General features: G+C 33.5%; 6 protein-coding genes and 2 non-coding genes across 10 annotated transcripts; 5 read left to right on the forward strand and 3 right to left on the reverse strand.

Annotated features, from left to right (window-relative positions):
• Positions 1 to 10,634: 10,634 nt before the first annotated feature.
• LOC130981566 (citrate-binding protein-like) lies at positions 10,635 to 17,844 on the forward strand. The gene is made up of 3 exons (XM_057905150.1): positions 10,635 to 10,782; positions 17,065 to 17,369; positions 17,458 to 17,844. The coding sequence occupies exons 1-3, from the start codon at positions 10,635 to 10,637 to the stop codon at positions 17,842 to 17,844; spliced, it is 840 nt and encodes a 279-aa protein (XP_057761133.1).
• A 931-nt stretch (positions 17,845 to 18,775) lies between these two features.
• On the forward strand, positions 18,776 to 18,971 carry LOC130983318 (U2 spliceosomal RNA). Its single transcript, XR_009087314.1, has one exon. It is a non-coding gene; the product is annotated as a U2 spliceosomal RNA (small nuclear RNA).
• Positions 18,972 to 20,834: 1,863 nt separating this feature from the next.
• On the forward strand, positions 20,835 to 23,167 carry LOC130982268 (F-box/kelch-repeat protein At3g06240-like). 2 transcript variants are annotated; one of them, XR_009087113.1, is made up of 4 exons: positions 20,835 to 21,904; positions 21,981 to 22,117; positions 22,371 to 22,616; positions 22,748 to 23,167. XR_009087113.1 is itself a non-coding variant. In XM_057906207.1 (3 exons), the coding sequence occupies exons 1-2, from the start codon at positions 20,893 to 20,895 to the stop codon at positions 22,571 to 22,573; spliced, it is 1,428 nt and encodes a 475-aa protein (XP_057762190.1). In that variant the 5' UTR covers positions 20,835 to 20,892; the 3' UTR covers positions 22,574 to 22,616; positions 22,748 to 23,167. The 2 variants fall into 2 exon arrangements, 1 of the variants encoding a protein (XP_057762190.1); XM_057906207.1 differs by having other exon boundaries at positions 20,835 to 22,117.
• Positions 23,168 to 24,675: 1,508 nt separating this feature from the next.
• Positions 24,676 to 26,936, reverse strand: LOC130981567 (uncharacterized). Its single transcript, XM_057905151.1, has 8 exons — positions 26,867 to 26,936; positions 26,548 to 26,596; positions 26,263 to 26,350; positions 25,994 to 26,151; positions 25,811 to 25,853; positions 25,364 to 25,429; positions 25,095 to 25,172; positions 24,676 to 24,973 (listed from the first exon to the last, which is right to left on the reverse strand). The coding sequence occupies exons 1-8, from the start codon at positions 26,934 to 26,936 to the stop codon at positions 24,878 to 24,880; spliced, it is 648 nt and encodes a 215-aa protein (XP_057761134.1). The 3' UTR covers positions 24,676 to 24,877.
• A 3,390-nt stretch (positions 26,937 to 30,326) lies between these two features.
• On the forward strand, positions 30,327 to 31,093 carry LOC130981568 (citrate-binding protein-like). The gene is made up of 2 exons (XM_057905152.1): positions 30,327 to 30,617; positions 30,707 to 31,093. Exons 1-2 carry the CDS (start codon positions 30,327 to 30,329, stop codon positions 31,091 to 31,093), a joined length of 678 nt encoding a protein of 225 aa, XP_057761135.1.
• An 848-nt stretch (positions 31,094 to 31,941) lies between these two features.
• LOC130932241 (U2 spliceosomal RNA) lies at positions 31,942 to 32,137 on the forward strand. The gene has a single exon (XR_009067400.1). It is a non-coding gene; the product is annotated as a U2 spliceosomal RNA (small nuclear RNA).
• Positions 32,138 to 32,229: 92 nt separating this feature from the next.
• On the reverse strand, positions 32,230 to 37,496 carry LOC130979019 (sterol 3-beta-glucosyltransferase UGT80B1-like). 2 transcript variants are annotated; one of them, XM_057902364.1, is made up of 14 exons: positions 36,454 to 37,496; positions 36,064 to 36,212; positions 35,506 to 35,745; positions 35,243 to 35,354; positions 34,965 to 35,117; positions 34,756 to 34,819; positions 34,500 to 34,557; positions 34,221 to 34,398; positions 33,860 to 33,990; positions 33,576 to 33,678; positions 33,337 to 33,413; positions 33,178 to 33,225; positions 32,939 to 33,088; positions 32,230 to 32,761 (listed from the first exon to the last, which is right to left on the reverse strand). In XM_057902364.1, the coding sequence occupies exons 1-14, from the start codon at positions 36,683 to 36,685 to the stop codon at positions 32,561 to 32,563; spliced, it is 1,896 nt and encodes a 631-aa protein (XP_057758347.1). In that variant the 5' UTR covers positions 36,686 to 37,496; the 3' UTR covers positions 32,230 to 32,560. The 2 variants fall into 2 exon arrangements, with proteins under 2 accessions (XP_057758347.1, XP_057758346.1); XM_057902363.1 differs by having other exon boundaries at positions 32,231 to 32,761; positions 34,965 to 35,135.
• Positions 37,497 to 39,349: 1,853 nt separating this feature from the next.
• On the reverse strand, positions 39,350 to 40,725 carry LOC130981569 (F-box protein SKIP2-like). The gene is made up of 3 exons (XM_057905153.1): positions 39,966 to 40,725; positions 39,707 to 39,852; positions 39,350 to 39,382 (listed from the first exon to the last, which is right to left on the reverse strand). Exons 1-3 carry the CDS (start codon positions 40,723 to 40,725, stop codon positions 39,350 to 39,352), a joined length of 939 nt encoding a protein of 312 aa, XP_057761136.1.
• Between the last annotated feature and the right edge of the window lie 30,907 nt (positions 40,726 to 71,632).

Genomic DNA, 71,632 nt, shown 5'->3' on the forward strand with positions numbered 1-71,632 from the left:
AGTTCGACAAATCAAAAACTAATTCGTTGTGGATCTTAGTTCTATTTAAGGTTCTGAAAATCGAACCGAACCGTCCGATCAAACCAGTTCAACTGGAAATCGACGGTACAAGCGGTTCGGTCCTCCCCTTATAACCGTTCGAAGAAAAACCGTTGAAAAACCGATGAACCGGCCGAGAACCAGTCGGTCGGGCCGGACTGGTAACCGGCCGGTTCGGATAAAACGGCGCCGTTTTAAAACTTGTAAAAAAAAATAGAAATGGATCCACCGATTCAGTGATCCCTTGTGACCCAACCCCCCTCTTCTCCTAATCATTCATTCATCCATGTTCTGGAGAACTCTGAATGAAAGAAACCCTAGCCGCGTTGCCCTCCGCCTAGCCCTCCATCGTCGCTGCCTAACCCAGCTCCTCTTCGGCTCTTCATCTTCGTTGGCTTCTCGGCACGGACCCAAGTTAGTGGCTTCTCTTCTTCATCTTCACTTTGGTCTTCTTCTTCAATTTTTGTTCCATTTCTGATTTTTCTTCAAGTCTGCTTCGGTCTTAGATCAAGTCTGCTTCAATTTTGTTCAACTCTGCTTCAATTTTTGTTCAAGTCTGCTTCGATCTTGGTTCAAGTCTTCTTCAATTTTTGAAGTTTTGTTCAAATCTGTCTTGTATTTGCCAATAGTTTGAAGTTTTGTTCTGAATGTTTGAAGGTTGGTTCTGGATCTGTTGCTGTTGCTGATGGTCCTTGAAGTTTGGTTCTGAATGTTTTGTTACTCTGTTTTCTAATTGCTGTGAATGTTTGAAATTTTGTTACTCTGAAAGTTTGGTTATGGATTTGTTACTCTGATGGTTTGAAGTTTGCTGTGAATGTTTGAAGTTTTGTTATTCTGATGGTTCTTTTAATTTTTCTCTGGTTACTGATGGCTCTGTTTAGTTTTTGAATGCTCGGTTTTTCTTCTTACTTTTAATTTCTGAATTTTTTGTTCAAATAATGTTGCTAATGTTCTTCTTCTTCTTCCTTGCTAATGCTCTGTTTAATTTAGTGTCATCACTGTTGAGTCTATTTCAGTGTTTTGAATGTCTGATACTTTGATTTGTGATTTCTGAATCTGAAATTAATTAAATCATTGATTTTGTGTTGTTGAAATTATTGATTAAAATGGATTTGTTATGCTGCTGTTGCCATTTTCTAATTTTTAAGTATGATATTTCTGAATTTTTGTTGAAATAGTTATTGATTTCAGGGTTTAGAGTGATTATTTGTTGCTGGTATCATAGTTTTTGATTGCGGATGGCGGCTCATGGCGGTGAGCCAAAAATCCACCATAAAATAATGGCGGATGGCGTTGCAGAAAATGGCGGAAATGGCGGATTACCTAAAAAATGTATATATATGTACAAAAAAATATGCAGAAAAATTGCAAAAATAATCAACTATAAAATCTAATTTATATAATCATTTTTCTAGTTATAAGACATCCAATTAATGCAGCAAATATAATAGAAAATTCAGCAATTTAGCAAATAAACATAAGACATATAACATAAAAACTAAAAACTTAAAAGAAAGACCAAAGCCATTGTCTCATCATGTCTTTAAACTAAAGAATGATGAAATAAACCATCTAAATTCTAGCTCTCATCAACTTGGTTCCCCCTTTAGAGCTGCAGGTTGTTTCCTTTTTCTATTTTGTTGTCTTCTCCTAGTATTTGCCGTAGGCTCATTCTCCCCCCCCCCATTGCTTCAATTTTACTGGAACGGACAACAGTTGCAGAATGAGCAGGAGCAGTGCCAGCAGCATGACCAGCAGAGGCAGAGGCAGGGGCAGGGACAGGGACAGGGGCAGGGGTATTAGAATCAGGGGCTGGTCTGCAAGTTGATATAGTGAACTAAAATGAACGGAAAAATTTGGAGGAAGAGAGGTTTATGAGGGAAGAGAAGGAGACGATGAACTGAACGAACAAAGTAAAAAAGGGAATGTATGTAACTATGAACCAGAAAGAGAGGGAACTGTGGTAATGAGCGGCGGCAACCACCAGCGGCGATGGGGGGGCGACCACCAGCGATGATGGGCGGCGACGAACGGCAACGGACAACGGCGAAGATCGGCGCCGACGGCAAGCACAGAGAAGAGAGAACAGAGACGGAGAGCCGTTTTTGACGTGAATAAGAGAAGAGAAGTTTTTTAATAACAGAGGCTAATTAGGGTTACAGGTATCACTTAGGGTTTCCTAAATTACCCAATTACCTCCAATTTTTTTCAAAAAAATCCTAAAAACCCCGCCATTTCCGCCATTTCAATTGCGGCCGACTTTTCACCCGCCGTGAAAACCACGTTGCGGTGGCCTTTGTATGGTGGCGAGTCCAAATTCCGCCACGCCATACTGCCATGGCGCCGCCATAACCAATATTTTAAAACACTGGCTGGTATTTAACTTTTGTTGCTGCTTCTTTTTTTCTTTCTGGCTCTGTTAAGTTATGTTAAGTTGCTACATTTAAACTTGTGCATTGGCCTGTTCATATTCACTTGCAATAACAACAAATTTCTCATTTGATGATCCATTAACTACCTCATTTTCTAGTACCATTCCTTTTGTTATGGCTTTAGCTGAAGAAATTGGAAGGACTGGATGAGGAGACATTGATGCCTCAGAAGATACCACCACCATCAACATATCCTTGTTACTTGAAGATTTTTTTAGCACAATAGTTAAAATCACAATCACAATTACATAATATGTTTAAATAATTATCCAAAAAAAAAAGAAACTCACAAGAACATCTTAAGATTTTGATGATTGATAAATTTTTATGTCGACATTTAATATTTGATATTTCTTTATACTATTTAACTTGAGTTTGTATATTAATAAGATTATATGAATTTGATTGATGACATTTAATGTAATTTTTTAAATTTGAAAACTATTTTAATATTGATATTATATTATAATTATATTTTAAAATATTTATTTATAATTTATTTATTATTTTATTTTAAAACAATTTTTTCGGTTGAACCACCGATTAAACTGATTAAACCAATAAACTAATAAACTAATAATTAAAGTGATTTGATGATCAGTCCGATTTTTCGAACCTTGAGTTCTATTTAAGAGTCTAGTGTCCACTCACAAGACAAATTCAAATCTCGATACTTAAGTTGATTATTCAGACCAACCAGTTAGTGAAATAGTTTCTTTTTATCGTGGCATTATATGAGGTTTAAGAGGATAGTGAAGGTTTTTATTCTTTTCTTCTTTTAGACTAAAGGGCCCTAGGCCCATAAAAAGAAACAAAAACACGAAAGGACAAAATGTTTTCATTCATTTCATTTGACGGCTGATTTTTTGTCTTGAGCTAATCAAGGCGAAAGTAATACTACACAAGTCTCTAATGCTGGATTGTATTGGGCCTATTGTAGAGTTGTCTTCGGACATTCGGCTTGCTACGAAACTCATAAATTAACCAATAAACAAATTAACAATCTTAGCAATCATAAATAAATATCATATCATCACAATAGCTTACAACAACAATCAGTTATGTACCAATTAAAAATCATTTTAAATTTTAACTTTTATTTACATAAGAGAAAAAAATTCAACATCATAAATATAATATAATAACCACAAATCGATAATAATATCACATTTAAAATAGCATCAATTTGCAAGCAAGAAAAAACCTTAACATGTATTACTAGCAAAATACTATAAACTATTATGTATTATCAACTAAGACAAATTGCTAAATCCTAAAATAAAATAAGTATAAAACAAGTAGATGAGTATTACAATGCAAAAAAATTGATTTAACAATATTTAAAAATAAAAAATAGATATACTATTAAAAAATTATTACATTTTATTTAAATAAAAAGATAAAATTCAAATTTTTGCAATGAATCAAAAGCGAAAAAAAATTATGGAGGATAGTGTTTACCTGTAGTAGTAATAGCATGCAGACAAAACCAACTGTGACAGAATAACAACGAAGGTCAGAAGAGGAACAAGGGCCGATTCACCATGTCTTCTACATGCAATACGGCATATATGAAACCCAAGTTTAAACCTATGATGGCGAGAAGACGATCAGCGGGTGTCTTGTCGAAGTTCTGGACTACCATGGAAGTATCACGACTGGAAAGGAAAGCGCGCCAGGTATTGTAGTGGCATAATAGTGGTCAGGGACCAGGGATCCTGGAAGAGTTGCGTGCAGTGACAAACAGCGGCTTGGAACTCCTGACACTCCTGACAGAGCGGCAGCGTTTTTGAACCTTGTGGTTATTGGGGAGTAGGGATGGAAACAAATCAGGCCAGGCTTTGCTCTTAACAGGCTTGGCCTGACCTGTCATGTAGTTAATTAGCCTGAGTCTAGCCTGCAGCCCGCTATAGGCTCTTTATAAAGTATTAGGTCTGGCTTGTTATTTAGTCTGGCCTGACTTGAAGCCTGTTAAAAAGACTAATAATTTTTTTATAAAAATAAAAATATTATTTAAAAAAATTATTTTTTAATAAAAATATTTGTAATATGTCATATTTAATATTTATAAGAATTTTTAATCTTTTAAAATATTTAAAATATACAAAAATATTTATAATAAAATATAATAAATTTAAAATATCTCATCATTTTGTTAATAATACAAAATTATTTATATATTTAATTATGTTTTAACAAGCCCAAACAGGCCTGACAGGCCAATAAGGCTAATTAATAAGCCTGGACCTGATTTATTAGCATATTAAGACTTTTAAAAGAATCTGAGCCTGTACCTATTTTATAACAGGTCAGGCCAGACTAGACCAAATACAAGCCAGGCTACTCTAGCAACTGTCTAACTTTTTTCCACCCCTATTGGGGAGGCAGCCTTATTTTCTGCTTCAATATAGTAGTTGAAGAAAAAATTAATTCATGGCCTAGATTTCTTGTTGTATCTGAGTCGAGGGTAAGTTTGGGTTTTTTCTTGAACTTTGTCCATATCAAAAAAGAAAAACTGGTTAAAATAAAATTATTATTAATTATAATATTAATAACGTAAGGAGTTTTAAAATTCTAAATAATATAGGAGTATTGTAACATCCACTATGATACTTATCCCACGCCACAAAAAAATATCGAGAAAGAAGTTATTTACTTATTTCAACCTTTTAAAGCCAATGTAACAGTATTTTATATATAAAAAAAGAAATATAGACTCAAGCAAATTATTGTTTTGATATTTTTACACACTCTCGCACACAATTCAAAAATAAAACTAAAAAATGATAGTGTAATATATATTTTTTGTCTTTAAAATATTTTATTTTTTAAATATCTAAACATTTAATTTTATTGTTTGTTTTTTATGGCCACGGATTTTATCAAATAAGTTCAAAAGAATTTTAGAGAGACTCGTACATATGACCTTAACCTACACTACCTAAAGTGGGTCCGACAACGTTCCTGCAGCAAAATCCATTGAAAATGTGAAAGAAAGTATCACAACACTTTCAACGGAAAGCATAGTTAAAGCCAGGGGTGTCAAAAATCCCGAGCAGGAGGGGATCCCCGTGGAGACCGCCCCAAATGGGGCTCCGATGGTGGGGAATTTTCCCCATGGGGATGGGAATGGGGAGCGAAATTCTCCCGAGACAGGCGCGGGGACCCGAGCGGGGATCCCCGCCCCATCCCCGATAATTCCCTTAATTGTTAAACTTACTTAAATACTCTTACTTTATTTCTAACATATGGGGTATTTTAGTAATTTCACCCATTAAAAAACCTTAACCCTATATTCCCTTCTCACATTTGTTGCTGCGCCCTCTCTAACTCTCTATTCCCATCCAAACCCCAACTCTCCAGACTCCAGTCACTCACTCACTCTCCACTTTGTTCAAACTTCAAAACCCTCACAGCTAGCCACTGGCCACTCTTGCGCTGTCACCCTAGCAGCTTCACCGCGTCGTTCTCTCTCCTCAGGCACGACGTCCTTCTCCTCTCCACTTCTGCGTCTGCGTGTTTGCTTCCATTCTCGTCACTATATGTTAACATATTTGTCTCTATTGTTTTAACAGAGAACATGGAGATGTTTGTTGGAAGTTTTATGCCGACAATGAAAGAATATTTGATGTTAAAGACTTTGTTTTATTGCTTTCTTTATAATGGAAGTTGCATTTCAAAATCTTATTTTATAGACTATGATTTGCTATGTTGTATTTCTGGACTTATAATCTTAGATAAGATATGTTTGTGTGTTTGTAATAATATTTTTTAGTTTGTTTTTTTGTTTTTTTTTTTATATTTTTTTTACTATAATTTCCATATGAATGTTAAACATAGGGAGATAGGGAATGGAGCCCCGCGGGGAACGCGAAGAATGCGGGAAACGGAAATGGAGACAATTATCTCCCCATGACGGAGATTAATTCTGGGGGCGGGGACGGGAGTAGGGAAGCATCCCCCGCCCCCGCCCCGCCCCATTGACATCCCTAGTTAAAGCTGAAGATAATAACAATCCAGCTTAACCAACAAGATCGGTTGAAACCGATCAACGTACATGCACAAATGAGTAATATATACAGTTCTATAGTTTTATTAAGCAACCATTAAAAAACAAAAAGAAGAAATCCAAAATAAATGAATTGGTCGAAATTCAAATGCTTAATTAAAAGTAAACATTTTCAAATATAAGCCTTCAAATTTTTTTCAATAAAGGTAAATTAACATTATTCATATTGAATCGCTAAAAATTATATCATAATGCGAGAACATATTTTTACTCATAAAAATTAGAGATTAAAAATCAATAAAAGAGTTATCTCAATCCTTTTCAACTAAAATTTTTATTGTTATTTAATTTTAAATAAAAAATCATTATGATTTATTTAATTTAATATTTATAATAATAAATAAAATTATTTTTATATAAATTATTTAATTTAAAATAACATAACTTGTGATTATAATTAATATATGAATTACTCATAAACAAATTAAGAAATTAAATAATTTCCGAACATCGAACCCCTGCATGGGCATCCATAGTACACTCCTTTTGCACCCACAGGAGGAGGTTAGCCTACACCCGAAATTGAACCATGCCAACATTATAGAAGCCATTGTTGCACAGACACATTATATTGCACTTTTTAATGCGTCAGTTATATTTCCAAAAATACTTGTTTTACAAAAACAAGTAAAAGTATTAGAGTGAATAAAATGTAATAGATAATTGTTATGTAGTCCAGGTTCAGAATTCGGTGGTTCAGAAACCTTTGGACCACTTAGTGGTCCAAGTAGAAAACATATTTTTAGAGTTTTTTTTATCAATTGCTATGTAGTCTTTGAACTAATTTTAATTACAAATTAATCCTATATATTTTATTTAATTATAAAAATAGTTTTTTATTTTATAAATTATTAATTTATCAATTATCTATTATATTTATTAACAATTAAATACAAAAATAATAACCAATTATATTCTCCATTCATCCTAATAATTCCAATTGATTAAAAAATTAACTTTGATCTCGTTACGTTCGTCCATGGCTTCCAAATCGTGTTTCCTTGAAATTCAATCGATTAGTTTACACTATATCACAAAATAATCGATTGAAAGTTGTAAGGTAGAATAATAAAAAGCTTAAACTAATCGATTATTTATACTTTCCAATCGAATGAATGTCTCGAAACAATCGATTGTTGTTGTTACTCAATCGATTGAGTTCACGAAAACAACATGGATTTGCCAAATACAATCGATTGGAAAGTGATGACATTGAAGTTTTAGCCAAATTCAATCGATTGGTAATGTAATCCAATCGATTGGAAGGTGATGAAGTTGAATGTTTTGCCAATTTCAATCGATTGGTAATGGTACCCAATCGATTGAAATGTGATCTGCGGTTATTTCAATCTTGTTATCTTTTTAAAATTATCTTATTATTCATCTATCTTATCTTTAAAATTCTATCTTCAATTTTTTCTGTTTTATTTTTATGTAGATAAACTAATCTTATATTTTCCTTAATATTAACATTATAAATTGGTGAATAATCCATCACTAATTATTCAAGGAAACACGATTTGGAAGCCATGGACGAACGTAACGAAATCAAAGTTAATTTTTTAATCAATTGGAATTATTAGGATGAATGGAGGATATAATTGGTTGTTATTTTTGTATTTAATTGCTAATAAATATAATAGATAATTTATAAAATAAAAAACTATTTTTATAATTAAATAAAATATATGGAGTTAATTTGTAATTAAAATTAGTTCAAAGACTACATAGCAATTGATAAAAAAACTCTAAAAACATGTTTTCTACTTGGACCACTAAGTAGTCCAAAGGTTCTGGACCACCGAATCCTAAGCCGGCCCAGGATTCGGTGGTCCAGGAACCTTTGGACCACTTAGTGGTCCAAGTAGAAAACATGTTTTTAAAGTTTTTTTATCAATTGTTATGTAGTCCTTGAACTAATTTTAATTACAAATTAACCTCATATATTTTATTTAATTATAAAAATAGTTTTTATTTTATAAATTATTATTTTATCAATTATCTATTATATTTATTAACAATCAAATATAAAAATAACAACCAATTATATCTTCCATTCATCCTAATAATTCCAATTGATTAAAAAATTAACTTTGATCTCGTTACGTTCGTCCATGGCTTCCAAATCGTGTTTTCTTGAAATTCAATCGATTGGTTTTTCAAAACAATCGATTGAATGATAACTCAATCGATTGGTTTACACTATATCACAAAACAATCTATTGAAAGTTGTAAGGTAGAATGGTAAAAAGCTTAAACCAATCGATTGTTTATACTTTCCAGTCGAATGAATGCCTCAAAACAATCAATTGTTGTTGTTACTCAATCGATTGAGTTCACGAAAACAACATGGATTTGCCAAATACAATCGATTGGAAAGTGATGACATTGAAGTTTTAGCCAAATTCAATCGATTGGTAATGTAATTCAATCGATTGGAAGGTGATGAAGTTGAATGTTTTGCCAATTTCAATCGATTGGTAATGGTACCCAATCGATTGAAATGTGATCTGCGGCTATTTCAATCTTGTTATCTTTTTAGAAATTATCTTATTATTCATCTATCTTATCTTTAAAATTCTATCTTCAATTTTTTCTGTTTTATTTTTATGTAGATAAACTAATCTTATCTTTTCCTTAATATTAACATTATAAATTGGTGAATAATCCATCACTAATTATTCAATCCCACCATTGAAATCGTGTATCATTTTCTTTGATTATAAAAAATTTAATTGTTTTTCTTTGGAACATCCATCTACTCAATATCCAATTTTTTTTTTAATTTTCATCCGTCTATTTAATATCCACTATTTCTTCATCATTAATCACCGTTGCAGCAATCATCAAAGGTCCAATCAAGTTTTTCATTGTAGTGTTCAAAAAATAAACCATCGTTTTGATTACAAAATCGAGGTCAGTGAATAGAATCTCTAATTTTGCAATTATTCTGTTCGATACTTTATTCGTGAAATTGATTGTGTAAGAAAAAATATTTAAAAATATCTTTTATTAATGCATAGAAATTGAGAAATACTAAAAAGTAAATAGATGTTATTATTTTTTATTATTAATTAATTAGCTAGCAATCAGCGACGGACCTAGAGGGGGTGAGTAGTGGCCCGGACACCCCAAAATTTTAAGAAACTATACTTATCTATAACAATTTATATTAGGAATACAGAGAGTTAGGTGTCGACTATTTTTTTCCTATTTTACCCCTATTTTACCCCATGACAGAATGATGTAACTGCTCGTTAAGATATTCTTATTGGATGTAAATTATTGTTACAAATATTTTTATTAAAATATGTTTTGAAGGAATAAAAATAGAATAGTTCAATAGGGATTAATTTAAAAAAAAAAATTTACACTAATAATTTTTCTCTTCAAATTATTAACGTACTTCTCTAATATACTCTAAGTACCTACACAATATATAATATCAATTAGCGTTCAAATTTAGGTTCCAATATTGTTATTAACTAGAGAGGTTTATTAATTTTTTAAAAAAATACATACAATAAGTTTTGTATCAATATATCATGATTCATTTTAAAAATAATATTTATTCATCTAGGTTATAGAGTGTCTTAAAAAATTATATTTAAATAAGTATTCTATTTTTTAACTATTTTATATTTTTAGATTAAAAACTTTGTATTTTTTTTATTCAAGCTTTATTTTTAAATTTTATTTTAATTGTCTTATTCAAAACTATTAATATGAAATTTTATTTTGTAGGATAAATAAAAAAATGAGATTTTTTTAATAAATTAAATTATTGACAGACTTACTTATTATAAAATAAGTTAAGTATATTTCTTGATTATAAGAATACATATAATTCACTTTTGATTGTAATCACAATAAATATAAATTTATCCAATTTTTTAAAATTTACATTAATTATTAAAATTATAACATAATGAATGTACTCCTATACACATTTTTTCTTATTTTTGTACTTTATTTTAATTTTGTTAAACAAAAAAGTTTAAATATTATTTACTTTTAATTTTTAACTTTTACCACAAATAGAAATATATGACTTTGTGTGTATTAAATAATTTTTTTCATTGGACATTTTTAAGATGTCAGGTATATTTACAGACACTGAGATGAATGAGCAATACCAGCAGGACGATGACTTTAACCAACAAGAAGAGCTAGTAAGTGACCAAGATATGATGGATGAACAGAATGAATCCGAACAAGATTTCAGAGATGAATTTACCGAGGGTACCATTACCAATCGATTGAAATTAGCGAAACATTCAACTTCATCACATTTCAATCGATTGGATTACATTACCAATCGATTGAATTTGGCTAAAACTTCAATGTCATCACTTTCCAATGATTGTATTTGGCAAATCCATGTTGTTTTCGTGAACTCAATCGATTGAGTAACAATAACAATCGATTGTTTTGAGGCATTCATTCGATTGGAAAGTATAAACAATCGATTGGTTTAAGCTTTTTACCATTCTACTTTATAACTTTCAATCGATTGTTTTGTGATATAGTATAAACCAATCGATTGAGTTATTATTCAATCGATTGTTTTGAAAAACCAATCGATTGAATTTCAAGGAAACACGATTTGGAAGCCATGGACGAACGTAACGAGATCAAAGTTAATTTTTTAATCAATTGGAATTATTAGGATGAATGGAGGATATAATTGGTTGTTATTTTTGTATTTGATTGTTAATAAATATAATTGATAATTGATAAAATAATAATTTATAAAATAAAAAATTATTTTTATAATTAAATAAAATATATGGGGTTAATTTGTAATTAAAATTAGTTCAAGGACTACATAGCAATTGATAAAAAAATTCTAAAAACATGTTTTTTACTTGGACCACTAAATAATCAAAGGTTCCTGGACCACCGAATCCTGAGCCTCCTAAATCGTATATCCAGCGGTCAATTGAACAATGTGTTACCTTTTTTCGTAGGAGTAGTATACATTATAACGTAGGATAATAAAAAAAAGTATTGAAATGATTGTTTTGTTGAAAATCCATGCATTTGATGTAGGAATGTTTATGAGTTGGTTAGGTTGGATTTAAGTATATTCTGGGACATTAAAAGGTTATTAATTTATTTTGATTTGATCCAAAAATAATTTGAAACAAATTGGGTTAAACTGAAAATTTATTCAAGATCAAATTAGTATACATAAATTTGTAAATTTTATATATCAAAATAATAAAATTTTAATTTTAAAAATTAAATTTAACAAATATTATATCATATTTATTTTAAAATAAATTATTTTAAAATAAAAATAATATTATACGATATAAAAAATATTAATTAAAGTATAAAAATATAATATGACATTATTAATTTTATTCTAAAATATATATTTTTATCATAAAAAATAAATTTAAATAAGAGCGGATAAGAATCACTCGAGATATAACCCGAACCTAATCAAAAAATAACATCGCATAAAAATTATAAACAAAAAAAAAAATATGTCCGATCTTGAACACTCATAAATTGAGGGGTATTATCAAAGGAGTGACCTTTTTATAATCCAAATTCATATAAATATGAAAAAAAATCATGTAATTTTCGACGAGTGGCAAGTAGATAATGGACATACTATTTAATTGATTATTACAATTAACCTTTTCATTTTCTTTTCTAAGATCTTAAAAGAAAAAAAATTAAAAAATACAAATACAAATCAAATTATTATTATTATTATTATGAGAAATAACTTTTATTTTGCGTGCATCAGAGTGTTACTAATGTATTTGTGTATAAAAATATGTGTGATTTAATTTATTTTTAATGTATATTTATATTTTAACATGTATTTTAGATTGATTTTAGTGACTAATTTTAATATACACTCACAGTCAAATTGATTAAGTGAACTAACTATTTATCAACTCAAATTGATTAATTAATGAAAATTCTATATTATAACTTTTTTGGCTATAGACAAGGGCCTCCAACCGAGCCCAGGGCAAATCATGGGTCTTTTTTTCAATTTAACAAAATTTTCTGCATAGGCCTTGACAATGTAGTTAAATCAATACAAAGGAGTAGCGGAGGCCTAGATCAAGTGGCAATTATATTGCCTCTTAAACAAGTTACACCAAGTTCGAACTCCGATGAGGTTTGATAAAACCTCAAAGTGTTGATGCGTGGGTGTATGTTGTGATACCTAAGATTGGGGGTTGTCCAAAAAAAAAAAAACTATTCTTACACTAATTATGGCGAGACATGTGATGCATTAAATGTTTTTACCAAAATAATACACAAGTTAATGATTTGAATTATATTAACTTAGATAGATAAAATTTAAAAAAAAACATTTTTTTTTGTTAAAAAATAAAAATAGTTGGTTTTCAATATTTTCTTATTCACAGCATAGCATGCATTGTCATATTGAGTTTGGCCTCTTGCCCTCTTATCCTCCGTTACCAATTTCTTCACTTTATTCTGGCAAGTGTTTCTTTTCTGCACTCATATTCATATATTATTTTTGGTTTAAGGTATATATATATATAATGAATATTCGGGGATATACTTCTTTACCATGGGGATCATGCATGTGTGAAGCTTTTGATCAAGATTATCCTTAGGGTGACCATGGTTGAGGCATTATTTCCAGTTTTTTTGCAGGCCTTAACCTGCATTATTCCTCACATGAAACTCCAAGAGAAAATACTACATATTAAGACACTGATGATGATCATTGGCAATGACATATATATCTAATATAATTAACCAAGCCCGTGAATCAGGTTAGTTATTATTTCCTTATACTAAACAACAATCAAGGGGTTAGTTGGCTCAACTAATTAGGATAAAATAATAATTCGATGATTCATTCTTAATTAGAAACTAGGAGTTATATATGTATCTGCCACTGCTGCTAAAGGTTTTATCATGGCTGTCAAGTGTAGTTGTTGAGCAAAAAGAAAAAAACATGTGCCGCTCATCATGCAATAATTATTCTAGGGGCCCCGCTACACATACAAGCAAATAATGCATACAATCCTTACAAGTTGGCCCAACTCAGGTTTAATCCACGCGCACTCCCTCCCTTTAAATGGAGCGTCAATTTCACGCGTGTCACTCGAACGATTACGCTTCGAAAAAACCGCTCGTTATGGCTCACTCTTCCTCTTCTCCTTTAAAGATAACACAAATCCTCAAGTTTCGAGCAACATTCTAAACTGAAGAGACATTTGAACTCGTCGCGAATAATAGCAGAAACCATCAACAAAATATTATTCAAGGTACGTTATTGTTTTACTCATCTTGTACATTTTCCACATTTCTGTTTCTGATTTCGAAATTGAAGAACTATGTTTTACTGTTCTTCTATGTTCTTCTAGGTTTTATTGATCTTCTTGTTCTAAGAAATTGAACACATGGTGTAAATATATTTGATCCAATTATAAGTAAATTTTTTTTCCATAATTAAACTCTCTCTGGTGTATTCAAAATGTCTGATTTACAGGTACTATAATATGAAGTGGTGATCCAGATAGATTGGAACCCATATATGACGGTCTGCATAGAGATCTGCACAATACACCCAAACACAGACTATAAATACACCCGTTAAAAAATTAAATTTACACCTCTGCTGCAGATTTTAGCCCAACACTACCTGAAAGCTACTTGTTGTCCACAAGTCCAAAATTAATTAAACTCTCTCTAGTGTATTCAAAATGTCTGATTTACAAATACTATAATATGAAGTGGTGATCCAGATAGATTGGAACCCATATATGACGGTCTGCATAGAGATCTGCATAATACACCCAAACACAGACTATAAATACACCCGATAAAAAATTAAATTTACACCTCTGCTGCAGATTTTAACCCAACACTACCTGAAAGCCACTTGTTGTCCACAAGATCAAAATTAATTAAACTCTCTCTGGTGTATTCAAAATGTCTGATTTACAGGTACTATAATATGAAATGGTGATCCAGATAGATTGGAATCCATATATGACGGTCTGCATAGAGATCTGCATAATACACCCAAACACAGACTATAAATACACCCGATAAAAAATTAAATTTACACATCTGCTGCAGATTTTAACCCAACACTACCTGAAAGCCACTTGTTGTCCACAAGACCAAAATTAATTAAACTCTCTCTAGTGTATTCAAAATTTCTGATTTACAGGTACTATAATATGAAGTGGTGATCTAGATAGATTGGAACCCATATATGACGGTCTGCATAGAGATCTGCATAATACACCCAAACACAGACTATAAATACACCCGATAAAAAATTAAATTTATACCTCTGCTGCAGATTTTAACCCAACACTACCTGAAAGCCACTTGTTGTCCACAAGACCAAAATTAATTAAACTCTCTCTAGTGTATTCAAAATTTCTGATTTACAGGTACTATAATATGAAGTGGTGATCCAGATAGATTGGAACCTATATATGACGGTCTGCATAGAGATCTGCATAATACACCCAAACACAGACTATAAATACACCCGATAAAAAATTAAATTTACACCTCTGCTGCAGATTTTAACCCAACACTACCTGAAAGCCACTTGTTGTCCACAAGATCAAAATTAATTAAACTCTCTCTGGTGTATTCAAAATGTCTGATTTACAGGTACTATAATATGAAGTGGTGATCCAGATAGATTGGAACCCATATATGACGGTCTGCATAGAGATCTGCATAATACACCCAAACACAGACTATAAATACACCCGATAAAAAATTAAATTTACACTCCTGCTGCAAATTTTAACCCAACACTACCTGAAAGCCACTTGTTGTCCACAAGACCAAAATTAATTAAACTCTCTCTGGTGTATTCAAAATGTCTGATTTACAGGTACTATAATATGAAGTGGTGATCAGATAGATTGAAACCCATATATGACGGTCTGCATAGAGATCTGCATAATACACCCAAAGACAGACTATAAATACACCTGATAAAAAATTAAATTTACACCTCTGCTACAGATTTTAACCCAACACTACCTGAAAGCCACTTGTTGTCCACAAGACCAAAATTAATTAAACTCTCTCTAGTGTATTCAAAATTTCTGATTTACAGGTACTATAATATGAAGTGGTGATCCAGATAGATTGGAACCCATATATGACGGTCTGCATAGAGATCTGCATAATACACCCAAACACAGACTATAAATACACCCGATAAAAAATTAAATTTATACCTCTACTGCAGATTTTAACCCAGCACTACCTGAAAGCCACTTGTTGTCCACAAGACCAAAATTAATTAAACTCTCTCTAGTGTATTCAAAATTTCTGATTTACAGGTACTATAATATGAAGTGGTGATCCAGATAGATTGGAACCCATATATGACGGTCTGCATAGAGATCTGCATAATACACCCAAACACAGACTATAAATACACCCGATAAAAAATTAAATTTACACCTCTGCTGCAGATTTTAACCCAACACTACCTGAAAGCCACTTGTTGTCCACAAGATCAAAATTAATTAAACTCTCTCTGGTGTATTCAAAATGTCTGATTTACAGGTACTATAATATGAAGTGGTGATCCAGATAGATTGGAACCCATATATGACGGTCTGCATAGAGATCTGCATAATACACCCAAACACAGACTATAAATACACCCGATAAAAAATTAAATTTACACTCCTGCTGCAGATTTTAACCCAACACTACCTGAAAGCCACTTGTTGTCCACAAGACCAAAATTAATTAAACTCTCTCTGGTGTATTCAAAATGTCTGATTTACAGGTACTATAATATGAAGTGGTGATCAGATAGATTGAAACCCATATATGACGGTCTGCATAGAGATCTGCATAATACACCCAAACACAGACTATAAATACACCTGATAAAAAATTAAATTTACACCTCTGCTGCAGATTTTAACCCAACACTACATGAAAGCCACTTGTTGTCCACAAGACCAAAGTTTAGCAGAAAATCATTCCAATTCCTATCAAATGAGTCTTTGCTATGAGAGTTTCATTTTCCCTCTCTGCTAGATGTAATCAATTGATTCTTAATCTCGTTTTCCTTTCTATTTGTGCTCCGAACTCTTGTAGAAAAACCTGCAACCTTGGTATAGTTCCTGTAAAATTTTCCAGCATCTTCAAGGGTGGTAACGGTCATTCCAACCTTCGGAATAAACTGGTCATCAACAACAGAGAGGTTGCAGAATACACAATGTCAAAAACTATAAATACACCATGTCAAAACGAAGCTGGAGTTACAGAGAGAAAAACTAACGTCAATGACGAAGAACAAACCAATGAAAAAGGAGAGGAAAAGAACGATCGAAAAATTAGGGGGAGACGCGCGAGAAGAAGAACGATGAAATTTGAAAAGAAAGAAAACAAAGAAGGAAACAAATCTTTTAAATTTGGTAGTTATACAAACGCGAGATCTTTGTATAGCGCGTGTAAGTGACGTAGAAGTTGCAGCGCGTTTTAGTGGATAAGGCGTTAATGAACTTGTAATAGTTACAAGCCCTAATCGCTTGTATACTAAGCTTTTCTCTTATTCTAGTCTATCTATATCTATATTTTTTCTTCTGTTACTCTCTGTAGATAATTCCTTAGAAGTAGTAGCATATGGAGATCCTACTCTTGGATTTATCCCTGTTCCTTTGACACAAGCAAATTTGAAACTGCAAAGACCATATGACATACCCTTAGACCAAAGGTATAGCTATGAACATGGAATTCATCGGTTATGGGTCTATGCCGACGACAAGCCTCATGAACCAACTAGCCACACTCAACCTCGCACGGAAATTCGTATCTCAGTATGCTTAATTATTTTTAGTATATCAAAATTAAACTCTTTCTGTATTCTTCCTTGTGTCACAAGTAAACTCTAATTTAATATTTCAGGGGCTTGACTACAACTCAGGGGTGTGGCAATTTGAAGGGTATGGTTTTGTACCAAATGGAACATCTGGTGCTACAATAGCACAGATCCATGGTGCTGCACATGGTGCTACCACACTTATACTAAGAATATATAATAGTGGAGAAATGAGATACTACAGCAGAGATTTAGTGGCTAAAAATCTATATGACAAGTGGTTCAGACTCAATATCATCCATGATGTTGATGGTGGAACCGTTTCGGTGTTCACTGATGGAAAGAAAAAGTTTCATACAAAGGATAAAGGTCCTGGAGATTTGTACTTCAAATGTGGTGTTTATGCAGCACCTGCTAATATAAGCTACTACATGGAATCAAGATGGAGAGACATCAAAATTTATAGGTTATAATAATTTTGTTCATTCAATAATAATCCATTGTTGTTAGTATTCTCTGTTTAGTTGATCCAAGATTCAAAATTAAGTTGGTTTGCTCTCGAACCCAAGTTTAATCAACTGGTTGACCATATTCTATTATGTCTAATCGAAGCTAAATTATTGGATTATATTATTGTTTGAAGTGTTAGCTAATAATTTGTAAGTTAACTAGCTAGCCCCTCTCAATAAATTAACACCTAATATTCGGTCCATCTAATGTGTACAAAACTAATGATGAATATTCCAGGATCTAAACTTGAATATTATTCAGAGCACTTCATGGTGATTGGTCACGATGGTTTTGAAGCATTTGCAGGCCAAAACCTCCATTCACTCAACGACATATGAATCAAGTTATTTCATTACACATTATTTAGTTATTTGAACTTTGAAGTTGTAGATTTATTCCTAATTAAAACATTTTTTTAGTAGATCACACAATGATGAGTATAGATGGTAAATTATTAATAACTGATATAAAGTACTTATCCTTGTTATGATTCTTTTACTTGTCGTAGTCTTTGATCAATGTAATTAATATCCTTATTACCCTCTAAACAAAGATGGGCAGCAAAGAAAGCACCCGTTTAATTTCTTATGCAGTGGCTTGACTACAACTCTGGGGTATGGCAATTTGAAGGGTATCGTTTTGTGCCAAATGGAACATCAAAATATATAGAATCTTATAATCCTTAGTGATCCAAAGATGTGTTCTAATTCTTGGGAACTTCAAGATATGATCCAGATTTGTAAGACTTGTATGCTTTCTGTCAAAATAATAATTGGTACAACTTTGAGAGCTATGTTCATTAGAACGTTTGAGATCATGTCTCACATCTTTGGGAAGAGGAACAAGCAGCCAAGCCTTTGAATATAAAAGAACCATTCTTGGACCTTGATAAGCATACCTTTCTCGGCCTTTTGGCTAAGATCAAGTGTAGTATCTGTTCTTATCAGTTTAATATCTGATATGTGGGCCAATGGCCCACGCGATATTAAATTTATTTTTTAAGGGAGATGAACCATTACAGTAGCTGGCTACTGGGTTTGTCGAGCGTCGCCTAAGCCTTACACTATCACATGGGCCTGGCGCGCCCCACCTATTCAGTTTGAAAAATTGCATTTTAACCCTAGAATTGGCACATCAAAGTAGCGAAGAAGTGCTTGAAGGATGAACTAACGGCAGATTGGACTTGGAATTTGAAGGAAGATCTAAAACAAATTGCATTTTTAGAGGCTCCTGGCTTGAATAGTTGTATCCGTTGGGGTTGAACCGAGGGTCAAGGAATACAGCAAGAGACAAAAAATTTGGCCGTCGGAGATAGAAGAGGAAGGCAGCGGATTGGTCCGAGTTTGGCAGGACAGGTGAATTTTGAAAACGAAAGAAGACCTCACCGAATGCAAGGTCCGGCGGCGCAGGAAGAGAGGGAACAAATCACTTCGCTCAGCCGGGCGATAAGCGCGAAGTTTCATTGAAACTCGACGGTAAGATGTCTTCAACAGGGGCAACAACAGGGGCAACAATGAAAGAAGATGTTGTGGGCATCGCAGCAAGCATTTCAGAAGAACTGATGGCGACAGATACCAACCGGCGAAGACTTCTTCAATGTCGGCAAGTTCGGGCATCAAGCAACAACGGTGATGCAGGCTACGACGGCGCTGCGGGCGGAAACAAAGGCGCAGTCGACGGCGGCATGGAAGGCAAGTACCACGACACAGGCGCGGGTGAGGTTGCGGCCGACGATAGTGACGCAGGGGACGTCGACGTGGTAGGCGAAGGCAACGAAGTGGACGACGGCGGCGTGACGGGCGGAGACAGGGGCAGTAGCGCCGCACATTGGAGATCGCAACTTGAATCGCATGCTTCATAGATAAATCCCTGAAATTTGAATTTGGGTCGGGTTAGAATTGGAGCTCCGTTTCTCTTTAGATCTGGACCGGTTTGGCGGTTTGGGTCTTGACAAAAAAAAAAAAAAAACCCAGAATACCATTTATTTGGGGCAAAAACTTATTCAGTATTGTTATATCATAGATCCCATGTTATTATATGCCAGAGTATTAGGCTATTAGCACAGCTCGTAAAACACAAGAATAAATTTAATACATTAGTGTAAAGTGAAGAAATTTGAGTCTTCCACAACACAAAATTGATCCATGATAGGAGAACACAAATTAAACAAAAATACATAGATAATTGCAAAGCATGTGCTCTAACTCTAATGAAACCAAGCTCTTATCCTCAACTTCTATTACTATGGATTCTATTTTTCTTTTGGGAGGATAAAATATACATCTTCAATACGTAATTATTAGTCAAACCTTCACAAAAATTATTTGACTGAAATCAATAGAATGCTATCCTCCTATTTTGAAAAATGCAAAGGCTTAAAGCTCTCATCTAAAAAAATAATTACATCATGAATAAAAGAAAATACTTTACTTAGTGTGGGAAAAAAACTATACACCAACACAAGGCACACAACACCACTTGACTATTTTTCGCTTAGCATCAAACCAAAAATACTTTTCATGGCTCAATTTAATTTAGAAGAATATTTTTCAGTACATTCTTTTTTTTCTGTTTAGATTAATTTTAGAGCATTATTTTTTTTATTGTTTATAGTCAATTATGAGTTTAATTTTAATTCTAAAATTTTTTCTTTTCCTATTCCCATCACAATTGTAATTTTTTTTAGTTTTATGTAATTGCAATAAGAATGTCTTGTCTTTGTATAATTATGAATATAGTTTAAAAGTTTTTAAAAATAAAAAACCATACAAGTTTTATTTTTTAATATGTCTTTTATGTTACTTAATTAAAAAATTATTTTTTATTCAAATAAAATTAAAAATACTTTTAATATTTAAAAAAATTAAATATGATCTAAATGTTAAATAACTTTTTAAAAAATAAAAAAAAATACTTTTTGCGTTTCCTCGGTCCTCTGTTTTCAACGCAATTTCAAATGGCGGGGCTGAGTGAATTGCGAAAAGCACCGCATTTCATTTCAATTTCCAAGCATGGATAAGAAGATGAAGCAGAAGCACACTGGGAACAAACCAAAACAGCAATCGACCATGAAGAAGAAGGAGGAGAAGCAACAGCAGAATGAGAATCACAAGAGCAAGAGCATTTACGACATTCTCCCTCTTGAACTGATTCACAGGATCCTATTTAGGGTTCCTCTCAAAGATCTCGGTCGCCTTAAGTGCGTTTCGAAGCTTTGTAACACTCTCATTTCCGATCCCGATTTTGCGAAATTGCATCTTCACCTCTCTGCTGCACCCGCCCATGTATGCCTCTTCGTATATGACGACGACTCCAATGCCGTTTCCGTTGACATTGACGCAGCATTTCACCGCCACACTGCAGTAAAAGAGGTATCTCTCCCTCTCAAGATGAACACACCTTTTGATTTTAAAGTTATGTGCTCCTGCAGAGGGCTTCTTCTCTTACACCGTGCCCCGCATTTTTTAATCGTATGGAACCCACTAATTGGATCCAGCAAAAAAGTTTCCTACTCTCACATTGTTTCTCGTATTCATCGCAAGTACTTTATGTTTCCCGATATTGCGTGTTTGTATGGATTTGGTTATGATGCTTTACAAGATGACTACTTAGTTGTTGTAGCTTCTCAGGATAAGAATGACCAAGAGCACTTTGATTGCTTGTCTTTGAGAACCAATTCATGGACTAATCTTGATTTTGCACTCTCCAAACCCTTGGGTACTAGCAACTGGCAATCTCGTGGGTTCTTCTTGAATGGCGCTATTCATTGGGCGTCTTTTAGATTTTATAGTATTCTTATATTTGATTTGAAGGAAAGAAGTTTCTCAACCATATCTATGCCTGAACAAGTGATGGGTTATCTCGATCCCACTCATCTCATCCTACTAGGAGGTTGCCTGGCCTTGTACTCTTGTGATAGCAAAGAAACTAACATATGGGTGATGAAAGAATACAAAGTGCATTCATCTTGGACTTTCTATCAGATTTCTCATGAAGACTGTGTGCCTCTATGCTTATCCAATGGTAGTGACATTGTTGCACTAGATTCTTTTCTGATATCTAGACTTCCCTGCTTATACTTTGCCAAATATAATGTCAGAGGAGAGCTCCTCCAACTCAAGTATGTTCAAGTTCCTTGTCGTGATTGGTCTAGACGCTACATGGTATACACAGAGAGTCTCGTGCCAGTCCCCAGTGAGATTAAGGATAAGGATAAGGATAAGAAGAAGAAAAATGGTATGTAACTATTCTCCTAAGGATTGCACTATGTTATTCCTCATAGTCTTCATTGGTTTGTGATTAATTAAAAATACCTAGCAAGATGCATTATGCATCAAGTTGCAATCAGATGTGGGGTTTGGCTATTTGCATTTATCAATGCTTATGGAATAACTGATCACTGTCTTGCTTCCTGAAGCCTATTCTTGTGGTGAGGGGTTTTAAGTTATTTCTTTTTTCATGTCTAATCGGTGCTTATCTTTTTTTATAGGCCGTCAGAATCAGAAGAACGATGTCAAACAAGAAAAGAGAACTAGGAGCGAATGTGGTACGAGTATAGCTGAATGCAAGAAAGGAAGTGTGAGGCATGCAACCTTAGCAAAAGAGGTTGCAACTAACTCCGGACAGATGGCAGCCGATCCTCAAATTCAGGGCCTCAGAAGAAGCGTGAGATTGAGATTGAGAAAGAGGTGAAATAGCATGCTGCTGAGGGAATTCAGGCACTAAGTGTATTGTGGTATTCTTCCTTCTGCTCTCTCAACTCTCTTTCTTTTCTGTCACTCTCGTTCAGCTCCTACGTAGAATATTCCCTTCTACTCTGTTATCTTCTCTGCCACCTTGCTGATTCCCATATTCCATCCTTCTCAGGTTATGGATTCTTCCCACTGCTGCAACCTGATTCTACGGATTCTGATCTCCCTATTTCTTTTAATTCCGTCGCATTTACTGTTACATTGAAGAACTCTATTTTGTTTCTGTTCTTAGAGCTCAAGTCACTGATGAGCTTCATTTCCTTATGATTGTTCTTAGTTCTGAACTCTAAGCTTGTGTTCTGGCTTAAATTCCTCTATTCAATATACATACCACTTCACTTTTTCTTTTAGATCATCTATCACCCTATCAGAATGACTCGAGAGAGACACTTAATTATGTTGTAAATAAAGTATTGGCAAGTTCTTCTGGAAGAAGCTACTAGAGAATTTTGTTTTATTTTGCTTTTGCATTAAGGTATGATTTCCCTTTCAACTATGAATGTAAAAAACTGGAACATTTGAAAGAGCAGATAGAGTTTCGTCTAGTTATCCCTAAAATTTAGTATCGATGATCTTTGATCATGTTTAATATACTTATCATCAGAACTAATAATTAATACATATTTCCCCCGGTGACAAGCCATTTTCATATATCATATTCTTAAGTATAGGATGAATCCTCCTTTAAATCTCTTCTTTGGTGCTAGTTGGCTACTATGTATTAACTATTAACTATTATGTAATGCATATTGATGATGAAAGAATAGTGTACTCTACTAGTTTGAGACGATTCTGGATATACATTTGTATCATAAAGTAATGTGTCTAATCAATCTGTATACTAATATAAATGCAAATATCTTATCCCTATAACCTCTATATATTATTAACGTAAAATATTTGAAGTTTATTAAGCATATATCATGCAAAAGTTGACAAACTTTTTATTTTTTAATGTGTAAACGTTTAACTTATTGAATTCTAATTACAAGTTATATTTATCATTTGTGCAAAATTTTATTAAAAAATGATCAAATAATTTACTTATATATTATGTTGATTTAAATGTGTATAAAAAAATCTATCGAACAATATTTAAATTAGCATAAAATTTATAAATATGATCTATAACATGAATTTTGAATCCAATTATTGGTTTTTGTGAAAACTTTCATTAATAAAAACTTAATGGTGTAAGAATTGAGTCTGACTTACATTGATATAAGAGTATCCCAAAAACCTTGAAAGAATTATTATCTGATTAATTATAATAATTCCAATGCTTCTTTATAAGCATTTATTTGCATTTCCTAAAGGTCCTACTTAAGAATTATGAATTATCCCTCAAAAGTATAAATATGACAAGAATCATTAATGAGAAAATCAATATTGTGAGACATCATAGCATCACATTCAATTACTAAAGTGAGGTGGGGGAGAGTATCATTCATAGGTAAGGTTAGTTATTTGATGAAATCAAACTTGGGAAGATTTCCAAGAGGTAGTTGGTTAGTTGCTTTAGCAACAGAGGGTCTCAACCCCTTTCTCTTGATCATGTCCCTCTATGCATCACAACCAATCCCTACATAATTTCCCAACAAAATAGTATGATTTGAGTTCCAATGGCTAAGGTAGAAAGCTCCTTCACCCTTTGAAAAAGTCTAGACCAAGGGTTGAAGCACATTAGATTTAGTGTTGTATCAGCTATTCAATTATTGGGGGACAAATATTACAAAATAAAGAAAACCCAAAATCAGTTATGAGGTGATAGAATTGATTTTGGGGACTATAGTTCTAGAACTGAAACCAAAAAATGCTATAAGCTTCTTTTATCCAAAAGGAATCAAACAAGGTAATTAAAGAAACATTTCAATACTATGATTATGATAAAGGTCAGACATGATGCTGAAAGTTTTTAATAATGGACAAAATCATGCAAGAGAGTGAAAAAGAAAGCTCAGATTGTTGGGTAGCAAAAGTGCATTCGCTATGTGAATGACTTATATGATTATGTTGAATGGCATATCAGTATCACAATAATGACTTTATATATGTAAATCACAGAATCAACCTTCATATTAATAGTTTCAATAATTGAGATTTTCAAATAATGGAAACTTTATGATCAAAATGACAAAATTGGAACAGTGCACAGAAATAATACAATTAGTGATCTGAGCTCGTTTTTTTTTTTTTGGGCTGAGAGATAAGTGTGGTTGGTTACATACACTGAACTACTGAAGCTCTACAGAGACACCATTTCATCAATTCCACTTGCTACATCAGCTATGAATATGCTACCTGAATCACACCATCCACCCAAAACATCTTCTTTGGAGCTCTGCAACGTAAAACACATTAATTAGATAGAAGCAAAGTGCAAGAATGAAATTTGAAACTTCTACAAAAGTAAGAACAAACTAATCATAATGAAAATTTGGTAAGAAACTCAGTTACAGTACCTTACTAAAGCCAAGCAAGTTCAAGTCACCTCTAAATGAGAACAACTTGTTGGTTTCTTTCCAAGTTCCACACAAGACCTGTTTGAAATTGTTTAGCCTTATGAGCATCTACAGGAATATTCTGTGAAACATCTTACTACAAAGAATGCTCAGAATAGTGAGTCACAGAAAACCAGTTTAATATAAGCAGCTACATTATCCTCATGACTCATTAACTCATTGTACATGGTGTTATTCATTGGTTGTAAAATTGTCTGAAAAAGAGTTACCTCATAATCAACCCCTTGAATATAAATGTAATCAGGGTTAATTATTGAGAAAGCAAGTCCTGTTATCTGCAGTAATAATAACATTATACTTTATTATAATCAATGTTACATAAAATAACCAAGCAAAGCAACTCAGATTTTCCAAAATGAATAAATACACAGTTAGAACACATAGTTAGAACAAAGAGAAGTACATGGTAAATAGGGTTTTTCAATTGTACTCAAGAACCTGAACATATAGCAATAATGCAATAAATACTTAACAATAATTACAGCGACTACATAGTATTTTTCACAACTGTTTGCACATCAAACTTATACCCTAACAGTAAAATACATAAAGATGTCTAAGGTATTCCAATTTCTTCATGAAAGATTCATCAAAAGCAGGATCAAAGTAGTTGAGAAAGATGAAGGCAGAGAAATATATTTAAAGTTTAAACTGACCTCAAATTTAGAGCAGTGCACCCATCTAGACAATGCCGACCATCTATATATGCAGATGTAATTTATAGGCTAAGATTCCAGACAAGGTAAGGTTTAAACCGCAAGAAAAAACTGTGTTCTATAATGGCAATTGCTGAACACATTTTATACTTGTTTTATCTATAAGCCTAGAAGGCAACTAACCTGCGAGGATCATAAACAGTCACAGTACGATCTGCTCCACCCACAGCAACATTACCAGTGGAAGAACTGCAGACAGAATATAAGATGTCACCAGGGGTACCACAAATTGATTGTAAACAACCACCATTTTCTTTCATTCTCAAGTCCCATAAAGTCAGCTGCAATTATATTAAATGATGAGGCTCAGAAATAGATACCAATAAAAGGTATAAGGAAGAACTCATTATGACAATAAAGCATTAAAGAAACTATGAACTGAAAAAATTCACCTGGCATCCTTCGGTAACAGCTATTACAGGACTCTGGTTTCCATTAACTACATTCTGCATGAAGTTTAACGAGGTAGGATGCCAAAGCCTGAAATATGGAAAAATAATTAAGGAATTCTAGCAACTAAATGTTATACAAAACTTAGCAGAATTTATCAGTTATTCCTTTGCTTCATCGCAAATACTAGGTCACTTAATATCACTTATGTCCAAGGAAACGGAAAAGAAAAATTAAGAAAATAAGCCAATTTATGTAATTAAAGTAAGCTAGATACATAAACTTGCCTGCCATGACTAATAAGAAAAAAAAACAACACACTGCACAGGAGCTGAACTGAAATGTGAACCAAAACAAGAGAAGAGAGAAATCAACAATTGAGATTAAAGTGAACAACTTACAATTCTTATCATAAAAAATAAATAGCCGAAGAAATATTGTAAATTTTCAAAGTTAAGTCATATTCAAGTCAAAAGGGTATTGCATGGATGGAAAAATAAGAATGAATCATGGAGAAGCAATTAAGGGCTTTTATTACAAGCATTAATTACTATTTTGTTGAATAATGCAAATCAAATTAATACCTGAGTTTCCTTCAACGGGAACCGGTTGCCCTACTCTTTGAAAGTCTTTCAGTTCCAACAAGATCAATCAGATTTAAGACACCTTGACCCATGTTTTTTCACGCCAGCTACTAGGGCGTCAACTTCGTCTTTCTTTCATTTACTCTGTGATTAGGTATTTCCAAAACTGCGGCCTCAAAAGAAACAACTTGGCCATTGCAGAAAAAGACCCACCTTCCAAATAGATTTCCTGCTTTTAGAGTGATCCAATGATACACAATAAAAAAAAATCAACAGCAGCAAGGTTGGAATCCAGAATATCAGAATCAAATCAGAGATTAACTGATTAACTAACAAACTAAAACCACAATTACAGTGGCAACAAACTAAAACCACAATTACAGTGACAATAAAAAAATCAACAGCAACAAGGTTGTAATCAAGAATATTAGAATCAAATCACAGACAACGATCTCAGAATGCCGATCAGCTCAAGAAGCTGTGCGGCTTTGACGCTTGCCCCTGTCCGAACCATTTTCTGCAAGGTCCAAGAGAGGATTGATCATCCCAAGTGAACAGGCACTTGATACATTCATTGGATCTCCGATACAGAGGTGAATAAGCACAGAAGTTGCATTCTCTTTGTTCTTAGGAGATCCATTAGTGACTATATCCACCAAAGTTGGCATAGCATTCATGGATCCAACTACTGATTTTCCCTCTGGGTGGCTAACTAGTAAAGCCACAAGTGCCAGTGCCACATACCATTTCCGTCAACCTAGGCATGATACCAGCACTAATTGCACGTCCTTTAATCCCTTGATATAAGCACAGATTGAATAAGGCTGTTGCAGCATCCATCTGCCCTCTTTGACTTCCTTCATAGAAAAGAGTGACTAGTGCTTTAATTGCATCCAATTAACACTTTGTTCTCATTCAGTGCAGAGAGGCTAAAAAGGTGGCTGCAGCATTTTACCGTGCTTCCATAACACCATTTTTCAGCACGTGAACAATTCCTCGAAAGTAAGTCTGCTTAATAGAGTGTCAATATCTATAAATTCAAAAGAGCCATCTGATGTTGCTTTGCACAATCATAATTTCCCTGTTCTTTTAGGTGGCTCCACTCCATTTGCTTCACATCAATTCGATATTAGGATATATAAAACATGGTGGTTGGGTATAAGGACAGAGCTTGAAAGAATCTGCTGAGTCTTAGGACATGTTCCATGGCCTGCTTCAAGCCATATCTTCTCGCTCGTATATCTGCCTCCTATAAATGATTACAGGATCTTTCATTAGCTCCAGAGATATTGGGCAGCGAAACTCGTCTGGTATATATCCTGATATCGAATTGGTGTGAAGCAAATGGAGTGGAGCCACCTAAAAGAACAGGAAAGTTACGACTCTGCAAGGCAACATCAAATGGCTCTTCTGAATTTATAGATATTGATACTCTATTGAGCAGACTTACTTACAGTGGAGCTCCGTCTTCTAGCCAAGCGAATCAGCCAAAACCGAATATTGATTGCTGAGGCTGTTGCTATACCCTTTCTTGTTGATCTCCTCTATACACCTGATGCACTCAAGAGCATGCAGTTACTGCTCTTCTGAACCTATCTATTTGTGGAAATAACAAAGAGCGCAGCATGGCTTCTGAAGCTGTTGGAGGAATTGTTCACGTGCTGAAAAATGGTGTCATGGAAGTACGGGAAAAATGCTGCAGCCACCTTTTCAGCCTCTCTGGACTGAATGAGAATAAAGTGTTAATTGAAACATCTAGAGCAATTAAAGCACTAGTCACTCTTTTCTGTAAGGGAAGTCAAAGAGGGAAAATGGATGCTGCAAAAGCCTTATTCAATCTGTGTTTATATCAAAGGAATAAAGGACGTGCAATTAGGGCTGGTATGATGCGGTCATGCTTAAGTTGACGGAAATGGTGTCAGAGTTCTTCTTGATTAAATAGGTTGACTTTTTCTTTTTTAATTAAATGTGTAAAAATATAATATTTATCTATCTAATTAAGATTTTTTGGGAATGAGTAGTATTATCAAAGGAGTGACCTTTTTATAATGCAAATTCATATAAATATAATGAAAAAAAAAATCATGTAATTTTGAATGAGTGGTAGGTAGATAGTAAACATACTATTTAATTAATCATTATAATTAGCATTTTCATTTTTTTTCTAAGATCTTAAAAAAATATTAAAAAATAAAAATACAAATCAAATTATTATTATTATTATTGTGAGAAATAGTTTCTATTTCGAATGTGTCAAAATGTTACTAATGTATTTATGTATAAAAATTTATTTGTGGTTTAATTTATTTTTAAGTGTATTTATATTTTAATATGTAGTATTTTATACTGATAGCTGACTTTAGTAACTAATTTTAATATATATATGGGATAATCGTATTTGAATACTAGTTACCAGAAAAAATTGACACTTGTTTAATTGAGCAAACCACCAACTCAAATTGATTAATTAAAAAAAATTCTATTCTATAATATTTTTGGGTATAGGCAAGGGCCTTTGACCGAGCCCAGGCCCACCATGGTTCTTTCTTGAATTTAACAAAATTTTTTGCATAGGCTTTTGTCAATGTAGTTAAAATTTTCTTTTGGACAGGTACTATTGTCTTTTTCAAGTTTTATATTATGAAAGTTTTAAAAAAAAACTATTCTTACTCAGAAGAGTGTTGGTAATCTAGACTTATGCCCACTGCCTGGTTCAATAGATGCTGTCCAAAAATAAAAAGCATAATGGTGGTCAGGATAAAATTGTTAATTATTAAATGTTTTTACCAAAATAATAAACAAGTTAATGATTTGAATTGTATTAACTTAAATAGATAAATATTAAAAAAAAATATTTAAAAAAATAAAAACAGTTGGTTTTCAATCTTTTCTTATTCACCATGTAATATTTTTGTTTTGATTTAGCTATGCTCAGACTTGATAGCATGCATTGTCATCTAGCTCCGTTACCAATTTCTTCACTTTATTCTGGCAAGTGTTTCTTTTCTGCACTCGTATTCATATATTGTTTTTGGTTTAAGGTATATATATAATGAATATTCGGGGATATACTTCTTTACCATAGGGATCAGATCATGCATGTGTGAATCTTTTGATCAAGATTATCCTTAGGGTGACCATGGTTGACGCATTATTTCCAGTTTTTTTGCGGGCCTTAACCTGCATTATTCCTCACATGAAACTCCAAGAGAAAATACTACATATTAAGACACTGATGATGATCATTGGCAGTGACATATACATCTAACATAATTAACCAAGCCCGTGAATCAGGTTAATTATTATTTCCTTATACTAAACAACAATCTAGGGGCTAGTTGGCGCAACTAATCAGGATAAAACAATAATATGATGATTCATCATTAATTAGAATCTAGGAGCTATATATGTATCTGCCCCTGCTACTAAAGGTTTCATCATGGCTGTGATGTGTATAGTTGTTGAGCAAAAAGAAAAAAAAAATGTGCCGCTCATCATGCAATAATTTTTCTACTCTATCTATATCTATATTTTTTCTTCTGTTATTTTGTGTAGATAATTCCTTAGGGGTAATAGCATATGGAGATCCTACTCTTGGGTTTAGCCCTGTTCTTTTGACACAAGCTAATTTGAAATTGCAAAAACCATATGGCATACCATTGGACCAAAGGTATAGCTATGAACATGGAATCCATCGATTATGGGTCTATGCCAACGACAAGCCTCATGAACCAACCAGTCGCACTCAACCTCGCACGGAAATTCGTATCTCAGTATGCTTAATTATTTTCAGTATATCAAAATTAAACTTTTTCTGTATTGTTCCTTGTGTCACAAGTAAACTTTAATTTAATATTTTCAGGGGCTTGACTACAAGTCAGGGGTGTGGCAATTTGAAGGCTATGGTTTTATACCAAATGGAACATCTGGTGCTACAATAGCACAGATCTATGGTGCTGCACATGGTGCTACCACACTTATACTAAGAATATATAATAATGGAGAAATGAGATACTACAGCAGAGATTTAGTGGCTGAAAATCTTTATGACAAGTGGTTCAGACTGAATATCATCCATGATGTTGATGGTGGAACTGTTTCAGTGTTCATTGATGGAAAGAAAAAGTTTCATACAAAGGATAAAGGTCCTGGAGACTTGTACTTCAAATGTGGTGTTTATGCAGCACCTGCTAATATAAGCTATTACATGGAATCAAGATGGAGAGACATCAAAATTTATAGGTTATAAAAATTTTGTTCATTCAATAATAATCCATTGTTGTTAGTATTCTCTGTTTAGTTGATCCAAGATTCAAAATTAAGTTGGTTTGCTCTCGAACCCAAGTTTAATCAACTGGTTGACCATATTATATTATGTCTAATCGAAGCTAAATTATTGGATTATATTATTGTTTGAAATGTTAGCTAATAATTTATTAGCTAACTAGCTAGCCCTTCTCAATAAATTAACACTTAATATTCGGCCCATCTAATGTGTACAAAACTAATGATGAATATTCCAGGATCTGAACTTGAATCTTATTCAGAGCACTTCATGGTGATTGGTCACCATGGTTTTGAAGCATTTGCAGGCCAAAACCTCCATTCACTCAACGACATATGAATCAAGTTATTTCATTACATATTTGAATTTTGAAGTTATAGATTTATTCCTAATTAAAACATTTTTTTAGTAGATCATACAATTATGAGTATAGATAGTTAATTAGTAATAACTGATATTGAGTACTTATCCTTGTTATGATTCTTTTACTTGTCGTAGTCTTTGATCAATGTAATTAATATCCTTATTACCCTCTAAACAAAGATGGGCACCAAAGAAATCACCCTTTCAAACATCAAAATATATAGAATCTTATAATCCTTAGTGATCCAAAGATGTGATCTAATTCTTAGGAACTTCAAAATACGATCCAGATTTGTAAGACTTGTATGCTTTGTGTCAAAATAATAATTGGTACAACTTTGAGAGCTATGTTCATTAGAACGTTTGAGATCATGTCTCACATCAGTGGGAAGAGGAACAAGCGTCCAAGCCTTTGGTTATAAAAGAACAATTCTTGGACTCTGAAAAGCATACCTTTCTCGGCCTTTTGGCTAAGATCAAGTGTAGTATCTGTTCTTATCAGTTTAATATCTGATATGTGGGCCATTGGCCCACACGATATTAAATTTATTTTTTGAGGGGGATGGGCCACTACAGTAGCTTGCTACTGGGCCTGTCGAGCGTCGCCTAAGCCTTACACTATCGCATGTGCCTGGCGCACCCCACCTATTCAGTTTGAAATATTTCATTTTAACCCTAGAATACAATTATGTTTAACACAAGAATAAATTGAATACATTAGTATAAAGTGAAGAAAGAGTCTTCCACAACACAAAATTGATCCATGATAGGAGAACACAAATTAAACAAAAATACATAGGTAATTGCAAACTATGTGCCATAACTAATGAAACCAAGCTCTTATCCTCAACCTCTATTTCTACGGATTCTATTTTTCTTTTGGGATGATGAAATATACATCTTCAATACGTAATTATTAGTCAAACCTTCACAAAAATTACTTGACTGAAATCAATAGAATGTTATCCTCCTATTTTGAAAAATGCAAGGCTTAAAGCTCTCATCTAAAAAAATAACTATATAATGAATAAAAGAAAATACTTTACTTAGTGTGGGAAAAAAAAAAAACTATACACCACCACACGGCACACAACACCACTTGGCTATTTGAAGAAAAAACCACTGCAAAGCATTTGGGTGATCCTCCACCGGAGATGGAGTTGGGAGCGGCAGCTCGGACGGTAGATGCCGGTGAAACGCGTCAACTGCCGCAGTAACACCATCTTCATCCTTAATCAACTTTGCAACTTCCATTGCTCGAGACTTCACCTGAAGGTTTATTATTAGAATCGAGTGGATCTAACCATTAAATGTAACAGAAACCATGACCATAAAAAAGGACCTGAATTGAATAACCAGTAAATCTAACATTCAAGGAAATATAGATGTTTCCATTTTCAACTTCAATGCTTAGTCATAGATTGTGTAGCTTGGACTCAAAGTTACCTCTGGCTGGAGCATGAACTTTATGGCATTTGATAAATTCTCAAGAGTGAGCTGAGAAATTGGAATTGGTGCTGGACCTAGCCCTTTTTGATATATTCTATCCCCCCAAAAGAATTGATCTCCGAAGAATGGAACGATGGTTGTCGGACACTGTTAGTTATGGTAGTTATATTAGTAATCAACCGGCAGAAACGCTAAGACATAAACACAGTTTCTTATGCTACAATATTGAACATTACCCCGGCTTTTAGTCCTGTAGCTGTGGTTCCAGCTCCACCATGATGCACCTGCATTTTGAGCAGAAATTAAATTATCTCCAGTTGATCACTCTGGCGTGATAAGCATTTTTTATTCTTTTTCTTTCCCAAATAACCCTGGAAGTGTAAATTTCGACTCACCACGGCGGAACATTGAGGAAACAACCAGTCATGAGGGCATCCTTCTAGAAGGAAAACATTATCAGGAACTTCTGTCACTGCATAATGGAACAAAATAACTAACCCAAACACAAGATGGAACTGACACTGATCATGATCTAATTGCTGAACAAAGTGCTGATGACAAACCAAATCTAATGTGGTGTTTAACATTGAGAATTCTGAAAATTAAGGAATAAAATTTGGAGGAGAATACTTACAGTTCCCGAGATTTCCCCAGCCTCGATCGATGATTCCCCGTTGTTCAGTATCCTTCAGAGCCTCTATTATAACATCAGTAGCTCTTTTAGGATCTTCAAGAGGCTAACAAAGTAAAACACAATACTATCATTTAGAGGACTAACAAAAACTCCGTTTTTTATTATGTTGGATAATAAAAAGCTTGTTTTAAGACTTGATTAATGTTGTGAAGACATTAAAATTGCAGAAAAACTTCTCATTTGTTCATACAAAATGACCCAGTTCAAGAGAAAATCACCATTACCATGCTCCCAAACCCAAAATATAATGGTTTTGAGCCTTTTTGGATCCATTCGACAAAATCCTTGCGTGGTTGGTACTTTGCTCCAATGTTTAAGAAACAATAACCAACAACATCAACTAAAGGGCCCCAATCTGTAAAATTTGTTAGATATCTTTAGCAATGGTAAAAAATTTGACACTACAAAGCATGCTTATCAAATATTTCAAGACAAATAGTGTGGTTTTATCAACAGAACATGAGTATGGAGCAAAAGAGTTCACCAAATTCTACTCCATGTCAAAAGTTACTATGCAATTAAGCTACTCAAAAAACTAGCATTGAACACTAATCATGTTTGTGCTTATTTGATCCATGTCCATACCACTAGGCTTGGGAACAACATGAGGACTCCACATATATGCAGTTGGTAAATGAGATATCGATCCACGGTACATGCTGAAGTATGCAATAGGAGCAAGCTTCAATTTCCTTTTCCTGAAGTCATTAATAATTCCTCGGATCCCCCACCATATCAGAAGATCAACAATTATATAGGACAGCTGGATGCAATGAAACATGATTACTGGTAAACTTCTCCAGCAACATATTACACAATTATCAAAATTCAGAATGCAGACAGTTGTTCAAGAAAAGTACATACCCAGTAACCAGCACTTTGCGGAACACGAGCCAGAGGATGTGGGAACTGATATGTTGGCCTGCCTATTGAGAAAACATATATGTGAGAAGTGATTCCAAGAAAGAATTTAGAAAGAAATATAGGCTTAATGGTTATTATGAGTCAGGAATCATGGAATCATCTGTATCTTATGAAACCAATATAGCCTTAGCCTTCTATATCAAAAGTAAATAACATAAATTTCCACTTAATGATCATTATTATGACTTTAACTTACGTCCAAGGCATCGTGAAGAATATGTGTATCGGCACTCCAAGGGCTTCAGCAACATGTACATGTCCTACAAACCATGAAATATGATTCAGTTCATCTCTTATGAATTGGAGAAACAATACACATGTAAATGGAAAAGAAAGAAATGAAAATAAATGGCAAAGTATGAAATGAAGAAGAACACAAAGTACATTAGGCTTCTAACCACTCACCACAAGCAGTGGGATTTGCAATAATAGCCTGAGCTCTGAAAGGAACACCAGTTTCCAAATCAGGTGCCGTGCATGCCGGAAGAAGAGAATCAACTATGGCCTTCAGCTGCTTTCTTTGAATGGATATTTCAGTCGGACCGGAAGGGATTAAACCTTTATTCCTCACCATATCTAGTATCAGAAAAACAGTATAATTCCAAGGACAGAAAATATTGCATCAAAGTATTAAACTGTTAAGTGGAGGTTCATGATTGGAAAATACTGCATTAAACTCTTACATGCTGCCAAAGCACGAGGATCGCCACCCAAAGGATAGAAATCTATACCAGCAGACTTTACAAATGTGTCGAAATCAGCATGTGTTGCCAGCCTAACATGGTGACCATACTCCTGCTAGCAATAATAAAGTATGAGTTCAGAAAAGTTGACAATCTGGATAGAGTTCATTGAGAGTAGTTGGAAATATTGATTGCATCCTCCGAAACAGATCATTGTCAGACATGATCTCATGAAAGAATTGGTCAGGAATATTCAAACATGCCTGAAGTTTTTTCGCAATGGCCAAAAAAGGTTGTACATCGCCTCTAGTTCCAACCACAAGAATGACAATTTGCAGCTGTGGAATTGATTTCTTTGATTCAGAAATAAGACTTCCACTCAATGTTGAATCTTCAAAAGATTGAAACTCCAATAATTCTGATGCAACAGGTGCACTTTTCTCTAGATCAACTTCAACAGTCCCATCATTTTGTATCCTCACTAGGTTGGCAATCAGTTTTTGCTGAGAGAATTGAAAGAATTTAGCAACTCTAATGCATAAATCACAAATAAAAGGAGAATTTCAAGAAGAGAGCTATGACATGCTACATATTTTAAAATATAGATTTCATATTCTTAACAGAACAAAATAATAATATCAAAATGTAGAGTCAGCTTCTAAGCATGATTATGCAGCATATACATACAAGTAATTAAGTATTCTTCAATATATACTTGAAATAACACTAACATCTAAGCATATAACTTAAATTAGACTAAAAATGCACAAGCACAAACATGAAAATCAAAACGATGTAAATAAGATGACACTTATATGTACCTTGTCACGCTTGGACAACCTGTCCAATATTAGTTCATGCCTCGGAGATCCCCATTTTTCCATCATTGATCTAGTAAGCATAACTTCATGACCAGAAATAAGCAGGTTCCTCTCAGTTCCAGCAGTCTCTCTGGTGAAATGCTCCAAACCTTCAAGAACAATATTTTTCAACTTTTTATACTATGTCATAGCATCAAATATGCTTGCCATTCATACATACTTAAAGATATAAATGTTAGTTCAACCGAAAAACATATCGAAGAGAAGACATGAAGCAAGAACACAGTCCATAACCTACATTACAACAATTCTAGTGCTTAATTTACAGTCATCAACTACCTAATAGGACTAACAAAAGAAACTTTTGACAAGAATCTGATAAGAACTAACCTCCTCGAGGCGAAGAGCCAACTTTTGATGATCTCTGGCCTAGATGATCCTCACATTCCTCTTCCTCTTTACAAGAAGTCGAATCAAATCGTTCATCTGGAAGCTTACTCTCAGCTATAACCAATCCATTGTCACTCATTCTCCTGAGATCTTTATTCTGTATGCTAACAAAGGCTTCTAAAAATTCCCTGGACAAGTATCCAATCCCATTGGTATTACTGCCCATTCCCATAATCTGTATTTTCAACTCGCATTCACTTTTTCTGGTTCTAACTCTGCCAATTCCATAAACAACAAATAAACCCAGCAACCAAACTATAGCACCCTCTAAACACACTTCAATTCACCATATAGGTAAAACTAAAGACTAAAGAGTACATTTTTCTTCTTTTTTCTTATGTATCAAACCTATACTAAGCTCACAAACCCATAAAGTACTTCAAAACCGGTTCCATGGCATCTGAACATTCTCCATCTCCACTTTTAGCCCTTTTTTTCAATCACCCTATAAACAGGTGGCAAGTGGAGGATCAAAAAAGACCAAACACAACACTAAATAATTGAAAGCTTTATACAACCCACCAGTCAATCAAGCACAAAGAACGTTCGGTAAGCATAAAGCTAAAGACTTTTTCCAATTCTAACCTTGACCCAGCTCTATCAAGCTATACCATCACTTTCAGCACAAAGAACAAGAGAGAAAGCTTCACTTAACTGAAACAGGGTGGCATCTGAAGAAGAGATTGCAGCAGAATGGAATCATAATAACTTTATTCGCCATTTACACCAATCATGGCATTGCCACTTGCTTCAACTCAAGTACCCAAAAAAAAAACACTGGAAAATGGAAGGATTTTAATAAATAAAAAGAAAAAAAATTGATTTTTTTTTTTTTTTTTTTGAGATGGGTTTGAGGTGGTAGTTGTTTTGGACAAGGAAGTTGTTTCATTTAACCATTTCAGTGTCAGAAACATAACAGCAACGAAGTTAGGATTACAAAGATGTCAATTTTTGTGAAGGTGACCCTCCATTCTTCCAGAGAGGAAAACAAAATTCCCTGTAAAAGGAAAAAAAGATAATATCTGAATATATTTATATATATTATTTATATTTTTTAACTAAATAATTAAAAATTTCATAATAAAATTTATAATAGTATAATAATTTTTTTAAAGATATTAAATATGTATTTTTATATAAAGTAACTCAATTTTATATATACAGTACATAATAATTATTTAGTATAATATTACAGAAACGATTGATTAAGATATTCATAAAGTCATCGATCTTTTTTTTTTCAGATGGAAAAAAAGACACCAATATAGTTGAATATTTAAGGTGCTAAATAATGTGGGGTTATTAATGTTAATAATGTGGATCAACACTCAACACTGAACAGAGCTTCGTTGGCTAAAGTTCCAACGCCCATGGGAGTCAAAGATTATTGTAAATAGAAAATTAAAGTCATACTTTAATTCTTTTAATATAATTCCATTAAATTAAATTTAGAGCTTTATGAACAGGTCACATAGTGGTGAAACTTGTTAAAAATAAAACCATAAGGAAACAAATTTTCATAGATAAAATTATGTATCCAGAATCCAGTATTTTAAAATTCTGTTTCCGTTAAAAAAAGTTTTATTTTTAATTTTTTAACAAGTGTCTTTCCAAAACTTTTTTTTTTCCTTTCCAATAGCTGAGGGAGAATAAGACAAAACAAATATAACAAAGAATATCATACATCAATTACTAAATATAGTATAAAAGCTAACACCAAATCAATTTAAATTTAACTTTTGTAATAAGAAAATAAAAAATACTCTACGTTCATTAAAAAATTAACTAATAAAATAATCATATCTATTATAATAAAATAATTAAATTTGTAATACATAAATAATTAAATTTATTTAAAATAATATAATAAAAAACTTATAAAATATAATACATATTTTTATACATAATAACTTATTAATAATTAATTGTTTGCATATATTCAATTTTTTTGCAATAAAATTCATAAATATATATATATTAGAGAGAAAGGAATTAATATAAGAATTTTTTATAGGTACCCGTTATAGTTATGACTTATGACCACGGGTATCATGGGTGAGAAATGATCTTAGTGCAGTGTGTATCTGCATATGCAGAGATATTCACGTGCCAGTTGGGGATGCTACTCTAAAATATAATCATTGGAAGTTTGGAATTGAAAGTGTAAAGAAATATGTAGAAGGAGCACTCTACTGTATGGATTGAGATTGTACAGAGAGAGAATTAAATTTTTTTTATAGTTATTTTTTATTAATTTATTAATGTTCAATATGTGGGTCATAATATTTTCAATCTCTCTTTCATCACATAAAAAGAAGATTAAAAGACATTTTCGTTCTTGACTTTTTTTTCCGCAGACATTTTAGTCCTCAAGCAATGGAAAATACATTAAAGTCCCTGACCCTTAAAAAACGTGGATATTTATGTCCTTCCATTAAATTCAGTCGTTTGCACTGGATAAAAAAGGCTGAGCTGACAGAGGTGGTGCTGAGGTGGTACGTAACGGAGGCCAGGTGGCATGGAGTATTTCGTAACAGGACATATAAGTCCCTGGAGACAAAACGACGCCGTTTTTGTATCCTCCCCCATTCTTTTAAATTTCTCTACCATTTTCTTCTTCCTTCGTCCCTTTCCCTTCCATTCTTCTTCCTCGCCCCAGCCTCCATCACCGCCGCACAACCGCGCCTCCGTCAGCCACCATCAACACCGGCGACCTCCTCCATCCTCTCTTTTCGCGTCTTCTTCCCTTTCTCACTCCCTTACTCCCATTAGTCTCTCTCTCTTCTCACCCTCCTTCCACCCACCGTTCGTCCGCGACAACCTTTTCGACGACCCACTACCGCCGTTCCGCCGCCTCTCTGCACCCAAGCTGAAATAAGTAAACGCACACCCCATTAAAATGTGCAGATTCGTCTACACCAGACAATGTGAACTAACTTTTATTAAAGCACACTAGACTGTGACAGAAGGACAACAAAATTTTGAAAGATATGATTTAAAGACTAATCTCATATTCATGGTTTTAATTTGGAACTACACACTTGAACCCACTAAAAACATGAATAAGGAGATAAGGTAATAAGTTGAAGCACATATTAATGGTCTATAGAATACTAAGAGATGAATGGTGTCAGAATTGCATATATATGTATAAAATCAGTATCCGACAGAGTCAATGCAGATTCAGACTTACCATGCTTGGATCTTCACTTCCTTGTGGCATGTCAGTTTCGATAGTTAGGTGGTTCAACTCCAAATTAAACTTCATGTTAGCTAGAGTTGATAAGTCACCGTCACTTAATATCACCTGTTGACTAAAAACATGTCTCAAAGTTGTTTCTAAATTCAACAAAATCGTAATGTATATATAAATATAATATAACTGACCTCAAAGCAAAATTTATTAGAAAACAACTTTGAATGAGAAAGTATTAACTCGAATAGAAACAGACTTGATGGCCATATGCAACACCTCTCCAAAGCCTTGCATTTGGAAGCAATTGCCTCAAGTCTTGAAGATGTTGGATAGATACCAATCAAAGCAAGTTCCTGCAAGTTAATGCAGTGTTTGGCAACAAAAATCAAACCATCATCACCAATCCTATTGGTTCTCCACCCATCAACGTGAAGCTTCCTTAATATCCTGCAGTTCTTAGCAACTAGATTGAGACCCACATTTGAGCACTCAGCGGTTTTAACAATGTGCAAAGTGTCCAAATTCAAACACTTAGACAAACCCACAAGACCCACATCGCTAACTTGAATCTTCTCAAGGTGAACATCAACCAACGCAGCGTGGAGGTTCTCAATCTTCTCAAGGGTGTCATCCCAATCCCCCAAACATCCAATTACCTTCAAAGATCGAAGCCTTTTCGACCCAATCATAAGGGGCGCGAAGCTCTGGCCATTCACAATCTCCTTCAAGCAAACAGGAGTCACCGACGTCGTTCCGGAACCAACCACCTCCTCGCCATCGTGGGCCCCACGCAACCGCTTAACAGAGAGCTCTTCCAAACCCTGGCAATGGCTAATGACAGCGTTGATTCTCTTAATGCCGAACACACATGAAGCACAAGATAGCTTCTTCAACGCCTTGCAGTTTTTGCCAATAGCGGCCATTCCTGCCTCCGTTATCTCACGGTATTCACGGAGCTTGAGCCACGTTAGGTTAATGCATCGGAGCAAAATCAGGATCAAACCTTCGTCATTCATGCTCGTTTTAGAAGGTGGAGAGGGTTGTGGAGTGAGAGGTCTGTGAGATGAGAGAGGAAGAAAGGGCACGATGAAACTGCCATGGAAGAAGAAGAAGAAGAAAAAGAAGAAGAAGAAGTCTGGGATTGTATATGGGTCTTTTGGGTATTGTATACGGGATTCAACTGCGTTTGGAGAGGAGGAGACGAAACGGCGTCGTTTTCGTCTCCAGGGACTTATATGTCCTGTTACGAAATCTTCCATGCCACCTGGCCTCCGTTACGTGCCACCTCAGCGCCATGTATGCCAGTTCAGCCTTTTTCGTTCAGTACAAACGGCTGAATTTAACGGAAGGACATGGATGTCCACGTTTTTCAAGGCTCAGGGGTTTTAATATATTTTTCATTGTTTGAGGACGAAAATGTCCGCAAAAAAAAGGTCAGTGACAAAAATATTCTTTACTCTAAAAAAAAGATCTATAAACTTATATCTTTACCTTATAATTCACCTATATATAATAATGAGCAACATGTTATTCAAGCTTCTGCACGCCAATGGTTGATAAATAATAATCCATATATTCCTCAAATATTACATTATTATTAAGACAACTTATATAAATAAATTATTTGTCTTTTAAATTTACATAATTATATTTTTTTAAATATGGAGATGCAAATACATTATTTTATATATCTATAAAATTGTTAGAGACTATCATAGTTTTTGTTTATTGATGTTTTACCATAAACCGTTATTAGCAGTAGCGGTTTATGTGTGTGGAGAAATGTGTATAAACCGCTAGAGGTAGTTATGATTTACGTTAAACAAGATATTTATTATTTCTTTACCATTTCAGTGTCAACTTATATGTTATAATTTTTTTATATCTTTACTTCATATACATGGGCATGCAGAATAGTCTTAGCAAGCTCGAATTTTGATAATAATCTTATATGGTGTTTTATTTGTATTTCTTGCTTGTGAACTAGAGTTTTGACTTTATTTTGTTCGGTCAAGACAATGCATGACTTTGATTTATTTTTGATAAAAAATTTTTGATTTTCACTTAGTGAGCTATTTTGTTAGAAGCAAATTCATTAGACATTTTGTGAAAAGAAATTCATTGGACTAACGTGAGCTTTATTTATGTAATTGCGTCTTTATATTTGAAAAAATGCAATTGCGTAAATTTAAAAGGCAAATAATTTATTTATATAAATTGCCCTTATTATTATTTAAGAATAAAATATTATTTTAATACCTAAAATTTAGATCCGTTTTAATTTGGTCTTTAATAATTTAAATATTTTATTTTAGTCTTTAAAAATTGTAAATATTTTATTTTAATTTTATTTTATTATTAAATTTGATACGAATAATTAGTATATTAAAAGTTAATAACGTTACTTTTATTAATTTTAGTATATAAATAAAATTAATCTACTATAATCATCACTATAAAATTTTTTTATTTGATTTTAAAGCATTGAGGATCTATTGATATGATCTAGGATTATTTTAAAAAAAATTAAAAAATAAAAGTGTTGTAAAAAGATTTTGATTATGTTTTTCTAATACAATAAAAAATATATGATTTAATAATTGTTACGGTGGGTAACCGGAGATTGATTGAACGGATGGCGTGGGCTGGCCCAAACGTGTGAAGGAGGAAGTTTCCGTCTGAGTATGCAGCTCGGGAGACTCCGTCCGACTTGTGTTCGCGAGTGAATGGGGGGTGGTACCTGCAAGGACACTCCGATGCCTAAGTTAGCAAGGGTGCGAGCAGGTCTAGAGAGTATTGGGCTTAGAGATACCTGAGGGGGATCAGTGTACTTATAGTGGTGAGCCAATAACCACCGTTGGAGTAGTGCCGTATCTTTAGGGTGCTAACCGCCCCCATTATCTTGGGGAGGTTAAGATATGGTTTTATGAAGCGGTTAGAGAGATTTTAGGGGCGGTTACTTATTTGAATGAGTGTTTATCTGCCAGCTAATCTCATATCCTAACTTCTTTAGAGCAAGTCGTAGTGAACACCGACTTCTTATGTGAAGGTCGGTCCTTAGTTAGGCCTGATCTATTGGATTAGGCCTTTTAGTTGGATATGGGCCCTTATCATTGGGTTAGGGTATGAACAGTGCCCCTACTTGAGCCCAAGATCTCTTTAGGGCTTGGGTTCAAGTATTTAACTCGGGTTCGTAGCCGACTTTCACGGGTTTTGAAACCGACGTGATTTTTGCGACCTTTTGTTTCTGACAGTTACGTCAATTCAAGCGTCGTGTCCGTTGGGGAAGCATTTAGGGATTGGGGGCTTTGGTAACGGTGCAATCTCATTAATGACTGCTCCGCTTTTACCATTATGCCCCTTGGTATGTTTATAAATACTTTCCCTCTCTTTCCTTTTTCCGTTTCTGCAATCTTTCAAACTTCTTCTCTCCTTGTTCGTGCTGTATTCTTGTGCTTGAAGATTTCTGCTTTTTCCAACCTTCATTTCTCGGATAAAGGTTAGTGTTCACTTTTTTCATGTCATGCCTGATGTTTGCATGCTTTTGGTTTTTGTGGGTGGATAGGTTGGTCTGTAGATTTCGGCTTCGCATCTCTCCCCTTTAGGGACCGTGTTTTTTGATTTTCTTTTTCTTTTTTCTTTTTGTAGGTTTCTGTCACCTTTCATTATATAAAGAAAAATGGCCTTTGTAGATGTTCTTTCTCAGTGGGTTGATGTCACTGTCCTTGGGGAGGAACCCTTGGTCGATGCGGAGTTTATTACTCACCTTCGCACTCATCACCGGCTCTGTACTTCGGATGAGGATGAGCCTAAATATGAGTTGCTTGTTCCCGGTTCAGAGGACCGAGTCTGTCATGGGAGAGCCAACGAAACGGCTCCCCATTTCTTCTTTATGTATGAGTGCATAATCACCCGTCTGGGCGTCTTTCTGCCCTTTTCAGATTTTGAGATGTCAGTTTTGCAGCATTGTCGGGTTGCCCCTACCCAGCTTCACCCCAACTCCTGGGGTTTCTTGAAAATTTATCAATTCATTAGCCATGCTCTGGATTTCCCGACTTCTCTGAAAATCTTTTTCCATCTTTTTCATATGACCAAGCCTTTTAGTGGGCTGAATAACAAACAACAATGGGTTTCCTTCCGAGCCATACAAGGTCGGAGGATTTTTACCCTTTTTGATGAATCTTTTCATGACTTTAAAAATTTCTTTTTCAAAGTGCAAGCTGTAGAGGGTCATCACCCCTTTTTTCTGGATGATAATTCTTTTCCTCGCTTTCCTTTATACTGGTTGGAGGCCTCCCCTTGTGAGAAATATGGTCTGGATGACCTGGATGAGGTAGAGGCTGCCGTCGTGGGGTTCCTCCGAGAAGTGTGGGGGAGGGCCCCATATTTGGATACTAAAAAATTTCTCCAAGGGTCCCCGATCTTTGTCCAATCACAGCTAGGTAGTTTTTCCTGGTCTGCTAAATTTCCGACTTGTTAACTGATCATTCCGACTTAAAAGATTCTTTAACTATTGTTTTTTTCTTTTTTCAGAAATGGCAAAGACAAACGCTCAAGAATCTTTTCAGAAGGTCCAGGAGGCTAAAGCTAAGTCTCGCGCTCGGTCTGGTGGCGCCAGGGTTATCTCTCCTCCTCCTCCACCTCGCAACATTGGGACTCTTTCCAAGCCTATTGTAATTTCTTCTTCAGCTCCCTCTCAGTCGCTCCCCGTCGTCCGACCTTCCCCTGATCCAAAGAAGCGCAAGACTTTAGAGTCTGGTGCTTCTGAGGTTAAGGCGGATGCCATTGAGTTTGTCCGAAAGAATATCTATCCCCATGTTCGTATAGGCATGGATGATATGTCTGTTCGGGGTCATCTTACCACTATGGTTGAGGAGAGTCTCAAGGCGGCGGGGGTTTGCGGTAAGCTCTTGGATATCTTTGAGAAGGCTCCCCTCAGCTCTTTAGGGACGACCTCGAAGGTCGAGGAGCTAGAGGGGAGGCTTCGCTCATATCAGGAGCATGAGGGAGAGTTGAAGAAAGAAATTGCCAAGTTGAGGGAGGAGAGAGATACCTTTCGGGAGAAGGGGAAGGCTTTGCAGGCCCAGTACAACATGGAGGTGGAGCTGAAGAAAACGGCGCAGGCCAGTTATCAAAGCTTATTCAAGGACCTCGTGTCTGTGAAGAACGATCTGCTGAACTCTCGGAAGGCATATGATGAGTTGGAGGACTCAATTGCTGATGGCGCCGAGGAGTCTTGGAGGATTTTCTTGGAGCAAGTCAGGGTCATTGCTCCCGACTTGGATCTTTCTCCTTTACATCCTGACAAAGTCGTTATTGATGGTGCCATCGTGGATCCTCCTGCCCCCGTAGTTGTTTCCGAGTCAGAATTGAAGACTCGTGGGCAGAGGATTATTGAGTCCCCTCCACGATCTAAGGACGCTCCAAGTTCTTCAGATGTTCCTCTGATCCCTTCATCTCCCATGGATGCTTCTGGTGCTCCTCCCAATTCTGGTGGTGGTGACTCGTCTGCTGTGAAAAAATGATCTTTGGCTATTTTGGGGGTCCGGCCTGTGGGCCCCCCATTTTTAAACTCTTTATTTATTTTGTTCTTGGTTGTGTAGTTTGAACAATTTCTTTTGGCCTTTTAAGGCCGTTAACAAAATATTTTGGCGAGTGCCCTTTTTGAATAAGGGTTCAGATTAACAAAATAAATACCCTTTTTTGGATAAGGGTTTAAGTTACCTTGTGCGTGTATGTTTTTCTAATTTTCTGAATTCCCCTTGGCTTTTTCTTGAAAACCTTTCTTTTTGTTTTTCGGAGTTTTTCGTTTAAGGATTTTCGAGACATCCTCTAAACTTCTTCCTAGGTTTTCCTATCTCTTTTTGTTATCCCTTATACTCAACTTTGTTTTAGCGAGTTCTTATGACTTAGGTTATTTTTGCGATGCGTTTTTCTTCTACTCGATTTTATACTCCGATTTATGAATCGAAGTGTTTCCGAGCTTTCCTACTCGGGGCCTCGTTTCGACTTATGAGTCGGATTGGTTCCCGAGTTTTTACGATCGACTCATATAACCTCTTTACACCGACTTGTACCTCGTCGTTTTATCCTGACGACCATCTAGGTCGGTTCATGGGATTTTCACGCTTTGTCGAGCTTAAGTCGGCGCGTTTCGTAGAAAGACTTAGAAAAATAAAGAAGGATATTATAAGAGATATTGTGAATGAAAAAGATCTTTATTAATTGGGGAGGTACCTTCTTTTGCTACTAAGGGTCTTGATAGCCTATTCCCTTAGTCTCTACTATGATGCCTCGTTAAAAACCCTTCTCCAGAAAAAACCCTTTTGGGGAAAAAAATCATGAAGTTGGGAAAAGAGTACATCATGGAGTAGAGTTCGCTTTTAACTGTAGTACCTTTTCATGTTACAAGCATGCCACGACCTTGGTAGCTCAGTGCCGTTTAGGTCGGTTACTTTATAATAACCTTTTCCTAAAACTTCATTGACTTTGTATGGTCCCTTCCAATTTGCGGTGAGCTTTCCTTCTCCCGATTTGTTGACTCCAATGTCGTTTCTGATTAAGACCAAATCATCTGGAGCAAATGTTCTTCGAATGACTTTTTTGTTGTACCTTGTAGTCATCCTTTGTTTCAACGCAGCTTCTCTTATCTGGGCATTTTCTCGGACTTCGGGGAGCAAGTCGAGCTCCTCTTTGTGTCCCCGTATATTTCCGACCTCGTCATGGAGAATTACCCTTGGGCTTTGCTCATTGATCTCTATTGGAATCATGGCTTCTACACCATAGACTAGTCGGAAAGGTGTTTCTCCCGTGGCGGATTGGGATGTTGTCCTGTAGGCCCATAGCACTTGAGGGAGCTCTTCAGCCCAAGCTCCTTTTGCTTCTTGCAATCTCTTCTTTAGCCCTGCCAGTATGACTTTGTTAGCTGCCTCGGCTTGCCCATTGGCTTGTGGGTGCTCCACCGAGGTAAACTGATGTTTGATTTTCATACTGGCTACTAAGCTTCTGAAGGTAGCATCGGTGAATTGGGTTCCATTATCCGTAGTGATGGAGTAAGGTATCCCGTATCTTGTGATGATATTTTTGTAGAGGAATCTCCGACTTCTTTGAGCGGTGATTGTGGCCAACGGTTCTGCTTCTATCCACTTTGTGAAGTAATCTATTCCCACGATCAGGTATTTGACTTGTCCTGGCGCTTGGGGAAAAGGACCTAATAAATCCATCCCCCATTTTGCAAAAGGCCATGGAGAAGTGATACTAATGAGCTCTTCTGGTGGAGCCACGTGGAAATTTGCATGCATTTGACACGGTTGACATTTTTTCACAAATTCTGTGGCTTCTTTCTGCAAGGTCGGCTAGTAGAATCCAGCTCGGATTACTTTTCTGGCTAGTGACCTTGCTCCGAGATGATTTCCGCAGATCCCGCTGTGTACTTCCTCCAACACCTCGGTGGTTCTTGAGGTCGGTACGCATTTTAACAATGGTGTCGATATCCCTCTTCGGTAAAGGACATTTCTCACCAAAGTGTAATGCTGTGCTTCCCTTCGGATTCTTTTGGCTTCCTTTTCCTCTTTAGGGAGGATGTCGAATTTCAAGTATTCGACTAAGGGATTCATCCATCCGAGGTTTAAACCGACTACTTCAAGTACCTCCTGTCTATCTTCCATTTTTGCTACCGAGGGTTCTTGGAGGGTTTCTTGAATCAGGCTTCTGTTGTTTCCTCCTGGTTTGGTACTTGCTAACTTGGATAGGGCATCCGCTCTGCTGTTTAGATCCCGAGTTATGTGTTTGACCTCGGTTTCTGCGAAGCGCCTAAGGTGCTCCAAAGTTTTTTCCAAGTACCTCTTCATGTTTGGGTCCTTTGCCTGATACTCTCCACTTATTTGGGAGGTCACCACTTGCGAGTCGCTGTATATCATCACTTTTGTAGCACCGACTTCTTCTGCTAATTTTAGCCCAGCAATCAAGGCTTCATATTCTGCTTGATTATTTGAGGCTGGGAATTCAAATTTTAGAGAAACCTCTATCTGGGTTCCTCTTTCATCTACCAATATTATGCCTGCGCCGCTTCCCGTTTTGTTGGAGGATCCGTCTACGTAGAGTTCCCATGTAGTCGGCTTTTCCTCTTGGTCCCCTGCGTATTCTGCTATGAAGTCGGCGAGGCATTGAGCTTTAATTGCTGTCCGAGTTTCATATCTTAGATCGAATTCGGAGAGCTCTATTGCCCATTGAACCATTCTCCCTGCAACATCCGTCTTTTGGAGGATTTGCTTCATGGGTTGGTTTGTGCGGACTCTTATTGTGTGAGCCTGAAAGTAAGGTCGTAGCCTTCGTGAGGCTATCACTAAGGAGTAGGCAAACTTTTCTAATTTGTGATACCTTAGCTCAAGGCCTTGTAAGACCTTACTGATAAAGTAGACCGGGTGTTGTCCGACCTCATCTTCTTTTATCAGGGCTGACGAGACAGCCTTGTTTGCTACAGATAGGTACAAAACGAGGTCTTTCCCTGGTACTGGTCGGGTTAAGATAGGAGGTTGGCTTAAAAACTTTTTGAACTCTTGGAACGCCTCCTCGCATTCCGGAGTCCATTCAAATTGGCATCCCTTTCTTAATAAGGAGAATAATGGAAGGGATTTTAGTGCCGATCCTGCCAAGAATCTGGAGAGGGCTGCAAGTCGGCCATTGAGCTGCTGGACTTCTCTCAAACAAGTCGGACTTTTCATTTCTAGGATGGCTCTACATTTATCGGGATTGGCCTCAATCCCTCTTTGTGTTAGCATAAATCCTAGAAATTTTCCTGCCTCCACCGCGAAGGCGCATTTTGCCGGATTTAGTCTCATCCCATGCAGCCTTATGGTGTCAAAGACTTGTGAGAGGTCGGATAAGAGGTCGACTTCTTTCTTGGTTTTTACTAGCATGTCGTCGACGTATACTTCCATCAGGGTCCCCAGGTGAGAGGAAAACACTTTATTCATCAACCTTTGATATGTGGCTCCTGCGTTCTTTAATCCGAATGGCATGACCACGTAGCAATAGTTAGCTCGAGGTGTGATGAATGATGTTTTATCCTGGTCGGGCTCGTACATCGGAATTTGATTATATCCCGAGTAGGCGTCCATGAATGACAAGTATTGGTACCCCGAGCTGGAGTCCACTAGGGTATCAATACTTGGTAGGGGATAAGGGTCCTTAGGACATGCCTTATTTAGGTCGGTATAGTCGACGCACATTCTCCATTTACCATTCTGTTTTTTGACTAGCACTACATTGGCTAGCCATGTTGGATACTTGACCTCTCTAATGAAGCCGGCTTCCAGGAGCGCCTGTACTTGCTCTTCTACTATTAGGGCTCGTTCTGGGCCGAGCTTGCGTCTTCTTTGTTGTACAGGTCGGGATCTGGGATAAACCGAGAGCTTGTGGGACATGAGCTCGGGGTCAATCCCAGGCATGTCGGAGGCCTTCCAGGCGAAGAGGTCGGAATTATCTCTTAGGAGCTTAGTCAACCCTTGTTTTAGAGTTTCCCCTAGGTTGGCTCCTATATGAGTGTTTTTCCCTTCCTCTTCACCAACCTGTATCTCCTCGGTTTTTCCTCCCGGTTGTGGTCGCAGCTCTTCTTTGGCCTTTGCACCGCCGAGCTCTATTGTGTTAACTTCTCTGCCCTTTCCCCTTAGGTTTAGGCTTTCATTGTAGCACTTTCTTGCCAGCTTTTGATCTCCCTTTACCGTTGCTATTCCTGCTGAGGTCGGGAATTTCATGCAGAGGTGAGGGGTAGATACCACTACTCCGAGTCGATTGAGGGTAGCTCTGCCGATTAGAGCATTATAAGCTGACCCCACGTCGATGACTATAAAGTCTATACTTAGAGTCTTTGATTTTTCCCCTTTTCCAAAAGTGGTGTGGAGGGGAAAAATCCCAGTGGTTTTATCGGCGTGTCCCCTAATCCATATAGGGTGTCGGGGTAGGCTCTTAATTCTTTCTCATCTAACCCTAGCTTGTCGAAAGCAGGCTTGAAGAGAATGTCCGCCGAGCTTCCTTGGTCTACTAGGGTTCTATGGAGATGGGCATTTGCTAGGATCATAGTTATCACCACTGGATCATCGTGTCCAGGGATTATTCCTTGCCCATCTTCTTTTGTGAATGAAATGGTAGGAAGGTCGGGTGACTCGTCCCCGACCTGGTAGACTCTTTTGAGATGTCTTTTGCGAGAGGATTTGGTGAGTCCCCCTCCCGCAAATTCTCCTGAGATCATATGGATATGTCTCTCTGGGGTCTGCGGTGGTGGGTCTCTTCTATCCATATCATTTCGCTTTCTCTTTCCGTGACTGTTCGACCTTTCTATGAGATATCTATCAAGCCGACCTTCTCTAGCCAGCTTTTCTATCACATTCTTGAGGTCGTAACAGTCGTTAGTGGAGTGACCATATATTTTATGGTACTCGCAGTAGTCGCTGCGGCTCCCCCCTTTTTTATTTTTAATGGGTCTAGGGGGTGGCAGTCTTTCAGTGTTGCAAATCTCTCTGTATACATCCACTATAGAAACTTTCAGGGGAGTATAAGAGTGATATTTCCTTGGCCTTTCGAGACTGAGCTCTTCTCTTTTCTTGGTTTCCCTTTCCCTCTCTTTTGTTGAGGGAGGGGGCCCAGGTCGTCCACTCATGTCTCTTAGTTTGGCGTTTTCCTCCATGTTGATGTACTTTTCAGCTCTCTCTTGTACATCACTTAGAGAAACGGGGTGCCTTTTAGATATGGACTGTGAGAAGGGACATTCTCTGAGCCCATTGACTAGCCCCATTATGACTGCCTCTGTGGGCAGGTCTTGAATCTCCAAACATGCTTTGTTGAATCTTTCCATATAGGCTCGTAAAGATTCTCCGGCCTCTTGTTTAACTCCCAGGAGGCTCGGTGCATGTTTCACCTTGTCTTTCTGAATTGAGAACCTCATCAAAAACTTCCTTGAGAGGTCTTCAAAGCTAGTGATCGATCTCGGGGGGAGGCTATCGAACCACTTCATCGCTGCTTTCGATAAAGTGGTCGGGAAAGCTTTGCATCGTGTAGCGTCGGAAGCATCAGCTAGGTACATCCGACTTTTGAAGTTGCTTAGGTGATGCTTTGGATCCGTGGTTCCATCGTAGAGGTCCATATCAGGGCTTTTGAAGTTTCTCGGAACTTTTGCCCTCATTATGTCCTCGCTGAAAGGATCTTCTTCACCTAAGAGTGACTCTTCTTGTTCGTCGCGGGAGTTGTGATTCTTGAGGGAAGATTCCAGCTTTGAGAGTTTCCTTTCTAACTCTTTTCGCCGTTCCATCTCCTCCTTTAGATACTTCTCCGTTTCCTTTTGTCGCTCCCGCTCTTGTTCTAACTGCTCCAGGCGGCTGTGGACTAACCCCATTAGTTCAGTTACGTGAGATGGTCTGCCTTTTTCCGATTCTCGCTCGTCTGAGGGGTTTGCCTTCGGGTTTTTTTACCCCGGAGGTGCCCTCTCTCTGCTGATCGTTAACCTCTTGGTGGAGGGGGTTAAGTCCACATTGTTATTACCTGCGTCCAGATTCTCTTCTTCGGAATCTGTTTCCGCATGGCCTTCTTCATGGGATCTATCCGCCATCAATGGATGATCTCTCGGGTCCCCGGCAACGGCGCCAATATTACGGTGGGTAACCGGAGATTGATTGAACGGATAGCGTGGGCTGGCCCAAACGTGTGAAGGAGGAAGTTTCCGTCTGAGTATGCAGCTCGGGAGACTCCGTCCGACTTGTGTTCACGAGTGAATGGGGGGTGGTACCTGCAAGGACACTCCGATGCCTAAGTTAGCAAGGGTGCGAGCAGGTCTAGAGAGTATTGGGCTTAGAGATACCTGAGGGGGGTCAGTGTACTTATAGTGGTGAGCCAATAACCACCGTTGGAGTAGTGTCGTATCTTTAGGGTGCTAACCGCCCCCATTATCTTGGGGAGGTTAAGATATGGTTTTATGAAGCGGTTAGAGAGATTTTAGGGGCGGTTACTCATTTGAATGAGTGTTTATCTGCCAGCTAATCTCATATCCTGACTTCTTTAGAGCAAGTCGTAGTGAACACCGACTTCTTATGTGAAGGTCGGTCCTTAGTTAGGCCTGATCTATTGGATTAGGCCTTTTAGTTGGATCTGGGCCCTTATCATTGGGCTAGGGTATGAACAATAATAATATTGTTAATATTTACATCACTCATTCTATTAACTATTTAGTTATTTGTGTAAATTTAATAGTAGAATAATATTAAATCCGTTCAAAAATTTTTAAAATAAAAAATTTAAAATATTAAAAATTAAATCAAAATTTGACCAAAATATTAGATATCAAAATAGTATTTTAGTCTATTATTTAATAGGATAATACTAAATTAGTCTTCTATATTTGGGTCAATCATATTTTGGTCCCTAAGATTAAAGTGTCATATTTGAATTTAAAAATATTTTATTTAATTTTAATGTAATCCCTTCATAATGTCAATATTAAATAATTAACGAAATTTAATTTTCAAATAAGGAAACTTATATAACCAAATTCTTTGGCGGCTGAGGAAAGTTCTTCGCATTAGAAATAACAATGGCCTTGTCCTCATCTCCATCAACGAATTTTACTGTAGAAAGCGAATTTTTGACGATATTCTTCAATCTCCATGTGCTTGAACTAAAATTAGTGATTTATAATGATGCATCTACTATTGATTTTGTATTCTCGAATTTGTACCTCTTCTCTAAAAAATAACATTAAAATTTGATGGAACAATAATATTAATTATTTAAATATGATATTTTTTAATTTTAAACTTTAAAAACTAAAACAAAAATAAATCTATATATAAGAGATGAATTTAAAATTTTACCCTATTTAATATTGCTTCCTTGTAAAGGTCAGAAAGATTATTAAATTAATAAGAAAATAAAGCACATCAGGATCTCTAAAATTAGTAATATCTTAGATGACGTATCAAAATGAGAACTAGAAAAGTAGGATATACATCATCTCTTTTGACTAACATGTCACCAAGCAAATTAAATCATTCTGCAAATATATATAATTTATATTGAATTCTTATTAACTAAGTTATTAAAATATCCAAATAGGAGATTCGAGAAAAAACTTAAAAATGACCTTTTGGTACCCATAAATATATAAATAATAATGTTCTTATATTTGACTGCAGTTTTTTCTGCCAATAGTTTTGTTTGGCCTATAAATTTGAGACAACCCTTTAACTATATACTAGCTTTTAATATGTATTAAATAATATACAAATACAATATGCACAATAAGACTATGATGTACACGCAACAGAGAACAAAATAACAAGTAAATATTTGGAAAACTTCTTGTGTTTTTATCCATGAAGCTTCGACGAGATATTAATTATTATTTTGGTTACTTGGATCATAAGTATTGTACATGAATTGGTTTAGTGAAAACTACAAATCATCATGCATTAGCCAGCGATAATATACCCAAAAAAATAATATAGAAAAATATATATTTAATTAAGTTTTACTGCCATTTTATATTTTACAAAGTATTTGTACTTTAATTTCTTTTGTATATAGTATTTTAACTGATGACTCTAATGAGCTAATTCAAATAGTTAATATATGAATAAATTTATTTTTCATCCCGTTGAGGATTTTTTTTAGCATGAGTAAATTCTTTTTTACATAATACTTTTTCTCTTTTTTTCATCTTGGTTCTGAGTTGTGATACCATAGTACTCGAGACTTTTTTAGTATTTTCTTTTAGAAAAAGTCTAGGAGCCAGATATTTTATTAAATTCTAGTCAACATATAATCAGCAAAAAAAAGTGAGTAATCTTTAGCTATTGAATGAAATCTCAAACCATTAAAATCATCATTGATAACTACTTAATGATTATAAATCATAAAAGTTATTGGCCATCTAACACTCCTCATTCTTTTATTGTCGTAAAACTCACTCTTGAATCATAAAAAGGCCTAACATGGGCTTGAATCAAAGCCATTTCCTCATTTAATTTGTTTTTGCCTTTTTTCCGTTCAAACAACAAAATTATCGTGACAGAAAAAAATATTAGAATTGGCCGCTCTAACCAACCGAGTTAATAGGGCATTTGTGCTTGAAAATGTTACTGATAAGTGATAACATAGATTTCACAATTAAAATGTAAATATTCAGTTAGTTACCAGACTACTTTCTTGTTAATTAAAATGTTAACTTTTTTTTTTTTGGTCAAGATTAAAATGTTAACTTATGTAATCAACTTCTTTCTTCTTTTTTTATTTCGTTTTTTGTCTTTTTTTTTTTCCCTTTTTGGGACAGTTTTGGACCGACTGCGAGGCCCATTTTTGAGTCCGCATCCATAACAGACAAGAAAGGAGTGTATTAAAATGATGAAAGCTTAAACCAAGTTGGGTTAGTCTAGTGGTTAGTTCATTAGTCCGCTTAAACAACTGTCGGAGTTCGAATTCCGCTCACTACCGCGACGGATTAGTCCTTGATCTGTCGGGTTGGGAATACCGTGAAAAACAAAAAAAATTATGAAAGCTTAACAATATTAAAAAAATATAACCAAATCTTAGGGGTGAGCACGGGTCGGTTTGGTTCGGGTTCAAGGTAAAATTAGAACCGAACCGATCAAAAAATAATTGGTTTGGTTTGGTTCGGATTTGCGTTTTTTTTGTGCTTGTATCCGAACCAAACCAAACCGATTAAGAGCGGATTGGTTCGGTTCGGGTAGCGGGTACCCGATGACTTTGAAATTCATAAAAAAAAAACTAAATTGGCAAATTTTTATCTTAAAAATTCAAGAAATACAATAAACATGTAACATCAACAAAAATAATATAAACATATTAAATACGAAATACATTAAAAACTAAATTCATCAAAATCCAAACATATTAATAGTAAATAATCTTGTCTAATGAAAATATAAAAGTGCAATAGAAATATTAGAAGTTAAATACAAAAGTCTAGTGAATAATCTTTGAAAGAAGCTAAAACCAAAACACATTAAAATCTAAACATTAGTGAGATAGGATTAGCGTTATGAGTTAGAAAACACATAAAAAATCATATATATATATATATATATATTTATTTATTTAATTATGATCGGGTATACGGGTTGGTTCGGGTTCCGCGCCCCCAAAACCGATACCCGAACCAATCATCAGCAAATGTCATTGGTTTGGTTCGGGTTGGACCCGATTACCCGTCGGTTCCAGAACCAATTTGATTGGTTTGGTTCGGGTTCGGGTGGGTAATCGGGTACCCGCTACCCGTGCTCACCCCTACCAAATCTCATTTAATTTAGGAAAATTGAGTAATGTTGGAGCTAGTTTATTTTATTTATGTCATTTGTGCTTATAAATTTAAATTTGAAATTGAAACATTAAAGACTTCTTTGGGTGCTACTTTTTAAAAAAGATCTGTTTATTTTAATGATATTTTTTTAAAAGATCTTTTACAAAAATAAAAATGATTTTATGTTTGAATATTTCATGTAAAAATTTTTTTATTTATCAATTATATTTGAATAAAATAAAATAAACGTATTTTTTTTGTTCATTTATTATGTAAAAAATATTTTTTTAGTAAAAAATATCTTTTAAAAAAATATAAATAGTAACCTTTTAAAAAGATATTTTTTAATATTTTTACTTTTATTATTAAAAGTTTATCAAACATATGAAAAAAATTTTCATTAAAAAAAATATATTTTTTTTTATTGATTTAATATCGTCCAAACAAATACTAAAATATTTTTATTCTTATAAGATTATATAATATTAAATTTAGAAATTTGAATTTAATTTAAATAACAATATTTCAAATCCAAATCCAAATCTCCGCGAGATCTGCATCGTTATATAAAGGAGAGTAACACATTCATCTAAATAAAACCAATTAACCCTACTAAAAAAAATATGGGTGGAGTTGATCAATGGGCAAGCATACATCAAGATATGTTGAATCAAATTACAAAGCGGTTCCATTCATACGATGTATACCTTCAACTTCGATTCGTTTGCAAGCAATAGAACTTCAATATTCCACTGATCCCCGCTATTGCTGCTGCTAAAAAATCTTTGAAAGAGGACGACATCTATCATAATCAAGAAGAAATTCTTGACACCCGTAGTCTTGAAGAGAAGGAGATTTACCATCTCACAATGCCAGAGCTGCAAAATAACTTTATTTGTGGATCTTGTCATGGATGGGTAATAATCGTATTAATATATGAAGGCACTATACGAATGTTAAATTCATTTACAAAGGTTTGTTTCGATCTTCCTCCAATCTCAACTCATCCTGATGCAATTATTGATACTCACGGTGACAAATGTATTCTTAATTTTGAGGATAGGGTTGGCACTCTAGATATGATTTTCATGCATAAAATCAATGTTTGGAAGGTTATTACAAATTCAGCCCCTAACAATGATCATTACAATGGTTTTATGGCCGTGGTCATATACGGACCTTGTCGAAAATTGGGCTTTTACAGGCCCAATGATCAGAGATGGATCAAGTTTCCAACAAGTCATGAGGACATTATGGATGTGATATTTTTTAAAGAGAAGATATATGCAGTGGACTATGACTTCCAACCGTATGAATTTGGAATTTGAATTCTCTAAAATTTGAATTTTACTTTAGAGAGTAAGGTGTGATCTTCTATCCTTGAATAGTTTTTCTTTCATATTTATTCTTGGTCCTACCTATAAAATAAATGGTGAAAGATGACACTTTACTCTTTAAAAGTGAAATTCAAACTTTAGAGCATCAAAATCCATGGATTTGATATAAAGGAAAAGTTAGAGCCAGTGAGAAGAATTTACCAAGGTAGACCTCTTTATAAACTTGACACCAATTTTGTCCAATATAACTATTTGATTGGTTGTGATGATGGAAGTTTATTGATGCTCGTAAGACATGTTAGTTTGGCGAGGGGATTTAAACGGTGGCAAGATTACGAGACTATCAATTCGATATTTATAAATTGAATAAAAATGCAAAAGTATGGTCAAGAATATATGACTTAGAGAATTATGTATTAATAGTTGGATTCAATTCTTCAATTCAGATATTAGCAGACAATTACAAAGGAAATAAGATCTATTTTACTGATAATATGCTTGGATTACACGCAGAAGATGATGTTTGGCGTCATGACATTGGCATCTATAATTTAGAAGATGAGAGTTGTAAGAGAGTATTATCAAATGTTAATTTTTGTTGTTCTCCTATTTGGATATTACCTTAATTTAATCTTTTTCTTTTTTTTCTGAATTTTTTATTTGTACTTTTGGATCAAGACATGTTTGCCTCTTTTTTATTATTAGCATACAAGTTTGATATATAATGGTGAGATATATTTAATTATTTTAGTTAAATATTATTTATTTGTGTAGTATTGAAGGTTTTCTCATAAATTATAGTTAGAATGAAATTCATACAATATGCAGTAAATAGTTATTTATCAAAGATTTAATCCTGACAAACAAATTATAAAAAAATTCAAATAAATAACTAAGATATGGTAAATATAAATAAAGAAGTAGAAATAGAAGATTTTAGTACCGTAATTAATATCGCAATATAATAGAAATTATTTATATATATATTATCAATATATAGTAGCGTATATAAAAGAGAGAGAAGAGTGTGTTAGCAGTATAAGAGAGAGAGAATTTTTATTGATTGTTCGTGTCTTTTGTTTCTCAGTTGCTTCTCTAATTATAGGTAAAGGAAGTTTTACATTTTCAATTTCATTAACTTTGGTTTGTCTTGAGAAGTTGAGTAATTCAATATCGAAAACCAAATTAGCCGCCCTTATTAATGGGCATCCACTTTGACCATTTTGATCTTATTACAACACTCCCCCTTAAATGCCCATTTAGGATTATGCCTCGTTAAAATCTTACTAAAGAAAAACCTAATGGGAAAAAATTTTAGTGAAGGAAAAAGAGTACAATATCCTTTGTGATGGGCATTGCCTCATTAAAAACCTTATCAAGAAAAATCCAATGAGAAAAAAATCTGACCAAGGAAAAAAGAGTACAGTCTCCCCTTCTTGTCGACATCATTTAATGCCTCGAAATCGGCGCATCCCAATCCCATGTACCAATCTTTCAAAGGAGGATTTTGGGAATGACTTTGTGAATAAATCTGCCATATTATCACTTGAGCGGATCTGTTGGACATCAATTGTCCCTTGATTTTGAAAATCATGAGTGAAGAAAAATTTGGGAGAAATATGCTTTGTTATATCACTTTTAATGTATCCACCTTTAAGTTGAGCAATGCATGTTGTATTATCTTCAAACATGACAGTTGAAGCTATCTTATGATCAATCAGTCCACATGATTACAGAATATATTAGATCAAACTCCTAAGCCAAAAACACTCACGACTAGCTTCATGTATCGCTAGTATTTCAACATGATTAGAGGAGATTGCTGCTATTGTCTGTTTCGTGGACCTCCGTGATATAGTTGTACACCCATATGTGAACAGGTATCCTATTTGAGATCTCCCTTTGTTTGGATCAGACAAGTATCCTACATCTACATAGCCAACTAGTTGTGACTTGGATCTATAGGGGTAAAACAATCCCATATCAATCGTTCCATGAAGATATCGAAAAATTTGTTTAATTCCATTCCAATGTCTTCTGGTTGGAGAGGAACTATACCTTGTTAGTAAATTCACTGCAAATGATATGTCAGGTCATGTATTATTAGCAAGATACATTAGCGCTCCAATGGCACTGAGATATGGTACTTCTGGACCAATGATATCTTCATTTTCTTCTTTAGGACGGAATTGATCATTTTTCACATCCAAAGACCTTACGACCATAGGGGTAATTAATGAATGTGACTTATCCATATAAAATCTCTTCAAGATCTTTTCTGTGTATGTTGTTTGATGAATGAAGATCCCATTTTTTGTATCCTCGATCTGCAGGCCGAGACAAAATTTAGTCTTTTCAAGGTCTTTCATCTCAAACTTTTCTTTTAGAGCTTTTATAGTTGTTGGAATCTCTTCAGAAGTTCCAATGATATTTAAATCATCAACGTACACAACAATTATAATGAATCCAGATGCAGATTTCTTTATGAAAATACAAGGGTGGATATCATCATTCTTGAATCTGTTTTTGGCCAGATACTCAATAAGATGATTATACCACATTCGTCTAGATTGCTTTAGACCATATAAAGATCTTTTTAATTTAACTGAGTATAATTCATGTGAATATTCATTGGATGGTTTAAATATCTTTAGTCCTTCAAGGACTTTCATATAGATATTACGATCTAATGAGCCGTATAAGTAGGCTGTTATTACATCCATTAAATGCATATGTAGTTTATGATATGCGAAAAAACTGACCAAATAACGCAATGTTATTGCATCCACTAGAGGGTAATATGTTTCTTCATAATCTATATAGGGCCTTTGTGAAAAACCTTGTGCTATAAGTCGAGCTTTGTAGCGTACAACTTCATTTTTCTCATTTTGTTTTCTCACAAATACCCATCGGTATCCAACAGATTTTACATCTTCTGGTGTACTGACTACAGGTCCAAAGACTTGACGTTTGCAAGTGAGTCTAACTCAGCCTTCATGACTTCTTCCCATTTTGGTCAATCATTTCTTTGTCAACATTCTTCGACTGAACTTGGCTCAAGATCCTTACTTTCATGCATGATATTTAATGTCACATTATATGCAAATATTTCATTGACAATTGTCTTATTGCGGTCTCATTTCTCTCTTGTAAAGACATAATCGAGATCTCATCATTTTCACAATTTTTAAGTACCTGAACGTCTTCTGGCGTTAAAATTATATAAGAATTTTGGACAACTGCAGGTGTCTTTACTATGTCTTTTTCAACAAGAATATTATTTACCTCTTTTCTTTTTCGAGGATTTTTGTCTTTGGAACCGACAGGCCTGCCACGCTTTTGGCGTGAATTTGTTTCAGTGGCAATTTGTCTGACTGGGACATCAATTCGAATTAGGGTATTTTCTGCTGGTATATAAGATTTAGTTATCCTCTTTGTATCGGAAAATGTATTAGGCAATTCATTTGCTATTTTTTGCAAATGTATAATCTTTTGAACTTCTGGTTCACATTGCCCTGATCGAGGATCCAAATGCATTAAGGATGATGCATTCCAATTAAGTTCCTTTTCAGGAAGCTTGTTCTCTCCCCCTAATATTGAAAATTTTGATTCATCAAAATGACAATCCACAAATCAGGCTTTAAATACATCCCCAATTTGTATCTCAAGATACCTTATTATAGAGGGAGAATCATATCCAACATATATCCCCAATTTTCTTTGGGGTCCCATTTTGGTGCAAGAAGGTGGTGCAATGGGAACATATATCGTACACCTGAGTATTCTTAAATGGGAAACATTTGGCTGTTGGCCAAAAGCTAATTGCATAGGAGAGAACTGATGGTAACTCGTTGGCCTCAAACGAATAAGTGTTGCGGCATGTAAAATAGCATGCCCCCAAACCGAGGTTGGGAGATTTTTTCTCGTAAGTAAGGGTCTATAAATTAATTGGAGGCGCTTAATAAGTGATTCTGCTAACCCATTTTGTGTGTGAACATGAGCTACTAGATGTTCAACACTTATTCTATTAGCCATACAATAAGCATCAAAGGCAGGCTTGAGAAGTAAATTCACCAGCATTATCAAGACGAATTGCTTTGATTGGATTTTCTGAAAACTGTGCTTTTAATCGAATAATTTGAGCTAGTAATCTCGCAAACGTCAGGTTGCGAGAAGACAATAAGCACACATGTGACCATCTCGAAAATGCGTCTATTAGGATCATAAAATATCTAAAAGATCCACATGGTAGATGAATAGGTCCACATATATCGCCTTGAATCCTTTCTAGGAATTCAGAGGACTCAAATCCAACCTTTACTGGTGATTGCCTTAAAATTAACTTTCCCTGAGAACATGCAACACAATAATATTCACTAAATTTAAGAATCTTCTGGTTTTTTAGTGAATGTTCATGGGAGTTTTTAATAATTTTTCGCATCATGGTTGTTCTCGGATGACCCAATCGATCGTGTCAAGTTATGAATTCATTTGGGTTAGTAAACTTCTGGTTTACAATGGTATGTGATTCAATTGCACTAATTTTGGTATAATATAACCCAGATAAAAGTGAGGGTAACTTTTCTAATATAACCTTTTTATTTAAATCATGAGTTGTGATACATAAGTACTCATGATTTCCCTCGTTCATTGTCTCAATATGATATCTATTTCGGCGAATATCTTTGAAACTCAATAAGTTTTTTAAAGACTTAGTAGACAATAGTGCATTATTTATTATAAATTTTGTTCCTTCGAAAAACAAAATTATAGCTCTTCCGGAACCTTCTATCACATTGCCTGAGCCAATAATAAGTATTAACATATTCTTCTTTTGGCACAAGATGGATAAAATATATATCGCTTTTGAGAATGGTGTGCGAACTTGCACTATCCGCAAGGCATACATCTTTATTATATATCCTTGCTATTTTCTTCAAAGATAAACAATAATAAAATGAGTAGTAATACATACACAGTCAAATTAAATTCTTGATTGAAATTATTTTTCTAAAAAATACTGTACATAATGTCATACACTAAAATTCTATTATTATCACTATTATTATTAAAACTTAACACATTTAATGATTTCAAAATTCTTAAACATAAACATTAATATTTTATTGTTTATATACATCATATTTAAAACTTAAATACATAGAAAATAAAACTTAACAATAAGTTTCTTACATTATCTATTTACATGAATACTTAACAATCTCACATATTAAACTATTCCATCATTGATCAAATGACCAATATTTCCTTCAGGATCTTCAAAAAAATCAGATACATCATAATGAGTGGTGGAATTTTCAGCATCATTTGAAACAAAATTTGTTTCCTTTCCTTTGTCATCCTTTTTCAAAGATGCTTGATAAAAATCTACTAGGTGTCTTGGGGTACGACAAATACGTGACCAATGTCCCTTTCCACCACAATGGAAACATTTATCATCTGTTGACTTATTTTGCCCAATATTTTTTTCTTTATCCCACTTCTGGCGAGATCCTCTCTTGTGAACATAATTCATTTTCCTTCCATAATTTTTCTTGTTACCAAAACCTTGCCATTTACCTCTTCTAGGATTATGATTTGCCGCATTTGCTTCAGGAAATGGGGCGGCGCCAGCTGGGCGCGCTTCATAATTCCTTAAAAGTAATTCATTGTTGCGTTCAGCGACAAGAAGGCAATACATTAACTCAGAATATTTTTTAAATTCTTTTTCTCGATATTACTGCTGTAGGAGCACATTCGAGGCATGGAAGGTCGAAAATTTTTTTTCTAATATATCATTATCAGTTATCTTTTTCCCACATAATTTCATTCGTGAGGTGATTCGAAACATTGCTGAATTATATTCATTTATAGATTTAAAATCCTTTATACGCAAGTGCATCTATTCATATTGGACTTGAGGAAGTATCACCGTTTTTTGAAGATTGTACCTTTCTTCAAGGTGTTTCTGCAGATCTGCAGGATCTTTTAATGTGAGATATTCATTTTTCAATCCTTCGTCAAGATGACGACGAAGGAAGATCATGGTTTTGGCTTTATCCTTCTGAGATACATTATTTTTATCTTTAATGGTATTTGCAAGATCTATTGAATCAAGATGGATTTCAGCATCTAGTATCAATGATAAATAGTTGTTTCCAGATATATCAAGAGCATTAAATTTAAGATGAAATAGCTTCGACATAATAAAAATTTGTTACCTGAGTCTTCCAAAAATTTGATCAGACATCAGAGTCTCGTGCTGATAACGTGTTGTGAAATAAATAATTAAGATATGGTAAATATAAATAAAAAAGTAGAAATAAAAGACTCTAGTACCGCAATTAATATCTCAATATAATAGAAATTATTTTTATATATATTACCAATATATAGTAACATATATAAAAGAGGGAGAAGAATGTGTTACCAGTATAAGAGAGAGAATTTTTATTGATTGATCGTATCTTTTGTTCCTCAATTGCTTTTCTATTTATAGGCAAAGAAAATTTTACATTTTCAATTTCATTAACTTTGGTTTGCCTTAAAAAATTGAGTAATTCAGTATCGATAACCAAATTAGCCGTCCATATTAATGGGCATCCACTTTGACCATTTTGATCTTATCACAACATATTTATTATTATTATTTTGTTATGATCTGGACGAACAAGCTAGTAAAAAAGAAAAAAAAAATTAGCCTCTCATTTAATACGATTCGAGAGAGAACCATTACACCAGCGAAGTACTCAACATGAAACTCTTCCACTGATCTGATGTCTTTAAACATCATCACCCTTCCCTAACTAGCAATTTATCTTCAATATGATGGTGCTCCTATGCTAATCCAAAGTCTTCAACATCTTCCTTCATCAAGCCTTACCGACATGTCTTCTCCCTTCCAAACAACAAGGCGCTGCTCATTCATCTCTATCTCGGACTCCTTCATCAAAGATGGCATTCCATTTAAAATCAAATGACTATAGTGACAAGATTCTTTAAATAAGTTTGATAAAACTTCTTAGTGAGATGACATTTTGGCAATTGCATAACTGATTCTTTTGGGTTTAATGCATAAATTTTTAACTTTTTTTTTATTCATTATTTACTTCAATTTCAAAGCCCAACTGCTTTATATTTTGGACAAATACCATGCTTTTAATATTTATATATTTTTTTATTTTAGACTTCAGCTATATACATAATACTTAAAAAAACATTCAAAACTTATAAAAGAAAATAGTCAACCTCATTAATAGATTACTTTTTTAAATTTAAACTATTTATATAAAGAGTTGAGATTTGATGAATTAACAAAGAGTGCAACACTCCCTACTTAGCAAAGAACATTTAAAAATAACCCCTATTTTCTTGTTAATAAAAATGTTAACTTTTGTTGAATAATTTTGAAACTAATTTAGAAAATAATTTAAGCTAGAGTAAATCTTGAATCTTGAATAAAGACTAATTAAAAACAAGATTCAGGGCAAACATATAAATAACGTAGCACTATACATATAGCATGAACAATTATAACTCTTCTATTAATTTTTAATTTATTTTATGATTTTTATCAATTTATAATAATACTAAATATATATATATAGAGAGTATATTCGAATAAGTCTTAACAATTTCTCTTTTCATAGGATTTCTGTTTATCATTCTTTATTGGAGTAACAAACAAAGAAACAAAATCACATCTTTTTAACTTGATATTCCTAATCTAACCAGAACTTTACAAAAAGATAAATATTAAACACACTATACATAGTTCATATTTACATAAGACATATATAACAAAGTGTCTTTTTTTTTTTTCAATAATTATTAATGTGACATACAAGCATTCAATCCAATACATGATTTTGTGATTTCATTAAAAACCAAACATCTTGCTCGGTTGATTGTGACAAGGCACAAGCACACATGCTCTTGAAGTTCTTCCACTTGTTTTCTGTATCCAACATCATTTTTTTTAATAATCTCCATCACCATTTGCAAAGAGAAGAACTTGTCCTCTTTTCTTTCCAAACAGAACTTCACCATTAGCTTGATATGTTCAATTTCACCATGAACCCTAACAACAAGCCTACTCATTGTTTCAAAATCTCTACTCAATACATATGTCCCTTTTGATGCAATGTCTATTAGTTGATAACAAATTCTTTTAAAAAAACTTGAAGAGAACTTTGATCTTCTTATTAGCTTCTTATTCCCTATGGCTATGATTGTTAAGGACTTTAATAAGGAATTTATAAGATTAATTTTCCTTCCAATTTTTGTAATCATAGACTTCAAATGTTGCAATAATAATGAGTGCTTATCACTAATATGCTTGAAGTACTCTTGATTACTATTGTTGTTGTTAATAAACCTTGAAAATGGATTACTTAAGAATATGAATGAATTGAGTTCGGAAATCATGAGATTGAAATTTTCTAAGGATTCATCATCATCATCAATAATAATAATAATGTCTAGTGCCTTTTGAATGAATTGGTAATTGGATTGGACTTGTTTGACGCTTTTGAGAAGATGGATGCAAATGTTTGAAGCTTCGTAAGTGATGTCAAAGTAACTTAGCATCACACTTCTTAGTTCTTGGTGTGATCTCTTTGGAAAGATTCTTGTTGTGTTGTCAAGAATGGAAGATATAGATTCTTGGCATGGTTCAAGGAGTGTATTTGATGAAAGTTTAATGTGGTTGAAATAATTATTAATGAGTAATTCATGAGCTTTATTAAGGAAATCAACATAGGATTTTGTCCTTAAAGCCATTTGGTACTCCTCATGGAAGTTCATGCTTTTTTGTTCATCTTTAGAGTCCTTCAATCCTGGTTATGCATGCCACAAATTAAATAAATGAAGAAAATTATATCTATGTACTAAGACATAGAAAAATAAAAAATAGGGTAAAGACTAGAGACGGTAGAAATTTTTTTTTTTACTAAAATACATATACTTATTTTTCTAAATTTAGCAATAATTGTCAGCTACTCAGCTATATATAATAGCAATTTGAATTTTCAAAATGAACTTAAAAGAAATCATGACCCAAAAAACATAAAAACAAAAGCAAAAAATATAAATAGGTGTAGAAAAGAATAAGAATATTTACCTTTGCCACCTTTATTACAAGGTTTTATTAGTTTTGCTAACATATTTCTTGATGTTATGGACAAACTCGATCGATGTTGAAAATTGAAGAAAGGGAACTAATAATATGAACAACAACAAAAATCTTAGCTTGGTCCTCATCAATATCACATAGGAACTATATATATATAATAATATCATGCAAAGTTGAAGACTCACATACATCAAGTTTTACTTTCCTTGTAGTACTATATAAAATAAACTTTCTACGTAATATGTTGAAGTTGAAACATGTTTTCAGTTTATTTGCTTGTAAAGCATCTCAGCATGGAGGGCCGCTACAAGAATTCAAGTTCAAGCTTTTTCTTTTTTATATATGATAATATTTAGAAATTAGAATAATATCTACTCTTTTTTCTATTATTATTGAAGATATATATAATAAATAATATCTACTCTTTTTTTTTTCTTAAGTAGCTTGCATGCATACTTTATTGCTGAAGTTAAACATGCTGGAGATTCTACTTTGTGATTTTCTTCTCTTTCATTTTCTTTCTTATATGTCTTGTCCTTATTTTCCTTTCTTATATGTCTTGTACTTATTCTAGATCCATAAATCTTTTTTATATATAAAATATCAATTATTTTTCACATATAAGTCATTTTTTTATATAAATTCATATAAGTTATTTTATCCTAATTCACCTCACGTGCATTTTAATCTAACTAACTTTTTAATCAATGCGGGAATATATAACTATCTTTTTTAAAAAAGATTTCGTTTTTGTTTTTGAATTTTTTCAACGTTTTCGATCTACGTTTTCTTGTATCTCTGCATTTTTTGTCTCTTCATTCGTTTTCTACGTTTTTGAAATCAAGTTCTAAAATTAGTTTTGAATAGTTATCTCGTTGTTGAAGATAATGAATAATTTAAGTTCAGATTGTCAATTGAACAAGAACGAAGTTGATTATTGATTTGAATCCAATCAAACAGCTGAGGTATGGTTCGATTCTAGTTAATATTTTCGTTAATAGTTTATGATTCTCTAGGTGAATAATGTTGTTTTTGTTTATGAAAATTAATGTTAATTATTGATGGTTTGAATTGAATGTAATGTACAAGTTTTGCATTAATATTTTTCTGTATTTGCAGCAAATTTTGGTGTAACACGAAAATATTTGAGTGTATTATTTAAAAATTTTTGGTGTATGTGTGCTGATAAGTTCTGCATAATTCAAAACTTTTCTTCTCCTTCCTCCTCGTCTTTTACTTCTTCTTCTTATTTTTCATCATCATAACAATCTTTTTTTTCTTATTCATTTTTTTCTTGTTTTATTTTCTCAAATTTTTTCTTGTTTTACTCTGTTAACAAGAATAAAAACAAAAAAAAAAGAAAAAGAAGAAACACATAACATAATGGTACAAAATTACTTGGAAGAAGATGAACTTATATTCATTCAACTAAAAGAAAGAACGAAATAAGAAAAAAAAAGAAGAAAAAATGCAGCATTATTAGAGGAAATATTTTTCGGTATTTATAGCAAATTTGGATGTAACATGAAGATATTTGAGTGTATTATTTAATAATTTTTGGTGTATATATACTGATAAGTTGTGTATAATTCAAAACTCTTTCTCTTCCTCCTCCTCATCTTTTGCTGCCTCTTCTGCTTTTTTTCATCATCATCACTATCTTCTTCTTCTTCTTTTTCTTATTCATCTTTTTCTTTTTGTTTTACCTTCTGAAATTTCTTCTTATTTTACTCTCTTAACAAGAATAAAAATAAAAAAATCAAACAAAGAAAAAAAAGAAACACATAATGCTGCAAAATTACTTGGAAGATGATGAACTTACATTCATTTAACTAAACGAAAGAAAGAAAGAAATAAGGAAAAAAAGAAGAAAAAAATGTAGAATTAGAGGAAATATTTTTCTATATTTACAACAAATTTGGGTGTAACACAAAAATATTTGGGTGTAATTCGAAGATATTTATATGTATTGTTTAAAAATTTTCTGTGTATGTATGCTGATAAGTTTTGCATAATTTAAAACTCTTCCTCTTCCTTTTCCCCATCTTCTGCTGTTTCTTCTTCATCTTCTTATTTCATTTTCTCAAAATTCTTTTCGAATTCAGTTTCGCAACTTCCTTCACTTTTCGTGACAATTTTCAGAGATTTTTGAAAATTTTTTATCTTTATTTGAATTTTGAGCGTTGTTGTTTTTATTAAGAAAAAGAACCGTTTGCGTTATTTAATAATTAAGAAAACGCGTATTTACACATAATATAAATTTTGAACTAATTTATATAAATTTATATACCAAAAAGACTTGTATCCATAGCATATTTTATAAAATATATAATTCCATGTATTCCGATCCTTTCATATTTTCTCTTAATTAAATCAATTAAGTCGTGTCAGCTTATTATATATATAGTGCATGTGTTACTACAGTATCTAACTAAAATTGTTTATGGTAATTTATCAAAATTATATATATAATTTATGCAAGTTCGGTTATGATATGATATTAAATATATAAAATAAAACTATATGCATGTAGAATTCACCCTAAATCAATATATATCTCAAATGTTAGTTACTACAATTACAATATATATGTTTATTTTTTTATTATTATTATAACTAGTGTATGTTGCTGTACCCTGTACGGAATAATACATAAAATTATATAAAAAAGATTTATTAAAAAATTAAATAATATATATAGTAACTATTATAATAAATATTTTATAAAGTTATAATTAAAATCAAATTCTCATAATTTTTAATATTAAAATATTAAAAATAATTAGTATTTGTCTTAATTAATTTGAGTTTGTTAAGTGATCATCTCACTCGTCCACTTAAACAACTATTAGGAATTAGAATCTCGCCTTGTGTATATAGCAATCCATTGGCTAGCGATAAACCCTTAATAATGGAGTATCAATACGTGGTCAGACTTGGCAGAAGTTCCCGAATACGCGGGTACCCGACCCGTCCATACTCGAATGGAGAGAGTAATAACTTGACCCCATTCGAGGCAGATTTTGCTCAGGGCATGGTCGGGTTTAGGGTGTATCCGCCCGAGATATATACATATAAAGTATAAACACTTTTTAGGAATTAGGATTTGCCTCACATCACAGATTCAGTGATTCATATTTTACTTAGTCTATACTCTATAGTCATGCAAGATAAACTCAGTCATCCTCACTCAGAACCTTCTTCTTCTCGACTTCTTCACAAAAAATCGCATAGCTCCGTCATCATTGTTGTTGAGTCCATCGCCGCCTACCCCTTCACAACTCCCATCTTCCTTCACAGTCAAGGACGGACCCACATTTAATATACAAATTTTTTTTTTAAAAAATTAATACTTATATACATATATACCACTTATTATATTATACTTGTCTCAAAATAAAATATAAATAGTTCTTTTGTATTTTATGTTAAAAAATATTTTGTTAAACTTAACACATAATAATAATTAAATATTACTGAATAAAGTAGATGTCACAATAATTATATTACTAATTGAAAAAAAAATCAATTTAATCAGAGGAAATTTTTATTGAAAATAGACAATTAAAAATCATCAATGAATAAAAATAAATAAGATATAATACATTAAAGAATAATTTTGGTAGTATAAATAATAAAATTAAATTATTATATATAATTTTTACTTTTTACCTTATTATGATTGAAGTTAACATTAATGGTAAAAAACTAATTTTAAATAGTCTCAATTTAAATTTTACAACATAATTAAAGCACAATTCATAATTTTTTATTTTGTGATTCATCAATATTTTTTAAATTTTTTGGTTAAGTCTTCTGTATTTTATGATTGATAAATTTTTCTACAAAACACAAAGTATATAATTAATTAAAAAAATCAAGAAAAGATTATAAAAAATCAAATAAAAGATAAAAAATAGAGTAAACATTTATTTTCAAACTAAAAATGATTTGTTAATTGTGCTAGAAATTCTAAAAATTTGTATCTTATTATATAATCAATTTTGTTACTCACTTTAACTTTATTATTCATTTATTGTATCTAAAAAAAGTATATAATGTCACACTTATTTTAAAAAAGATAAAACTCTTCAAATAAACGGTATAATATATAATTTAAGAATAATAAAATAAAAATATATAGAATTTTATAATAATATTTGAAATTTTCAATGACAATAATACAAAGTGTTTAAATCGACCAAATGAATTCAATAGTTATCCTTTGCACATCTTATTTAAATTTAAATTTTAAAATTTAATTTGTATCTTTTTTTTTCTAATATAAATTTTTTTTGACAAAAAATAGAGAAAAAAATTTATTAGACAAAAAAATATCCTATTAAAAAATTATTATAAAGAGATTTATAATTAGAGAAGAAAAGAATAAAAGAAATAATAAAATTCATATTAATAATAATAATACTGAAGAATGATGTTGCTGCTTTAGGCTTCTAACCTTTGTCTTTGGCAAACTTTTTTTCTTTTCTTTGCTTTTTTTTTAAATTATCAAGTCATAAAATAAGAAAGAACAATTCAAAAAAATGAAAACAGTAAGATCGAAAACAGTAAGATTAATAGTAACTATACAAATTAAAATATATAGGAGAAAAACAAACTATTATATAATAAAATTAATATGAGTATATTTCTTCAGCGTTAAATAAATAAAGTTAACGCACAACAAAATTACATATAAAGAGAAAAAAAAGAGTTAAAATATCCAAAGTGATAAAAAAATTACTTTATAGAAGACTATAAAATAATGAACTTTTAACTAAATTAAATTGTATGTATTATTATTAGAAAGGGTAAGAGAGAGCAGTAGAGAAAAGGTTTGTGTGTATTCAAATTATGTAGAATGATACAATATAGAAGGGTATTTATAAGTGTTAAGAGAATCGAAATAATAAAAATGTAATATCCTATAATAAATATTCAGATATGTTAAATAATGCTAATTGATCTAATTGATCCTAATTATACTCTAAAAATTATATTCAATTAATTGATATACATAATATTAAATTATGTGATACTTAAATATCTAATCAAATCAATTAGTTGATATAATTAATCCACCGTAATAAATTGTATTTAATGAGTTAAAAAAAATAAATAAAAAAACATTCTAAGAAGCATGCCACGTCAAATTTATCATTATTAATTGCAAAAATTCGATTTTTATATAATAGAATAGATAGATAGATATCTCATTATTTGTTATTTTAATTTATCTATTATATACATTTTTTATATTTACCACTCAATATATTAAAATACAATTTATATTTAGATAGGAATTACATAGATATTTAATTAAAAGAGTATTTTATTTTTTAAAATATAATAACAGTTTTAATTTCTTTTATTTTTCTTTTTACATTTTTTTTGTGTTTTTTAAATAAAAGACAAACTTATAGCAAAAATAGGAAGAGATGGTAGTATTTATTGAAAAGGAAAAAAATAAATATAATTAAAATTCGTACATTCAAAATGTGTTTGAACTTTGAAAAATGAGATGAGACATGAGAACACACAAACATTTGATTTCAATGAATCTCTTTATTTCATTTAACTCAGTGTTCTTTAGCTTTCTGTTTTCTTCTCTTTTATTTCATATGAATTTATCAGTACCAAACATGTATCATATAGAGTGTTTTTTAACTTCATCCTAATTCATATATTATCTTTGCTAAACAAAATATAAAAAAAAGACAGCAAATAAATTAAAATTATTATTATTTAAAGAGAAAATGATAAATTAGTATTTTTGTATTTTAAATGAATTAAGATCTAAATGAAAGATAATGTTAATTTAAAAAAGTTAAATTAAAATTAACTCAAACATTGATATTTAAATTATAAAAAAATTAATTTTCATATTTTATAAAATATTATACTCGCGGTAATTGTAAATATGACGCTACTTAAAATTAAATAAAGTAACACAGATAAAACAAATAAAAAAATAAATTAAAAATAACTTAATCTTGTATAAAATTCACCTATAAAATTCTGTACCCAAAAATGAATTTAATTTTAGTATATTAATAATATAAAATATTTTATATAATCATTCAATTCAATTAGATTTATCTATTTAGATCATTATTGAAAAATAAATTTAACATACCGACATACAATTA

Source organism: Arachis stenosperma, chromosome 5 (genome assembly GCF_014773155.1).
Source record: "Arachis stenosperma cultivar V10309 chromosome 5, arast.V10309.gnm1.PFL2, whole genome shotgun sequence".
NCBI lineage: Eukaryota > Viridiplantae > Streptophyta > Magnoliopsida > Fabales > Fabaceae > Arachis > Arachis stenosperma.

What these genes read in the sequence shown, in the direction of transcription:
- LOC130979019 (XM_057902363.1), bottom strand. Translation starts at nt 36,685, where the DNA reads ATGGGAATGGGCAGTAATACCAATGGGATTGGATACTTGTCCAGGGAA. An exon ending in TGCAAATCCCACTGCTTGTG is followed by an intron (nt 34,820 to 34,964) that starts GTGAGTGGTTAG and finishes CATGGTTTGTAG; the next exon opens with GACATGTACATGTTGCTGAA. An exon ending in TTCCTCAATGTTCCGCCGTG is followed by an intron (nt 33,226 to 33,336) that starts GTGAGTCGAAAT and finishes CTCAAAATGCAG; the next exon opens with GTGCATCATGGTGGAGCTGG.
- LOC130981566 (XM_057905150.1), top strand. Translation starts at nt 10,635, where the DNA reads ATGTCAGGTATATTTACAGACACTGAGATGAATGAGCAATACCAGCAG. An exon ending in CAGAGATGAATTTACCGAGG is followed by an intron (nt 10,783 to 17,064) that starts GTACCATTACCA and finishes AACTTGTAATAG; the next exon opens with TTACAAGCCCTAATCGCTTG. An exon ending in GCACGGAAATTCGTATCTCA is followed by an intron (nt 17,370 to 17,457) that starts GTATGCTTAATT and finishes TTAATATTTCAG; the next exon opens with GGGCTTGACTACAACTCAGG.
- LOC130981567 (XM_057905151.1), bottom strand. Translation starts at nt 26,936, where the DNA reads ATGGGTCAAGGTGTCTTAAATCTGATTGATCTTGTTGGAACTGAAAGA. An exon ending in TTTCTTATTAGTCATGGCAG is followed by an intron (nt 26,351 to 26,547) that starts GCAAGTTTATGT and finishes TCCATATTTCAG; the next exon opens with GCTTTGGCATCCTACCTCGT. An exon ending in CTGTTACCGAAGGATGCCAG is followed by an intron (nt 26,152 to 26,262) that starts GTGAATTTTTTC and finishes ATATAATTGCAG; the next exon opens with CTGACTTTATGGGACTTGAG.
- LOC130981569 (XM_057905153.1), bottom strand. Translation starts at nt 40,725, where the DNA reads ATGAATGACGAAGGTTTGATCCTGATTTTGCTCCGATGCATTAACCTA. An exon ending in GTGTTGCATATGGCCATCAA is followed by an intron (nt 39,853 to 39,965) that starts GTCTGTTTCTAT and finishes TGTTGAATTTAG; the next exon opens with AAACAACTTTGAGACATGTT. An exon ending in GAAGTGAAGATCCAAGCATG is followed by an intron (nt 39,383 to 39,706) that starts GTAAGTCTGAAT and finishes TACTTATTTCAG; the next exon opens with CTTGGGTGCAGAGAGGCGGC.
- LOC130981568 (XM_057905152.1), top strand. Translation starts at nt 30,327, where the DNA reads ATGTGCCGCTCATCATGCAATAATTTTTCTACTCTATCTATATCTATA. An exon ending in GCACGGAAATTCGTATCTCA is followed by an intron (nt 30,618 to 30,706) that starts GTATGCTTAATT and finishes TAATATTTTCAG; the next exon opens with GGGCTTGACTACAAGTCAGG.
- LOC130982268 (XM_057906207.1), top strand. Translation starts at nt 20,893, where the DNA reads ATGGATAAGAAGATGAAGCAGAAGCACACTGGGAACAAACCAAAACAG. An exon ending in GGATAAGAAGAAGAAAAATG is followed by an intron (nt 22,118 to 22,370) that starts GTATGTAACTAT and finishes CTTTTTTTATAG; the next exon opens with GCCGTCAGAATCAGAAGAAC.